This window comes from Plectropomus leopardus, chromosome 10, assembly GCF_026936395.1.
Source record: "Plectropomus leopardus strain MGB_pleo_1.0 chromosome 10, ASM2693639v1, whole genome shotgun sequence".
Classification (NCBI taxonomy): Eukaryota; Metazoa; Chordata; class Actinopteri; order Perciformes; family Serranidae; genus Plectropomus; species Plectropomus leopardus.
Genome location: NC_142185.1, coordinates 11,107,290 through 11,174,233, shown reverse-complemented (window position 1 = coordinate 11,174,233; position 66,944 = coordinate 11,107,290). Strand labels below are relative to the sequence as shown.

At 38.9% G+C, this 66,944-nt stretch overlaps 1 protein-coding gene across 1 annotated transcript; it reads left to right on the top strand.

The window, feature by feature from the left end:
- The first annotated feature begins 6,522 nt into the window (after window positions 1–6,522).
- On the top strand, window positions 6,523–37,832 carry wnt10a (wingless-type MMTV integration site family, member 10a). The gene is made up of 4 exons (XM_042495037.2): window positions 6,523–7,109; window positions 8,684–8,949; window positions 15,672–16,045; window positions 34,901–37,832. The coding sequence occupies exons 1-4, from the start codon at window positions 7,048–7,050 to the stop codon at window positions 35,462–35,464; spliced, it is 1,266 nt and encodes a 421-aa protein (XP_042350971.1). The 5' UTR covers window positions 6,523–7,047; the 3' UTR covers window positions 35,465–37,832.
- The last annotated feature ends 29,112 nt before the right edge of the window (window positions 37,833–66,944 follow it).

Below are 66,944 nucleotides of genomic sequence, written 5' to 3'. Positions count from 1 at the left end.
GCCAGCCACAAGTGGCATTTTAATGAACTGCAGTTTTTAGCACTTCAGTTTTGGCTTAATTTTTACAAGCTTCTTGCCAGAATAAATGTTGCCATTGTGAGACTCTGCAAACCATGCATACAATACATTTACGCAATATTATGCAGTGGATCAGAGGGTCATGCAAATGCACCATTGCCTTTGCTGGCAAAGGTTTCAACTAAAGTCCAATTTCATCAGTTTTTGCTTGTTGCTATTGCAACAGCGTGTCTTGTTGCTGAGTCAAGACATGTTATGGATTCATGAGCACTTGGATGTTCGATAGTCCGATCCAGTCTGGCTGTTCTCATGTATTGTTTGTGTGCTTACTTACAAAAAGTTTTGCACCCAAATTTGTACATATTCCACATAATCATGAGCCAGTATTCATGCATAAAACAAATATTTTGGAAGGCTGTTACCTATGTGCTGACAGGAGTAAAGAAGGAAGTGGTCCTTAGAGGTCCAGTTAGGAGGCAGGTTCTGGTGGTAGATGCGTCACAAAACAAGAAGACTGACGTTTGGAGCCATCTTGACTTTGGGTGAACTCTCGCCTAAACCTAACTTCTGTAACTTTATGTTTATTACATAAACAAGGTAATGTCATCTGTGGGCCATTATTTCACAGGATAACATGCATATCATGAGCATACGTTGATTTAGTACATACTGCACACTGAAAAAGAGTCATTTGTTCTTTTGTTTTCTCCCATCACTATTTTAAATGTCACTCTTTTATAAAATGAAAAAAAAGGGATGATGGATGTCTCATTTTCTAGAACTGTTAGCTTCGCAAAATACATAATCTAACTTTGCATGGTGGCAGTTGCATGGTACAGCATTTATCATTTATTACATTGCTGGAAAAGAAGACATTGCTGGAAAAGAACTGTCCTGGTGTGAGACATTTTCGGTTGAGCCTGAGGAGAAGGTCAGATCAAGTCTCAACACTTACTGTTTTTGGGCCTTAAGCCCAACATGAACTTAGAATTTTACAACTGGATTTGTGTGACGGAGCACAAACATAAAGATCAAATCTTATATTTTCATGTGTTATATTTCAGTAGTAAATCACTGCTGTTCCGTGATACTACCACACTAAAACTTAACAGTGTGATTGCACAAGACCAGAAACTATATTCATAAATACTGCATGACCTCATGTGTTTACATGGCACTCGCCACCAGACTGTGAAAACTTAGCTCGGCGGTGTCTCTCCCTGCAGGACAATAAAGTTTCAATTGAACCAGACACTGCAACTCGACAAAAAGGCCGGCACCGTTGGGAAAACTCAGTGTTTTCCTTTATTATTGAATTAAATGTTCAGCAGTTTCATATTTCATATAGTGGAGAGAGTGAGAGTGAGTGGTGCAAGATAAAAAATAATAAATGTTTTCAAGGGCTACAGGAACTACATGTTAAAACAAAAACGTTCAGGCACAAAAAAGGGAACTATGAAATGAACCTGGCATGAGTATTTGACAAAAATAAAGTCTTTATGTCTCTAGACACAGGAGGTAAGTTGAACTGGGACTAGCACTGAAATGTTTCCCACATCATTTTTAATAAAAGCAACTGGACATACACTCCGCTAAAAAATGGGAGACAATTAAAGGTGTGTGTGTGTGTGTGTGTGTGTGTGTGTGTGTGTGTATGTATATGTGTGCAACGGAGAGAGAGAGAGAAAGAAAGAAAGAAAGAAAGACTGAGAAACACATAGAAAAAGAGGCCAGCCAAGAGTAAGACCCAGCTCCATGGCAGAGGACTCCGATCCAGATGTGGAAGTTGTGTGTATGATATGTCTGCATGTGTGTGCGTCCTTTTCATTATGAATAATGTGTAATAAGTCCACAGCATGAAATATGTAACCTGTGTCTAAAAAAGTGCTATTTCCTGCTGGGACCTATACTTGTCATTGCATTTAAAAAAGTCAGACCCCAAAGTCATCATCCCAAACATATTCCGAGAATAGGAGTGCTTAAATAAAAAACAGGTGGGGCTTATTGTTGTCAATGATATTTGCTCAAGACACATATACTCAATAATCGGTTAATCACATGAGGTTAGTGACATCTAATCTGAGCACTAGCTAGACTTTGACTGTAGATTGCAGTGTCTGAATGGAAGCTAATATCTGCAATAAAAAAAGAAGAAGAAAAGTTAAGTCATGATTAAAAATTTCAGAAGTACTCTGTCTTATATTAAAAGAACTGCCTTACTTTCTTTAAGGTGTCAAAGTAGTTGGTCAACAATAGCTGAAAAGTTGCAAAATAATTGATTTTAAAAATGGTCATAATTAAATATTTTTTTCTTATGCATACTTTTTGACAGTTTTGGTTTTATTTTCTCATAAATGTTAATTATTAAAGCGAGACTGTGTCACTTATTAAAATAGAAATGGCAAATTCCTCTTACAAATTAAGAGAATTAAGAATGAATTTGTCAGTAAACAAAAAAGTTTGGTTGTGGTTCTTTTGTTTTTTGTGTGTTTCTTTTATTCATTTTCAGGTAATAAGTAAATAAATAGGTTGCTCATTGCCTTCTTTCCTTGTTTTTGAAAAAAAAATCAAGCCAGTTTGCTCAGGTTTCAAAGGCACTAAAAGCAGTTATGGTCACTTGAGGAGAGCCTACACTTGATAGCTGCAAATACAAACTATTGTAATTCAACACAGCAGCTCTGCCATAACTTCTACATTAACCTTTTTGGTGATATTGTTTGAAACATGTAAATTAATCTAAATCTAATCTAGAGTATTTTGTCCTCCTGATCTACAAGTGTAAGGGGACAGACAAGTTGGAATACCTCTGAATATCATGAAACCTAATCTGTCATGAGATGCAGAGCTGGTGGACCCAAAAGCAGAAGACAATAGCAACTCAAAAAGATCACTCTTTAATCTTAAGGAACAGCAACTGAGCACTACCAAAGCAAGAATCCAACAAAGACTGCACTGGAAACCAGGACTTAAATACAAACTAGACTGATGAGGAGATGAATTGCAGGTGGGGAAAAAGGGCAGAGAAGCTCAGGTGAGGAGAATAAGGTGATGAGGCAGCTGATTGGCTGGAACGAACTCAGGAGCAGAAAAGGACTAAGAGGCTGAAACAGGACAGATGTGTAGCCAGGTGAATGTGGGTAAAGCAGCATAACAACATAAGAGGAGAAAACACAATAACTGAAAGCCCAAAAAAAAACAAGAAAACACAATCTTCACAAAAATAATCTGACTAAGTGTGAACAAAGACAGACTTAAAAATAATGGCAGTTTACATGAGTCTTATACACTAAAGCAGTCTTAACAAAAGTCTGAAGAAATCAGGACACAGACTGTGACACCAACAATGTATGACACCAACAGAAAATATATTTACACATAGTAAATCAATTAACCATGTTAAAATCTGGATCAATGTCAGTTTCTTCTGCTGCATTTAGATGCCTTTTACAAGCTATATGACTCTTTGAACTGAGTAAATTGGTTTGATTTCTTTTGAAAACACAGAGGGAAAAAGCGATCACCAACTTGGCAAGAAATGTCCCACATATTGCAAAACACTTTCTCTAAAAAACTGGTTTAAAAATTAGGGGGAGATTATTATAAAATAATCCACAAATAGAGATACATGTTCAGAAATGTTTTCTTAAATTTCTGTTTATATTGATTTTTTTTTCATCTTTTTTTTCAGATGGCGGATTAAAAACACATATCATAAAAAATACGGACTTGGTGTTCAAAGGCATTAAGGCTGCACCAGCAATATCCGTGAGCAAAGTTTTTCACTGCTTATGGATTCAACTTTCCAAGTTGTGTCGAGTCTTCTTTCAAAAGTTTTTAAAGCATTCTTTAAGTTGATATATTTTTTTTAATCAGGATTTTGATATTATGAGTGTACATTTTGACCTGTGATAAGCATTTTTATATTCATCATGACTACTTTTCATTGCATTGCATTTCTGTTTTTGGCCGTAATGGGCTTCCATACATTTAAGCTTTAACACCTTTTTATGATATGGTTTATAAAAACTGCCTCACAGGGTCAAGGCAGCATCACAGCAGGGCTCCCCTAAGTGCTGCTGTTTTTGATTCTCCACAAAGAGACGTGGGATTAATGTATGAGTCACTTTTATAAGGAACTGTGATTCAGAAAGTCATTTTATCATCAGTCATGATGAGAGCAAAAGAAGGATCACGATGACAACATCTAACACATCCTGCTGTAGAACCGAACTCAAAGTCTCAGAAACCACTAAGTCCACTAACAAGCCTGCTTTCCTTACATGCCTTGAAATAATTAAGCACCAAGCTGCTGTCCCTGCCAAATCTTCCAGCTCAGGGTGTTGTGATAAATCCCTCTAGGAGAAAATTTGATGTGGGAGTGTTTTCCTGATCTTCTAAATTTGTGTATGGCAACTTAATTGCATCTGAATGCTAAAGCCATGTAGTGTTTTACTGCTCTGGTGACTCCATGCTGGCAGAATGCTTGCTTCCCTCCACTGGTGGGGGAAAACCTTTTTATTTGTGGTCTCTGAATCTTTATTCTAAGCTACTCATAAAGCACTGAGATGAGTGATATCATGTGGTCTTCATCAACATGGGAGCTTTTTGTTTTACTTTATAGTCATTTAAATTGAAAGATTAAAGGCCGTGACACACAGGCAAGGTTAGAGAGCAATGAGAACTTCAGCCGACGTCTTTAACAAGCCCTCATTTTTTCATGATACTCTGTCTACTCACAGAGCACAAGAGGGTCCTCGGAGTGACAACATTCAAACGTTGCAAACTGCTATATACATATTATTGCTTTTAAATATACTGTTATTACTGTAAAGGACAACTCTGCCGATTTTCCACATGTAATTATTGTTAGCACAACTCAGCCTGACAAAACAGTCATCAGCGGCTCTGGACAAGCTTTCTCGGATGTGAGGAAATAACCCACCCTGGTGGTGTACACAAGGGTTATCACCCAGGCAGATACTAAAAAAAAAAGATAAAATAAAATAAATACAAAAATATGTTATGGATCTTGACCTGTGCTAGAGATGAAAAGTTGTGATTTTTCAGCAATTACTGCTCAGTCTTGACCTTTCTTTTTTCTCTTTTTTCAATACGTCTCTTCAGAGTCCCCCACAGCCCAGTCGCCACAATAAAATTGCATTATATGTTACTAGAACCATGAACACATTACATTTGCCCTTTTCATGTGAATCATGTTAGCATTTTTAATATATAAGCTGAATTTGTCGTCAGGAGGTGGAGGGGATGGTGAATGGCAAGTCACCTATGTGAAGCACCTGTCAAGCTGCGGACCACTGTTGGAAATCAACAAACAACATTTTTGACGTCCTTTTACGATGATTCCACCAGTGTTGGTGACACTGAACGTGTGTTATTACAGACACAGTGAGACATTTTCCAGCTGTGTCTGAGCAACCAAATATGGGTGTTTTAAGTCAAAACATGACTTTTTTCTAACCACAACAAAGTATTTCTTACAACTTTATAGTTAAGCAGAAAGCCTGATATCTTTTTTTAAATTTTATTATTATTATTATTAGTAGTAGTACTTTGTGCCTTAACTAAATAAATACAATTAACTGAGAAAATTGGTTAAAAGACTGAACTTTGGTAAAAAATAAATAAATAAATAAATAGTGAAAGCTCTAGAAGGCCCCTTTCACCCCTTAGTGGCAAATATTTTAAGATTTTTGGTAAATATAGCTAAAGCCAAGTGCTGCTTATGCTGCTGAAGCACCGACATACACAGTCATGTCTCTCTCCAAGAAAGGTAAATCAGGCTTATATATATATATAGGCTTACAGAGACTGCGTATGCATAGGGCCCTGAATATGGTGATACACCCCTGGCATTTTGTGTTGTTGACTGGAAAAGGCATCAATTTCTCAATAGCAGTGTTGTTGACAAATTTAAAAGAATTAACTTATTTGCTACGAAATGATATACAAATATAATGTATCTGTGGTTTATAGAAACATTCAAACACGTTTATTATTATTGATTTTATTTTGTTGATTGGGTTGTCCCCAACTTTTTCAAAGTGAAGGACAGAATAAAGTGAGCCTCACTGAAGATATTTGTTTGAATTCAACTATTAAAGTAAAAAGATGAAATAAAGAAATTTAATGGATTTACTTATTTTATTATGTTTTTGTCATTGCGGGATACATTGTGAAAAAATAAATAAATTAAGAAAAAAATCTTCTTTCATCTACATCATATATATATATATATATATATATATATATATATATATATATATATATATATATATATATAACCATAATTCACCATCTTCATCTTCACTTAATTTTAATTAATTTTAACCAACGCTCACTAAAGTCAGTGCAAAAGTATTCTTTGCAACCATCCACACTATGTGTCGTCCACCTCCTCATCCTCAGTGTCGCTCCTCCAGTGAATCTAAATGTTCTCCCTCTCACAGGGCGCAGGCTAAGTGTTTCTGGTTTCCGTATCTGAAAGGATCTCTATCTTGCTTTAACGAGGCACTTGACCTCCCTCGGCGCTTCTCTTCTACCCGGGTGACGCAAAAAAGTGGGCTGGCGAAGCGCTAAGTGCAGGAGTTTAGAGGACTATCGGAGCGCACCGAAACATCACTAGTCAAGCAGACTTCATTTAGAGCGCCTATCTCGCTTCAGCCGTCTCTCTCGGATGTTATACCAATGCAAATACCTCGGCGGGGATACCGGGATGTGTACGGATGTTTATGAGAAAGACTGACTTTTTCCTCAAACTTGTAGCAGCCTCCTCCATTCAGCAAGTTGAGAGGTGGATGAAACTTTTTGTGAATGAGTATCCCGCCGCTGGCTGCCACATCTGGACGTCGTCGGAGCTGTCAAGTCCAGCGCTTTAGCCGGACCTGACCTGACCCCCCCTCTTCTTTTTTGTCCTCTCTATACCTCAAGGCGGAATACTGGACTTTAAACTCTCGTGTCTTTATTTTTAAAACTTTTGCCTTTCTTTTTTTCATAATTACAAGGCACAACATGGAACACTCGGTCCTCAGAATAACATGCGTGCTGGTGGTTATCTGTCTCTTGGATAAAAGGTGAGTAGATTAATAAAGAATGACTTCAAACTAAAAGAAGCAAATTATTTGTGTTGTTTTAATACACTGAAATTCTAGTTCTGTTTTTTTATTTTAAAAACTTATAAAGTGTTTATTGAAATTGAAGTTGAAGTTCATTTATTTAATTTAAATAATTATCTACATTAACAGCATAAAAGTCATCATAGAAGTCAATTAAAATACCCACATTTTGGCTGACATGTGATTAAAGCTACCAAAAACACAGAGAAAAAATAGAATTAAACATTAGTCTTTTTACAAGTTCACGGTCTGTTGCCACTTGTCTGCTTCCCATGCACCCCTCATTCCCAAACAGTGCTGCCAGTCAATAAAAAGTTGCCCTTTGGAAAAATAGGTGTTGAAACAGGTCTTCTCTCAAAGCAGGAAACCCAACAGGTAGCAACAAAAAATGGAATTGCAGGGGCACACAGTTCAACATGCAATGCCACATAAAAAGTAGGGCACCACTATGCAAATCCAGGACATTTAATGTCACAGCAAGTTGTATGTTTTACAGTCCAGAGCAACTGGTTGCTATTTGAGTCAGAATGAGTGAAATTCTAAGTGTTTTTTTTTTTTTGTTAAAGAGTCTCACAGGAGAGAAACTTGCAGGAGAGGTTATACATGTTGGAGAAAAATAGTATGCAAAGTTTCTGCAGCTGTGCAAGCGTCTCTGTATGTTACTGCACACTCCTCCCTGTACACCTGGGTGTTTGTGCACGTTGGGGAGTGCTTGTATGCCCACAGCCATGCATGCTCCCAACTTGTGTGTGTCACAACTCATACAAATGCTGTAACACACAACCAGTGATTTACTTGTAATGGTAATGAAAAAGAAAAAGCATGGGGAACCTTTCAGCTCTCAAGCCATCATCAGCACAGCCTGTGTTTTCCTTGTTACTGCTGTTACAGTTTCTCTGTGAAGTGAGCTTTGACCGCTATCGGCTGAATTACTGTTGTTCACATGATTGATCTGCAACAGAAGGAGCAGACAGTTGAGTACAGAGACACACCTTGCAGGTAAAATGTAATTGAATTTACATGCTGACTGATATCCTGAGGTGATTTTACTGCACAAAGGGGGGTATGCTTTTTTCCCTGCTGTGCATCTGAAACTGTTACTAGAACTGTTGGATTCATGCCAAATAAGTGGATGCTGTTCTCTCATCCCCCTGCTTCAACTCACCTGACCCACAACTCCTATCTTGCACAGTTAAGTCAACACCAAAGAAAGGATAAGGGGATAAAACCTGACTTTGGAAAATCTTAACACTATCTTACAGGTTTTGACAAATGCATTTATGCAGTTTACGACCACATATCATTGTCAGCGTTGCATGATCACAAAGTTAAGTGTATTATTGAGGTTGTACAGGGATCAACTACACTGGGGACCATTAAGTCAGGGTGTCTGGCACTACTGAACTGAGCATTGTTGTGACGCCCAACCAACATTAACAGGAACTTTCCCGGTCCAACTTTTTTTGAGCGACAACAGATTTATGAGTTGGACATTTGTCTTGTCAATAACCTGACTCATATGCTCCCTGCAGGGTAGATTCCAATGAAATCTTGGGTCTGAAGCTCCCCAACATCGACCCGATCCTGAATGCCAACACAGTGTGTCTCACACTGCCAGGGTTGACGCGGCGCCAGCTGGAGGTGTGCATGCGCAACCCAGATGTGACGGCTTCAGCAATCCAGGGAATCCAGATTGCCATCCACGAGTGCCAGCACCAGTTCAGAGGGCACCGCTGGAACTGCTCCAGTCTGGAGACTAGGAACAAAATACCCTACGACAGCATAGTCTTTAAAAGAGGTCAGTTTGTATAGTCACATTGTACTATTTCATTTGAATACAAATTTGCTTTTCTTGTAACCATTTTGCATCTCTTCCTTTAATGTTAAAAAAAATTAAAAAATCCCACTAGAGAAAACATATAAGACACCTTTAGGGCAATGAGATGAAGGCAACAGATGTAAGATGTCACCACGAGGTAACTCCTGAAGAAGAAAAACAATGAAGTACAGGCATGCAGTTCAAAAGTTTGGTCTTCAAACAGGCTGTGGTTTCATCCTCAAACACACTTTGATAGAGTACCTTGAAAGGATCGGCTTAGAAAGATTAGCTGCCACAATGATACACATCCTAAACAAGCAGTGGTGTAATATTATTCTCCAAACACAGCCAAAAGATTAGGGATCATTTTCCTTCATAGATACAAGTCTTGAATGTTATCTCCAAATGGTTCGGTTAACTCTAGTGACTAAAAGACCAGTATCTACTTTCTAACCTTCACTGTGTCTCCTCAATAGCCTGGACAATAGAGCAGGTAACTTCAAAAGCAGTTAGTCACCTCAAGATTACCAAACCTCGTGCAGATCAGTTTTCTTTAACGGTTTTGTAGAGCTTCGAGCTTTGCAAGTGAGCCACAAAGGATGAAAGATGATCTTTAGAATTGGGAGGTCTTGAGATGGACTCATCGCAGGTTGTTGACTGGAAAAGGCATCAATTTCTCAATAGCAAGAGCACCTGGCTGGATGAACAATGCATAGTGTGGTTGGTAGTGTCTGGAGTTGAGTTTGCTTTCAATTTTACTAATTGAGGAAGAAGGTGGGGCTCAAAAGTGAATTAATAGATGTCTTTGCAAATGTTGCGTTGAAATCTTTAGAAATGACACTGAATTTAGACCCTAGCATGTTGCGATGATGTTCACCAGAGTGCTCCAATGACACGTCTTGCATTTCATTATAATGTTTTGCATTGTAGTGCATTAGATTTTGGTACAACATCTATCTTTTAACTTCAATTTCGAGCAAAGTTAAGTTTTGACTTTTTTAAAGTATTGTTTTACACCTTGTCCCTGGATAGCTGATGGAATTCCCCGTAATAAAGAAAACTAACTAATTAAATTCAAATTTGTCAGATCTTTCCTTGAGGGGTGTTGCTATAAACTACAGTATATGCTTATCTTTCTCTAGTGTTCACTTTCACTCCTCACTGACTCATTGAAAGGCTGTTTGTCATTATTAGTAGAGGCAGTTGCTGGTTGTCTGGCATCCCTGGTTTGCCTCGGGTGTAGAAACTCCAAACCACTGACATAAACAACCTCTTTAAATTGGATGATTCATCTGTTACATGTTGATACGTTCACAGAAGCTCCACAGAAGCTAAAAAAATTGACACAAGTTAAGGTGCTGCTGGCATTGTTGCGTGCAACAACTGCAAAAAGGGCAGTGCTTCCTTTGAGACAGATTTACAGACACGGATTAAATGGAATTGTGGAGATTAACACAAGTTTTCAATGTAACTGCCCATAGAAAAATAAACGACCTTGTCTCACACAAGGCTTATGTATACTGGTATTTTTTGCTTCATAATTAACACACTGTAATAACATGATTATGTATGTTTTTAAAAGCCTGTGGAGTAATGTTTACATATGACACGAAACCATTTAGGTACAAATGAAATATTTTTCGGGGTTTGGAATCTTGCCCGTTCAAATATTCCTGCAGAGCTTTCTCAAATCTTCTGATATTCTACAAAGTTTTGGATTTGCATATCAGTGGCTCTGCATGTTTGTTTTGGTGTCTAATTTTACTACATCAGATGCTGCTCGGATCGTCTCTGGCTCTGCCACGTATCTCTCTGCTGATGGATTCTGATAACTTTTATGGGGCCCATGTTCATTCCTGTTTAGCTTGCATCAAAAAACTAGGCTAAAGAGGACGTCAGGCAAGACATGGATAGACAGAAATAGGAGAATCTCCCTCTCTCTGTTTCTCTCTCTCTCTCTCTCTCTCTCTCTCTCTCTCTCTCTCTGTCACTGTGTCTGTGTCCTCCCTCACTGGGCTGCTCCTAATGCTTTTACTTCCCTTGCCAGTGCAAGTGCTTGTGAATTTGCTCTCAGCACTTTCCCAACTCTCGGCGGCAAAAGCATAAACCTGTTTAGTTGGTTTCTGTAACACAAAGTGACAGTTTCCTTTGAATCTTTAATTCATTTTGTCACTTCCTCTGCCATCAGTTCAGCCGGGCGTGTCGCAGCCGGTAAATTATTTGTTAGATTGATTTGTTCCCAGTCTTCCGGGGACCTTCATTGCATAGCCTGGCTCAGAGCAGGGAAAGAACTAAAACAAGCTTTCTATGTAGGATGTGCTTAAGTGCCATCCCTCTCACTTCCCCCACCTTTTGAGTCAAGGTGTTAGGGTTTGGGGAGTTAGTGAGTCAAATTATATAAATATAGTCAGCACAAATTCAGAGATTTTTTTTAGATTTTTTAATTTTTTTTTTTCTGATATAAAACACAATTTATCATTGCCCTTATGCTCTGCATGGACACTGCTATGATTAATACCTTTTCCAATAACAACAGATCAATGGCCAATTTGTATGTTGTCATGTTAAGCAGATTATCTGATTAATGACAAATCTATGTAGAATTATCTCCAGATTTGACAAGTGAAGCCATTATGGAGTGCCTTAAAGTTGCTTTTTTTTTCTTATAGCCAGCAGGGGGTGACTCTTCTGGTTGCAAGAAGAAGTCTATGTCTCTATAAGTCTATGAGAAAATTTCTTCTCACTTGATTTATTACTTCAAACATTTTCCTAATTAGTTTATGGGCTCAATAGCTAATTAGCCCTCGACTCTAAAGAGCATTTTCAGTACGTTCTTATCCCAAGTTGCCATATATTGCTGCTCAGCAATGGACTTTCTCATCTACATATTATGCTCTAGGTATCCTTCTGCATCTGCTGTTGATGTTCCAGGATGACGCTACCCTAATGTCAACAAATGCACTTGGTGGGATGATGCTACACATTACTATGTTTAGGCCAAAAAAAGCACATGGCAACCAACACCAAGAAAAGAAGCACTTGGTTAGGTGTAGAAAAAAAATCACATGCAGATGGAAAGTTTGGGGTTAGTTGGATCCATCCTCCGCCCTTCCCACCCGCTGTATAGGGACCGTCATGCTCTATATATTACGTTGTCACCAGCAGTGCAGTGTACGATACTGGCATGACAAATTATGTCCAGCGTTGTCAAGTAACGATCATTGTTTGGTTTTATGGTGATATAGGTTCACTATTTTACTTCACTATATATAATATAACTTTGTTAACCCCCCATTGTGCTACTTTCCCCGCACAAAACAACAGACACAGTTAGCGGCTAGCTTCTGAATAAAAAATAAATAAAAGTGAAGCTTTAGCAGCAAAAGCCAGATATTTCCCTCAGAATATGGTGGAGACCAAAACAAGAGCAAAAAGAAGAGTGATATTTGGACTTGCATTTATCAGGCGGGCACGAAGGCAACCCAGTGTTAATGCTGATGTTGCTTTATATCTCCTTGATGTGTCAATAAACAACTTTTTGTTAACAAGGTTGTCAGATCAACCTAAAAAGCGATGATATGCCTGTGTTGTGTGTATAGCTTGCTTCAAAATGTAAAAGCTTCAATTTTATTATTATTATTATTATTATTATTCAAAAAAAGCATGCGCATATAAGGAGTTGAAGAACTGTATGCAGCCACAGACACTCGGGTTAATGTTGCCAGCTTGTATAACTTATTTATAGGACTATTAGCTTTCTTGTAAACTGACAATTAACCTACATGTCATGGGCTGTCTGATTTTTTTAAAAAGTCAGATCGATAACGTCCCTGTGTTAAAGCAGTGCATGGTTCTGCTTTGGTGGGGGGCTTGTTAAAGGCCTGTTCAAGGTTAATGCGGCGCCTCGCAGGATTACATTGTGTGAGTGTTGTGGCAAAAGTTGAGCCTTTTGAACTTTTTTTGACAGACTCTGGGCTCTTTTACCACAGCCCCCTGTGTTGACACCCCCTCTGCGCTGACAGACTGACTTTATTCAAATCAGAGGGCTGTATTTCTTTTAACCTTGTGACAATAGTGTTGCTATTCCTTGTTAATGTGCACAAGTTGCAAAGATAGACTTTGACTTGCTCAAGGGATGAATTTCTCATTTACTCCTCATTGTGTTGCCTCCAACATTTTATGTGTCCAGTATCAAGTGAGCAAATAAGTCCAGCATGACAGCAAATGTGTCAAACTTTACATCATACCTCACAAACATGAAACAATATGAAGTTTACTTGAATATACAAATAAGGAAGTAACATCAAACAGAACTAAAAGGGGCAGTTCCACTTAATAGCCTTTTATTTGACTCCAACAACCAGGCTGAATAATTTCCCCTTCAAGCAGTGTGCTATAAACTCCTAAGTGGTTTCTTTTCATGTTTTCTTTACAAGTTTCCATTATAATCTTCACTGTTTTCTACACCAGTAACTGACTGCCAGTAGGGCTGCTTTTATAGAACCTGAGGGCACAATGCTTACAGGCAGTAAGCTGAGATCTAACAACAAACACTGTAGAGGGTATGAGTGCAAACGCTGCTGTCGCACTTCATCCTTCAATATTCATGGATTCCACAATTGGACATGGAATTTTTTTTTTTTTTTCTGTCACAGAAATAAATCAACACAGACAGGATGAATGTGTGTATATATCGCCTGTGCATGTGTGTAAGAGAAGAGCACTGTAACATTAGTCTACTGAATTACAGATCAGTTGTGGTAGAGTCATTACATGTACCGCATGCAACTTAGACGTACTGTTGAGGAGAAAGGGATGTGTTTAGATGTAAAGGCAAAAGCAGTCACACGTCTTACAGAGAGATTACATGCACATAGTCATTTAAAACACTTCATCTAAATGCAGTAGTCCATCTTAGCCAATTGGAAGTGATGACAAGGCAAAAGTTGTGGTGTGGTATAACCAACATATGCACAGTAACACATAGTTGTGTCCTTGTTTTTATAGCAAGATATAAATGACAAAAGCAGAGAAAAGGAGCAGCCATCTGATGCCACTCAGGCAGTCAGAGAAGTGAGTCAGTGACCAAGTGCCAGGCAGTCACTCCAGAATAGCAAAGGTAATGGTTACAGGGTGGATGAAAGATCAAAGGATACCGGTAACACTCCACACTGGAGGAAAGCATGGAAAAAATATTGATCGAGGGAGACATTCAGGATTTAGCACAGTTGTACTTACTGAGATACATATATGTGCATAGTAGTTAGTAACACATAACAGTTATTAGCACAACCACATGTAAGTAGATAGCAGTTTGCAACAACAATATACACAAAGTAGGTGCTTGTTGGTAGATCGAAGTTAGTAACAGCTACATATATAAGCAGTCGCAACATGTAAGTAGGTAGGAGTTAGTAGCCACCACATATATAAGAAGTAGGTACTTGAGAAAAGTTTGTAACAACAATATATATAAACAATAGGTACTTGTTAGTAGGTAGCAGTTAGTAATAACTACATGTGTAAGCACAAGGTACATGTAAGCAGATAGTACCACGTTTATGAAAGCAGTCGCTACATGTAAGAAGATAGCAGTTAGTAACATCAACATAAGCAATAGGTAAATGCAAGTAGATGGAAATTAGTAACACAGCCACATATGTAAGCAGTAGGTACATGTGAGTAGATAGCAGTTAGTGGCACAACCTCATATGTAGGACAGACAGAAGGAGACACAGTCCTGCTTAGTCTTTAAGTCCTCCGTGGGTCCTATGATGGGAGTGGTGGGGGTCTGGTCATGTTCAGTTGGCCCACAGAGACTGAGTACGCAAGTGTTTGGAACACTTAATTGCTATTGTCCCAGATGTTTCCCCAGGTTTTATGAGTCTTGGCATGTGTGTTTAAGTATAAACGTGTGAATAAGCTCTTATGTGTGTCTTTATCAACATAGAGGAATCTCTTTTACTACAGCATTACTGATCACGTGTGAAACAAAGCGTGCAAAGTCAAATTTGACACATGTCACTTTCAGAGAAGTGAAAGGATTTCTTTGCGTGTTTAGCTCTTGTTAAATTGAATTTCAGGGCTTGGAAAATTACTTGACATCTCAAGTTGTATCCAGCAGTTTTACAATGGAGATTTAATGAGGGGAATGAAATAGTTTTGGTTTTATTTCTGATGCTGTTGCAGTTAAAAATAGAAAATGTAACACAACTCAATAAACAGCAGCTTAGTCATTGTGAAATGAATTTGGATTGTTATCGAATTACATCCTCCATCAACTTGGTAATCCTGTCATTTCACCTGACAGGTTCATGACACATGCTGACTGGTATTTTTTGCCTGCAGGTTATTGAAAATTTGTTGATGTTTTACATAAACTCCATCTTCTTAAACTCGTAAAAGTGTCTACGGCGGCCTCTTTAAAGAAACGTCACATCGCTGAATGTCACAACGCTTAACACAGCCCTTGTTTGCTTCCGTGTCATACTTGTGTCATTTTGGACATCACAGTGAGTTAAAATTGACACTGAAAACATTTTTGGCTAAGCTGTGAAACTAAGTGTTATGACACGTTTTTTAGACAAAATATGTCTTTCCTCCCTTCCCAAGTATTGTTTTCTGATGGCAACACTTTATAACCTTCTTCTTCCACATTAGGCTGAATAATAACGCCACTACGCTGTCCTCTCACCCCACAGGTTTCAGGGAGAGTGCCTTTGCATATGCCATTGCTGCAGCAGGCGTAGTGCATGCAGTGGCCAACGCCTGCTCCATGGGAAAGCTGAAGGCGTGCAGCTGTGACGAGAAGCGTCGTGGGGACGAGGAGGCCTTCCGCATCAAACTGCACCGTTTGCAACTAGAGGCCATCCACCGGGGAAAGGGTATGGTACACGGCGTCATGGAGCACTTCCCTGCTGACCTGCCAGGCCCCCAGGACTCCTGGGAGTGGGGCGGCTGCAGCCCTGATGTGGAATTCGGCGAGAAGTTCTCAAGGGACTTCTTGGATGCCCGTGAAACCTACAAGGACATCCATGCTCGTATGAGGCTGCATAATAACAGAGTTGGGAGACAGGTGAGTGGGGATGGGATGGAAAAAGAGAGGGCGTGCGTATTTGAGTGTGCTTCTATTAGATTCATAATGTTTGTATTATGCTTTGTATTTGTAATATTTTCTTCCTGCATTCTTGCAGCATTTTTTCACAAGATTTTGATTCAGTTTACCCGGTCATATATGCATAGGCATAGATTTCAAGGAGGATGCCGGGAACATGTCCCCCTGAATTTTTAAAACAAGTGCATTTTTCTTCAAATTAAAGGATTATCCAACAATTTTGCACATACAGTTTACCCTGGTGATGTCATCAGGGTTATCTCAGCTTGTTTTTTTTTTGTTTTTTTTTGCAGAGAGCCTATATCATAAGCTGCATGGTTTAAAATATGTGTGCATTTACCGAGCGGAGGGGTCTAATGAAAGATCCTATCAAGCTGCATTATGGGAAATCTAAGCCCAAGTGCTTTTGGAGCTTGATCTTGGTCTAAAGGTCAGGTCTTTGCTGCATCTTTTACTATGAGCATTTACAGAAAATCTGTCGTCCACAACTTTATAAAACTTAAGTGAAGGGCTCCTTTTAAACTGAAAACAACTCAGTGGGGTTGGTAGTTTGCGCAAACAAATCATACTTTGTTGTTACCATCATATTACCACATATCACCTAGTGTAGGTGTTGTTTCCATCTAAAATTGGCCATGTTAAATAAAGTTGAATCTAACCCTGCTGTGCTCTATGTATCTACAAACCTGTGAAGGATGCATCATCTCTGCTATCAGTGTAAATATTATTCTTTCTTTAAAATTGTTTCTACAAGAAAATACATTACACAATAAAACAGGTGGAGAATGGGTGGGTCAAGTGCTACTGGGCCAATGATAACGCTGCAGTGCACAACACAATCTGATTTTGTTGGCTGGGTTCACATTGGCCTGTCATTATTACATCACTGTTTATTTCTGCTGGCAGAGGCGCGCTCTCTCTCTCTTTTTCTCTCTCTCTCTCTCTCTCTCTCTCTTTCTCCCTCTGTGTGTGTATGTGAGAGAGAGTGTGTGTGTGTGTATGTCATGGTTTTGCTGAAGCTGCAACGGCAGTGATGGCTAATACACAGTTCAAGTCTTGCAAAACTGTGAATCTGTTCTTTAAAAGCAACTTGAATCAAAATCTTGTCTTGTTGCACTGTATATTTATCTCTAGAATTCTAGTAAAATGTGCTTGGGAATTAGATCTAATCTTAACTATGGTTGTGCTCTGTCCAAACATATAGGAACTACTACAAGAGGTTACATGCAAAGTAGAAATATATCTATACACATGGTGAATGAGGCCTGTTATAAGCTTGATGTCTAATTGGCTGTCCTGTATTCTCAACTTCATTTATTGTACCTAACATTTCAAAGTGCAACTCAGTGCAAACCAGAGAGAGAGTATGTGTATTTGGTAAAGGGGCCACAGTTGGAATTCCCATTGTGACCCTTCTTTATATATTAGGGTTGCCTCAATATGGGCATTGGGAATTACATAAATGCATACATGTCTAGTTTAACTTTCTGCTTTATTCAAACTCTAATTTGCAGCATAGTATTATAATGTTCATGAAAATTGGGTGGTACTTAGGAAGTATTGGTTTGAACACTTATTGATGAAGATGTTAAAGTTGAAAGAAGCCTTTGCTCAAATGGTTTATTTTGGTGGATATATTTTGTTATTTTTGTGGTATTGTCACATTAAATACAAATCTACGGGTTTTGGTTGATATATGATATGTACACATTTTGTGTCAGCCTGTTGCTTGAGTTACAATTCTTTAAAATTGTCTGTATTGTGCTACTGTTTTGTTGTTTGTCTGGGAGACACTTCAGTAATTTCTCCAGCTCTCAGGACTTAAAACATTTACAGATCAGTCAGTGTCAGTTTGACAGACTGGGGGAAGTTGCCAATTTGGACTAGCTTTGTTCTGTAATCATGATGGTCGTGTACTCTCAGTGATCTGCCAGTTCCTGTATTTTCAGATCAGTCAGAAAGTTTCATCTTTATTTGTATATATCTTTCAAGCTGAGAATAGACTTGTCCTGCTTTTTTACACAGGTACACTGACATTTTCTACCATTTCTCTCTTGTTGTAGTCATAACGTTGTGACAAAGAGACACCCTATGACATAATCGACTGGATACAAAAGTCAAATACATTATTTTAGGGTCATCTATTAGTTTATATCTGAATTGTATGCTACTAATTGAGCATCTAAACTATTTAAGGTTAAAATGTCAATATAATAAAAGTCCTTCGGAGGTTTCTGTCTTGGGAAGTGGAAGTGAAGAGATGTAAATGATAGTGATAAGCCTTGACGATATGCAGCAGCACTGTGGTGGAACAGAGACAAGAAGCGGCCGTAAATTGCTCATTGTTTCCAGTTTCCTCCTGAGTAAATTGGGCTTGTATCTCTTCATCAGTTTACTTCTGGTTTCCTTGATTATGCAGACAAAACACAAATGTGGAGCGCGTCAGCTGAACTCAACAACAGCTGGCCTCCATGCAGTAGCTGAAATTGTAGAAGTCATACATTTAGAACTGGTAACATAAATTCAAGGATTTGGAAGTATCAGCTTAGGGTGCAGGCCAACATGACCTGAGGAGCAATGTGTTCACGAGCAAAGGAAAGAGAGCATTTTGTCTTTTAGCTCCTGCAGTTTTTGCATGGATGTAGTATGTAAGGTTGTATGTCATGTATGTCGTTACTCTGTCCACTCTACCTAGCCACATGTTTCCTAATAATGAACCATTGTAGGATGGCAGACTTGTACACTGTCCCACATCCAAAACAGGTTTGATCCTGCTTTGTGCTTTCCTTGGTAGCAGATGAGTGTCCTGTCAAAAAGCCCTTGAGCAAGACACTGGAACCTCTTTTCTCGGGACTAGGTGTGGAATCGAGTCTCTAATATGTAAAAGTGCAAAACAGCTGGTTCAAAAATGTAGTAAGTAGTGTAAATTACTGTTGAAATAATTACCAACCTTCACTTTGCTGCTAAATTGGCCCTGAAAACATTTAGAATTTTTCAACGTCATGTCAAGATGGTCATACATCAATGACACTGACTGCTGACTTAAAATAGTACCCTTTTACTCAGGTATGATGACACAGATGCCAATTAGCCCATTAGCCTCATATTAAAAAGCCGCTTTCATTATAGAGTTGGAAAAACCTAAATACATGTGATGCATGACATGTGATGAGAGATCTGTTGACAGTGGCTAAAACAAACATATCTGCTCTCATTTTGATAAACTGACAAACGTATTAAGTTGCAGGGAAAACGAGAATTAACCTGATGTTGTCTGGCTACAATGGCTTTGTGTGTGAGAAAAAAAAATAAATTAAAAAGTAAATAAAAAATGAATAGTCAGCCATTTAATTGGCAAGAAACTTCAATTATACCCATAGATGCGACCAAAAGTCAATAAAGGACAACTCAATAAAGCAATGCAATAATTAAAATGAATGATGATTTTATAGATTGCATTGCAAACAAGTTTATCAAAGTAATCCAGTTCCACCGTTTGACAGGTGAAGTGCCCTGCGGAAAATCTTTCAAAATCACAATATGTAATCACACCCTTTAAACTTTGAAATGAGCAACAGTAGCTCAAAGAAAACAAAGTAAAACTGGCACTTTGCCTTATTTTAATTCACAGTTTGATCTTTCCAGAAGATTATTTAGAAAGGCTAAATACTGGCTCTCAGATTCCTCACAATAAATTTAGTCTTCTGTGTGCCAGGCAGACCAAACGAGCTGAAGCATCAATCAAACAAGAGAAACTCTGACTCAAAGTCATCAGACCAGCGAGGGCTAAATGACACCCGCTGCTCCTGACCTTAACCTCTTGTATTCTGACATGAGCTTCACGACCTTTGATGACCTTGGTAGGGATCAAAGCTAAAAGTCTTTGGCCTGCCTCTCTGATAGATCTGGTCATACATCATTGTTGCACAGAGAAAAGAGAAAGCACTACCAAACTATTAAAATAAGAGGAGATGGAGGAAAATCTGTATGCCCCTATGCTGCTGATATTATATAATGAGCTTATAGGGATATTTTGAATTTTGAGATTTTTGAAGTGGATCTTTATGAGATGTTTATGTATTGTCAGTGTATTACATACAGTAGCTGATGGATGGAGTGCTCCCGGTTTGAAACAGACAGGGTGCACACGCTACAGGGGTTGGAATCAAAACGTATTTTAGCCACTTTAGAAAAGGCCTACCGAAAAAAATAATCAATATCAATATAAGTGGACGCTATATTGTGGGTATTTTCACCACGTTACCATGGTCACACAACTTTTCCTTTGGCACTACATTTTTCATCTGCCGCCAGTCAGCAAAAAGTGCTGTTACTAGCAGCTGTCACGCAATCCAACTGAAATGAAACTTCATATTGAAATCACACTCAATACAGTACCCACTTTGACTGATATTTTATTTTTTGAGTTTTTTTAAAGTAGTTAAAATATGTTTTGATATCAAACCTTACATATAGCATTGTAATGCTGAGATGTACACAAACTGGGAGCGTGCTGCCTGCCAGCTGCTGTATGCAATACACTGACATACATACTACATAAGTATCTCATATAGCCCCCTTTCCAAAATCCTGAGCTAATGGATGTCTTCCATGATAATTCTATATCAAATTAGGGTGGATGTGTGCTGATGAGTGTGCTGTGTGTGCATTATCGAACCGTTGTTGACATGGAGCTGCTTAGAGGGGTCCTGCTGACTTGTCACAGCTTACTACAGGCCTGAGATCAGTGTTTGAGTGAGTTTAACGTACACAGGAAAAGTAAAGCAGATAGAGAGAGAGCACCAAAGGAGAGAAGCCAAGTATGATTCACTGCAGAGCTGGTAAACTACAAAATACCACGCACCTTGATGACTTCAAATGATATAGAAAGCCGCAACAAAACCCCTCTAAGACCTTGAAAACACACACACACACACACACACACACACACACACACACACACACACACACACACACATAGCCCCTAGAATCAAACAGAAAACACTGACAGGTGGTGCCTCAAAATAATGCCTGCTCTTCCCGTATCTCTTTCCTCCCACCGACCCACCACTACCACCACCTCACCTCCCTCCAGCCCGCTCCTCCCCTCCACCCCTGCCCTGCCCCACCCCCCACCCCCCTCTCAGAGAGAGGTAGTCTTTAAGCAGAGGAATGCGGTGGTTTTTTAGCGGGGTGTGCATGTCGCCTCATGCCCACCCCAGGGTTCTCACGACGTTCCGTCTTGTTTTTAGCCCTAATTAGTGGCTGCTGGCAGTTTGGAAACAGATGTTTAAAACCCTGCAAAAGATTTTAGACTTCAAACACCGGGGCGGAAAGTAGAAAGAGATTCGCCCTTCCTCCGCCCCCCCTCTTCCTTCTCTCCTGTTCTGCCTCCTCCTACTTCTCTCCAGCAGGGCTGATTACAGAAATAATACTGTACACTGAGGAGGCACGAAAAATTAATGAGAAAGGGAGGTTTATTTACATTTGGTGTCAGCATATTACTAATGTTGTACATATGAAAGTTTACCAGCTGCTTGTTTACATTTGAAACAAACTAAATATTAATCACAGTCAGCAGGAAAAATAAACCAGGGTCTCCCCAAACATTCACTTATTTGTTGTGGGCCACCACTATAAAACACCTGCTGCCACATTTTCTATTTCTGGAGCTGGAATGTTTATTAGGACGACTATTGGAATTTATATACCGTTCAGTTATACATTGCACCACACTGTTGGAGCAGAGTGTACGCTGGGCACAGATGGAGTAGCAGTAAGGCATGCACATTGAAAGTGAGAATTACTGTTCATTCTGCTGCGTTTAAAAGTTTGCATTCGTTCTCATCCAAAAATATGATCTGATCAGCTCTGAGTGATAGAAATATCAATTATTCACCTGGTGAGTCACAAACTCCTGCTGAGGAAAAAGAGAACTCACATAGAGCTCCACCTGCACTGTGTTCAGGGACCCGCAAAAAACATCAGAATTTAGAGAGGGGTCACAGAATGATATAAAGGGACACATAGGTATTTAAGAGAAAAAAATAAAATAAAATGAACTTTGCTGTCGTTGTGGTTGCCCCCACCTCCCCTCTTATCAGCTACCACCAGACATACAATTTATTTCTGTAGGAAACACATTTACACATCAAACATTTACATTGTTCGATAAATTCCCTGCAAACTAATAATAAAGCATGTAAATGTATTTCTTTTCTAACCTAATATCAATTGAAGTCTTTTTATTTAATTGATTCTTTATCCTTTTATTTTTCTTCATATTATTGTGAATCCATAACTTTCAAGTAGTCAGAATTCTGCCTTTCCTTTACTTGATGCACAATTTAACCTTCAATACGTGAAGGTTGTGAACCAAAACAGACTACTGTTCAGCAGTCCATAAGAGCAGTTTTAAAAAGTCTCACAACATGTTTAAAGTGGCTGCTTGTGACACTTCACGAGGGCAGTAAATTTCTTGGCCAAGTCTCAATGTTTTTCTCAATCGTTTTGGGAGCACACCTCATAACAAATGCTTGGCACACCTTCCCCTGTTCATGTTGCACAGCTTAGAGCCATGCAAAGGTTCTGTTGAGTCCTGTCTGTTCATTAGGCAGGTGGTGACAGTGCTGGCTACGCAACAGTCTGCCGTGTTACTGGCAAACGCTGTCTGGTAATTACAATTTACCATCAGGGCCTGACTTCAGGGGAGTAAGGAGAGATGGTAGACCTGATTTCAGGAAGGAAACTATACATTTCAATTTCTTTTGACAACCTTTTCAAAATTTGTAATAAAGCCAGTCTGCTTTTAAATACTTGGAACTAATTTTGAACATTCGAGCCATTTGCCCCAACTCTCTCCAAATCATTTGCAGGGGTTATGATCATGAAGGCACTTGTGTCTTTGGTATTTTGTTGACTCTTAGTGATCTTAATAGAACCAGTGTGGGAGTGGATGTGGACAGGGGATTTAAATCAAATCCTTTAGATCTGATTGGATCACTGATTACATTGATATATTACACAACAGCCATGCTCTTTGGGAAATGTAAACATTTTTATGGTGCTGCTAAACCCAAAAGCTAATGGTAAATTGTGGTTCTATATAATGGGTGGGGTAAACTAGCCATGAAGTGCATTTGATTGGATTAAGATGAGTCATCACAATATTACGGGAAGAGAAAAGATGGGGGTTTTAATGTTATTGGTATATTTTGCATACACTTGTTAACACAGAGACACAGGCCTAGGATTTGGAAAATGTATTTCAAAAATTACTGGGATTTGAATTTGCTCAGCATGTTAAGACACTGATGCAAAGGCTCATTTTATACACAGCCATAGAATTGTGAGCATATATTGTGACACAAATCCAAATTGTGGAGGAGGCAAACCCTCTATAGACAGTCCCTCTATATGATTATAAATGCCCATTGCCAAATGCCAGGCGAAAATGCAAGCTTTGTTTTATGGTTCCCCCAGGACAAAAAACATACAGCAGCTGAATATGTTAACCCATCATAGGCTTATTGAATTCATATTTTATTCACATTTGTATACTTTTCTTGTATCCATTGTACAAGATACATCAGTTTTCTCTTGGCACCAGCTGCCACAGGTTAGAATTTATTGAAAAGTACTGAATGCAATGTTCAGTTGCAAAAGAAAATACTTGTGGTTGGACTGATTCAAAAATGTAATAACCTCAGCCACCTGCCACTCACATGTGAGATAAATGTGGTAAGAAATTATAAGCCACCAACTGTCAATGTTTTGCTTTGTTATGAAAAAAAAGGATGTTTAGGTAATTGGAGACCCATTTTGCATGAACCAAGACCAGGAGCAGACTGGTTACAAAAAACAGCCCTGGAATTTACTGTCAACCGGATCCAATTTAATACACCAAGATCAAACTGACACAAAAACTTTGTCTATGAAGAAATGATGAATTTAAAAAAAACCAAACAAACCACAAATCCATTATTTCCCAACCGGCACCAGATATCAATATGATGCCAGAAAGATGTAGGACTCTTATGTCAGATACAAATCAAATTCTGGTTGAAATGAAAATCCAGGTGATGATATTTTCAATTTCTAAAGGCATTATAATTTCATTTTGTGTGGACTTTAGCACTATGACTTTTTGCAGATGTTGCATTTTGGTGTTGATACCTTATGAATAAATGTTGCTATTCTGCGTCAGGATGAACATGTTGGATTTTGCTTACTTAACAACTTTAAACCAACAAAATATCATCAGTTTTCTATTTCACATTGACATTTGCGTTAGTTTATATTTAATTTTGTTCACCGGACATAAAACCTAAATTCAACAAACACAATACAATACTAACAATATTGGTGGTCAGTTGGGTTTATATTGGTTGTTCTAGGCCAGTGTTTCTCATACCTGTCATTCACGACCACTTCTGCAACACAGCTGATTCCAATGATCAGCCTGTCATCAAGCTACTTCAGGAGTTCATAACAAGTTGAGAATTTGAATCAGCTGTGTTCTAGCAGTAAGAGATATAAAACATGGAACAAAGAAGAAAGGCTACATAATTCTAACAAGTGCTAAATACTTTGTGTCAGTTCTGATGAAACTTCTACTGTCTATAAGTTCTATTTCCTATTGCACCAACCATATTGTTGCTACAGTGAGATGACCTATTGAAAATCTATTTAATGCCATGGATGGGAAAAAAGGAAAGGCCCTCACAAGACCAACCCCCTGGGAATATTCTCAAACTTCTTGATGGCCAGTTCGCGTGCTCAAGATACAGCATTACTTCACTAGGGCACTGTACACAGCATTGTATACAGCCTCCTGTAAAAGTGATTTAAACCATAATGAATCAAGAGCAGCTTGATCCAAACCAGCAATAATGGGTATCCTTGGATCCTTTTATGCCTAATTTAACCTTGCGATGATAAACTGCTCTGGAGAGCCCATTCACATTAATTCATTGACTCAGAACCCACACAAAAAGCAAAGTGTGTTTGATCAAAAATAGCAACATTAGTGTGGGGTTAGTCCTGTTCTCCTTAGAGGCCCTTTCATATCATCAGTGGTGTGCAGGGCATTCCACAGTCCTGACAGTACAGCAGCAGAGCATTTGATCTGACCCACCACATACTATTCACACACCAACACGCAAACATACACACACATATGTGCATATGTACACACCTCTCCTTTACTCACACACATGTAAATATACACAGAGGCAAATGTTTCATAGTAAAAGCTCAGCAGGTGGAAGTGCTTATGCTGGTAATAACATTTTATTAGAGTCTCTAAATAAGGGCTGTGGACATTGTGTGCAATTAACAGTGAGTGAGAACACACACACACACACACACACACACACGCACACACACACACACACACACTTGTTTTGATCTAGTTCTCCCTGTATACTGTATACAGTACTATACGATATGCTTTTGCTCGGTAATTGTATGTCATTGTGTTTGCATGTGTGGGTATGTATTTGTCTGCGTTTGCTTAACTGTTCTTTTGAAGCGAGGCGTTTGATTTGTTTAAAGTGATGTCTGGGCTTAATGTGCTGCTGTGGGATTTGTTTGTGTGCTTTGATATCGCCTTGGCTTTCTGCTTGGCTTTAAAGGTCCTTTAGTAGATTGTCTTTGAACTGAGAAACACAAGGCGGCATGCAGACCAAGCCTGCTGTTTATCAGCAAGAGGGTCGATTGTAGGACACGCAGACATTAGATTAGGATTTTCCCAAACGCGGTTAGTGGTGATGACACAGGGATTGGCCAGCGATTAAATTCAATGCGCCTGACAAAACAGGAATAAGGCATAAATTATGTGTACTGTACTGATACCAAGCAGCAGGTTATGACTGGAAATTAAGTTGCCTAGCGCCTTTGCGACAGCATGGGGAATATTTAATGTATCATATAAGTCTTATATTGCAAAAAGTGTTGGTTATGAATGCAGATTAACAATGAGCACAATTTAATGCATTTTACACTTAATAACAAATTTTAAAGCATTTTGTCATCTTACTTGCTTACACATATTTATTTGCAAGATTACAAAGGGATGGGATCACATATTTAAAGCAAAAAAAAATTTCTGGTGTGGGATTCCTCATTAATGTTGTTACAACACAGACAAGCAGCACATTGCTCAATTTCTCATTGGCCTCCCGCCTCCAGAGATTGGTGGTGTTATGTGTGTCATGCCAGAGGACTTTCCCACTACAAAAAAAGCTTTGCTGTGCTGTAAGTCATCACCAACCTCTTCATTACCATTGAGTCAGTGCTGACTCAACCAAGTCTTGATATTCGGTCAGAATGACAAAATCAGCTTTTAACATCAGGCTTTAAACAGTGTGGTAACACTTCACCTTTGGCATACTCAAGTTATGTGTCACAGTTTTCAGCATGGCGGGGCTGCAACAGGCACTTGCACACTTTGAAAAACTGCCTCATTTAGTTTGTGTGTTCTAGAAAATAATCACTTTAATTACTGATTATTCCTATAGGGAATATGTTAAATCACCTGTTTTGAATGCTATCACTTAATTGAATGGGCATTATCAGTGGTTATCAGCCAAATAGAAATGGGTTAGAAGAGGCTGCACCTACTAGTATGTTCAATAATGCTGTTATCAGATAACTGTTTATTGTTTGGTGGCAGCCTCTAGTGGTTGTAATAATTATGAGAGAAGCAAAGGAGGAAGTCTGGTGATGTAATGTCTAAAGTATAGTACAGAGATTGATAAACAAACAGGACATTTACCCAGGGGAGACGGTTTGTCCCTCTTGTGAAACTAAAAGTCAACGTTGACTTATTTTACAGGACGTGTAAATTCCTCCCATTACATAATGTTACATTACATAACAAGCGTAACTTTTTTAGATCAAATTATGATCTCTATGCAAAACCTGATCACTTGAACCTAAAGCTAACACAACTGAAAATGAAACCTCTCAAACTTGCTCCCGATGACAACTGAAACTGACAACGACAATTTAATGGGCTGATAAAAGCCTTTTGAACCTAGTAGCTGTAGCAGGCCCTTCTAACCCATATCTATGAGGCAGATAACCACTGATAATGCCCATTCAGTCAAGTGGTAAAATATGAAAAAGGTGATTATACATGTGCACAAAAGTTGATTGGAAAAATACTGTACGTTTAAAAATAATTTTAACATAAAACAAATGATCAAGAAAGAAAGAAAAATACAGTTGATAGACTTAAATAGTAACTGACAGACAGACTTAATCAGTTCAAAAGAAAAAAAAGGGGGAGAACATGTGAGAGTACAGTTGTCTTGTTTGTCAAGTGCTGAAACTAGTTGAAATGTTTGCTGTTCAATTCCTGCATGTGTCACCTGTCATCAACCTTTTTACTAGCAAGCTGGTATTGTTTTCACTGGCTGTGTGTGTGTGTGTGTGTGTGTCATCATGGTAAAATGTGGTCCTGGTGATAGCAATTACAGCAGGAACTACCAAAGAAGCAGTTTTCAGTGGTTTGCCAGATGTTTGTCTTTCTATCTGCCTGTGGAAAGATACAGTAAAATTACAACCATGCAAAACTTTACAGGTATGCAAAATTAAGGCCAGGTTCTAAATTGGGCATGATCCGAGCAAGGGTGCTGGAAGTATGGCCCCCTTACTTTAAATTGCAGATCACAGGATGGGCTCTAGCTTTCTCTGCTCTTGTTTTCTGGACTTCTGAATCTGCCTGCTGTTTGTTTTCCAGTAAAACCAAAGCATCAGATTGTGGTATCAAGGGCAGACATCAACTCTGATCTTTAGTTAACTTCATCCACTCTTCCTCATTGCATGGTAGTCTGCTGTGCTCTACTCCAGCATGCTGCACTATTTGCCCGTCTACTGTATTATGTAGCCTGCAGTCCTAATCTGCCACCAACATGTTGTATTTGATCTCTGTCTGGGGTTGTTTTATGACGCCTCTGTCTTACTCTCTAAGCCAATTAAAACTTGCCAGATGTTTGTTTTTAACTGTGGTCCGCCATTGACTCTGAAGCAATTACATCTCTCAGTGTAATGTAAGCCAGCATGTAAGCAGTGGAATAGCATTAGCAGTTTCCCTTGTTTTTATCTAGTAACAAGTATTTTCAAAGAAGTTTTTTAACTTAACATTCAGATCATTACTCCGCCTAACTTACTTTGAAATGACTGTAATGGGACATGGACTGTATCATTGTCGCTAGTTTCATCCATAAAACATCAGCTCTTTTCCTCGTTTAACATTTTATTCTTCTCAAAGCCAGACTTCAGGACACCACTGAGTCTCCGCTCACATTAACATGCACCATCGTAGCTGACAGTAAGTGTGTTATGCAAAGCGTTCTTTTCAAACAAGCTTTTTATAGCTCATATAAAGTGAGTCAAGCTGTGCGAGATGTACAATATTTGTATATTTCCCAGTTTACACTGCCAAGACAATCACAGCTGATGACAGGTTAGATAGGATTTCTGATGACAATCTAATCTATGTGGCTAATAGCAGCAGGACATGATGACTGAGTCTCGAGTGTCAGCGAGATGATTTTTAATAACACCTACACACTCTCTCACACACAGCCTTTGTGTATCAAGCGGTGTAGGGACAGCAAAGAGATAATCTAAAGATCATCTCCCCCCGTCATCTTCTTTTCCTCTCTTGTTTCCTCTCCCCTCCCCTCTGCATTTATAACCCCTTCAGCTCCGCCACCCAGCCCCGAGTGTCCCTGGGGCTAATTTTCAAGATCTACAACAGGGCAACAATAAATCACTGCATTACGTTTTGCTCCCTTTTTCCACAGTAGACAGTTATCATAAACACAGACAAAGAAACAGACACGCAACATTTTTTGGTGCTGTCTCTTTCCCTTTGTCAGTCATAGCCCCAGGTACTGATGAGAAGGAACAGGAAGAAACCAGAAAATTCCAAAGCTCTTATCTGATCATCAATAACCAGTCAGAAGCTTGAAAAATACAGTCAAACTAATTACTGAAGATCAGTAAAGCCTAAAATCATTATTTTTTCTGACTAACATCTTCTAACTTCTAATTTGCACACTGCACTTCATTTGACCAGGTTTCTTTATTTTGTCACTCTTTGAAAAGAAATCAGCACTCCACTTCTCTCCGTTTGAACAAAAAGGAAAGGAGACACATTGGTAAAAAATCAACCAATAAAATTATTTGTTAACTAAAAGTAACCCAAACAAATCCAAACAAATTGCACAAGTAGGTAAGAGAAATCTGTACGTGGAAGTCCACTACCAACAAGAACGTGTTGGTAGGGAGCGGCTGGGTGAAAATGTGCTGTAAGGGTGTTGTGCTGCAAAAAACAAAGGGAGCAAAGGTGGGGTAAGGAGGTCTGCCAGCGACAGACTGACTGCTGCTCTTCTTATGTGCATGGGGCACACCGGGCCAAGGTGTATCCCATGCCACTCAATTGGGCTCATTAACTCAGCTGCCCTGGAGTGACAAAACAATCAGCACTAGCAGAGGAAACAAGCAGAAGGGCTGTCACACCTGTTTGGGGTCTGGCCTGTACCTGAGGAATACATTTTTTCCCCATGCACAACATAATAGTCACCCACAGTTATGTTCTTTTGTTGAGGTTTTAGGAGACTGCAGACTTTTATTAAGCTTCGCCCAGTCAGAGCTCAGGGTGTGCAGCATTTATGTGTTTAATGGATTATCCATGAAACAGATCTCACAGTTGTTATTCCTTTGATGTTGAATATGTTAATTTTTAAATAGTGTGGTATTCCTCTTTGAATGTTGTTGCAGGCCTCGTCACTGGTTAAAACGTCAGACTTTAGCTGAGTAGCAACAAGTTGTAAATCTGACTGACTGTGTTTGACAGAATACTTCCAACTTATGGATGCAACATTATCCTTATATAGTGATGAATTAGAAACCACAAGCTATTGGGCTACGTTTAGCTAATTCCTGCAACACTTCTGTTGCTATGCCTGTCAAGCTTTCTTGGCCCCCACAGCACATACAGAAGCAGATTTAGTAGCCTACAACTTACAATATTCTTGTTCTTAGAATGAGGACTAATTTAAGTCTAGCAAACTTGATGCATTACATACTAGGGTTTTCAGAGTGCAAACTTCTCAAAATCCAATCAAGAACAAAACAAAGCTGCCAAAGATGACCTAAACTATTACTTTAGCTAGTAGCCCACGTGCTAATGATCTCAATTTTATGTTAAGACAGCAAGCTGTTGAATTTCTTAGGCGTATGCTCGTGTGTTTAAGGTTTTGAAAAAGAAAACAATGACACTACCTTCTAGACTCTTTAAATGCATTTTTTTTTACTACAGCGTGGTACACACTGCTTTAGCATGTGTACAAATATCCACTGGCCTGCCATGCGTAGTTGAGCTAAGCTGTGATTGGACAATTGCTGCTGGGTGGAGGAGTTTAGAAAACAGTCAGTTGCATTTATCTGCATTCTGAACAGGCATGGAAGCCAGATATGTTGTACTGCTGGAGGCATCACAATTTAAGTGAGATTTCCATATGCTGTTTTTGCCCCAGGGAAATATTTTCTCTCTGATATACATATACTTGAGTCATGGTTCTGTGGTTCATAATGTCCCAGAACAATTTAGTTTTTTTTTCCTCCTGACAAAATATGAAGAAAACTGTCAGTAGATATAACACTTTTACTCCGTTTTTGTTGTTTTAGTGCCCTTTGAAACCCCTATCCTGCTGTGAATGTACCTTCAAACAGAAGCAATGTGGATGCAATTATGACTCCTGGGTCAGTTTGTCCCTTTAAGGTTTAAGTGGGTTGGAGAGTTTTATGATTACAGACTCTGCTGTGTGTTTAAGGCCAGCACGTTTGTGATTCTGGGGTTGCCTCTGCCCCTATGTAAAAACTGAACCCAAGGCTGCAATCTGAACTCAGCGCAAGTGCTGTTTGAGCTATTATAATGTTGTTTACTATAAAGTCTTACAGCCACTCCTCACCACAGATCACAGCTTCTTCAAACTGGGTTTTCAACACTCCCAATAACAGTAGAGCCATGTTTACCCAAAATGCATACTTTATAGTCACTTTTTGTTTTCCAATTACCCGTTATGAGCAAAACGTAGAATGAAAAAACATATTTTGTATTATTTAGGGTAATTCTTTTTTTTTTTTAACCATCAAAATTACTCAAAACATTTTGTTTTTTTAAAGGTCCATTGTGTAGGATTTAAGTGGGATATTTTGGCAGAAACTGAAGATAATAGCCCTCAATAAGTATGATTTATTCTGTGTATAATCACCTGGAAATAAGAATTGTTGTTTTTTGTTGTCTTAGGATGAGCCGTTTGAATCTACATAGACCAGTCCATGGAGATTACCATGTTCACCGACAAATTCCTACAGTAGCCTAGAATGGGCAAACCAAACATTAGCTCTAGATAGGGCCATTTGGTTTTTTGTATTTATGTGTTGGCCACTGTAGTTAGCAGCTCCACCCTTATTTATTTATTTATTTTTTATGTGAAACTGCTTTATTCAGTTCTTTTACTGGTTTAAATTACTCGGTCTGTCAATTTGGTGAGGAAGAGACCTGTACTGATAGGCTCCAGTAAAAGCCTCCTGAACATCTGGGTCTGAAGTTTTCAGAGAAAAAAGGTGAGCACACATTAGCAGGTGCTTGGCTTACAGCCCTTCTCCGACATGCAAACAGCATTGGATAAACACTGATTTGTAACATGAAATGGCTTTATTCAGTGTTTTTACCAGTTTAAATGACCAGGTCCATTATTTTTGGAGAGGAAGAGATCCTCTGGGAATAATTTGACTCCTGGTAGAAAACCTCCTGAACACTGAACAATGAAGGAATTATGAATTTCAGATGGTTGTAATCTGCAGTCCTCTTATCCCCCTACATTACACATGCTGTTCCTTTAAATGCTCTATTACTGGTGGATTAGTAAAGTGATAGTGACACTAACATTTCTTAGTGTATGCATATATTTACAGATTGTATACATCTGTCTAAGTAAGAAACACACATTTACATTATCAAACTCAAACTCTATGAACACATTTGCAGTGCCCTCCATTCTGAGCAGTATTTCTTTATTTGTTGCAGCTCCAACCTTCCCTGCTTCACAGTCAAATTTTTAAAATTTTATTTTGTTTCTTTTTTTAAAATACTGTGACTGATCATTATTACCTTTGGCAGAAACAAGAGGGAATTCTTTTGCTGCTCTTTCGAACATGTTCGTTCCAGCCAGATGAGTCAAGTGAGTCCATTTAGCGCTATTACATTGTCTCATCCACCTCGCTGCTTATTCATGCTCCAGAACAAGGGAACATGTTTTTTTTTTTTTGCTTCTTTACTCTGCTCAACTGGAAAACCCATAAGACAGCATGCAATAGAGCCTTCCAGCACGCAAACCAAGCCCTCAACAACTTGTTCAAGCGGCCTCTAAAGTAAATGGAAGCAAAAAAGGAAACAGGACAAGTGAAGTGTCTGATTTTGGCTTTGGCCCAAGGTGACTTAGACTTTAAAATGTGCAAAACTGGATGGTCGCACTCAGTGGATATCTCACCTATCTCTGTTGTTTTTTTGGGCTTTTTCCCTGCATAACTTTAACAAGTCAAATCATTTGTTTGATGCTCCTCTTAGTATAGTTCCAAGTTCTGAAGCAAAGAAAGTACCAAAAACACACATATGTTCAATCATAAGCACATAGGCTGTACAACACATACACAATAAACTCCTGTACTCATCTCTTAGTATCGGTCTTACCCGTGGCTCACCATTTCTGTCCCAGTCTATGTGGATGACACAGAACGTGTGGGTGACAGTCTGGGGATTAGCATTATTGTTAACACATGTGTGGAATGTGTTGAATTGTGCAAGTGTCCGGCGTGTGTGTGTGTGTGTGTGTGTGTGTGTGTGTGTGTGTGTGTGTGTGTTGATAGGGGCGGCAACAGCAGCAGCATCTGTCAGTACTCTGGGTGGCCTGGTGTTCCTGTTGGTAATTGGATCTTAAAGTTTAGAGCAGTCGATGACTGATAAGCACACACGCATGCACACACACTCACACACACACACACACAAATACATAGCCTTGAGGAAATATGACTGAGAAAGACAGGATTCATGCCATATGGGATGTACGTGTGTATGAGTGTGTATGCTGCTGCTGAAAGGGATGGGTAGTTCTTGTGTTGGTCATGCTCTAATGGATTGTTTTGTGTTTATGCTTGTTTATGCATGCAGATGTACTGTAGACATCAGTGATGTTCTTTCAGACTTTAAAGGTCCAGTGTGTAGGATTTAAGTAGATCTATTGGCAATATATATATATATATATATATATATATATACGATTCACAAGTTTTCATTAGTTAATGATCACCTTTCATTTCGCAATGAGTCCTTCATATCTACATCAGAAGCAGGTCCTCTCTCTTGTTGCACCACTGTGTTTTTACTGTAGCCTAGAATGGACAAATCAAAACACTGGCTCCTTTTACTTCCTTTTTTTTTTCTTTTAACTTTAGGTGAGGGGTGAGCAGAGGGGTATTCAGTTGGTTGCAATCTGTAACCTCACTGCTGGATGCCACTAAATATTACACACTGCTCCTTTAAAAAGCCTAAGATTTAAATTGACAGTACACCCCCAAATCAGTAACACATATTTTTCCTCTAAGCTGTAGTGGCTTTTATTCATCTAGATTGTTGGGTTGAGTTGTGAAGATATTGGCCGTAGAGTTGTCTGCCTTCTCTCCAATATAATGGGACTAGATGGCAAAAAAATAAATTAATTTAAAAAATATAACGGCAATGTCTCAGTCAAGATAATCAAGTTCCTCAAGATAATCCACAGACCTTACTCTGAGCAGTTTTGTGAAGGAACTTTTTGCATCTAGCACCACTGAGCTAACTAACGTTACAGCTGAGCCGAGGAGGACATTATCAATATTTATCTTGCGCACCATCACAAGCATGAGCATCTTGTCCATGAGTAAATACATGCTTCCTTCTGTGCAATGGTTCGGTTGGTGGATTTAGTTCAGTAGAAAGAAAGTAGTTCCAGTGAAACTGCTCATGACAAGGTCTGTGGATTATCCCAAGTAACCAGGTCATGATTTCTGGAAAGCGACATTGCTGTTGAGTTTTTCCAAATGTATTTTTTTGCCGCTTTGAGCACCACAAGCTGAGTGACATCTAGTTCCATTATACTGGAGAGAAGGCAGATATGGCCAATGTCACCAACACTCAGCAACTCACACCAAAACAATCTAGACTGATAAACAGCACTAAAGATAACAATAAAAACATGTATTTTTGATTTCAGGGTAAACTGTTCCTTTAAATGGTAGTATTTTGCTAAAAATACTAGTACGACTACTCTAATGTGAAGCTACATGTATGTTATGTGTGGAGTCATTTAGCTGATGCCAAAAGATGAATAATGACACTACTGTCTGTTTGGGAAATGCCTGCATCCATCTGGGTTATTTGATATCAGTATGTTTGACAACAGGCTCAGAGTCAGACCACCTGGATTGTTAAATGCGGGACTAATATACCTTTCAGGGTATTATGTGTCATTCACTATTCGCTGGAATTAGAAGAACAAACAATTTTTTTTTAAAAAAGCCAGTTTGAAATATGACATGCAGTCTGCACCAGACTGTACCTGTATATATTAAACTTTATATGTAGCCAGTAATCAGGGAAGTCATTAATCCGTCTCATTTTCTCCCCTCCCTCCTCCTCTCACTTCCTTGCCCCATCCCACTCTCTCTTTTTGTCTGCCTCCATATGTGTTTTTTTCTCAGGTGGTGCTCGACCACATGAGAAGGAAATGCAAGTGCCACGGGACATCAGGGAGCTGCCAGCTGAAGACCTGCTGGCAGGTCACCCCAGAGTTCCGGGTGGTGGGCTCAATCCTCAAAGAGCGCTTCCACATTGCCACGCTCATCAAGGCTCACAACCGAAACACAGGACAGCTTGACCATTCTAACCACAACAACAACCACCACAACCACCATAACCATCACAACCACCACAACCACCACCACCATCACCACCATCAGAACAACCACCACAATCACCACCACCACACGCACCGGCGGCGGCCGAACATCAATGAGCTGGTCTACTTTGAAAAGTCGCCGGACTTCTGCGAGCGGGACCTGGGGTCAGATTCGGCAGGGACGCAGGGTCGGATCTGCAACAAGACCAGCCCCGGCATGGACAACTGTGAGAGTCTGTGCTGTGGGAGAGGCCACAACATCCTGCAGCAGACGCGGAGTGAACGCTGCAACTGCAAGTTTCACTGGTGCTGCTACGTGGTGTGCGAAGAGTGCAGGATAACAGAGTGGGTCAGTGTCTGTAAATGAAGAAACACACACTAAAAGACTGTAAAGAAAACAAAGAAATAGACTTTTTTTTTTAAATCAAGGCTGTTAATTTGAAAGGGGAATATGACTTTTAATATATGTGCCCCTGACCTTTTTGCAGTGGACTGCTGTTTTCCAGAGGAGCAGGGACAGGGTGCAAAGCAGTTGAGCCAGCAGAAAGATAGACGTGCATGTTGGTAAAGAGCGTGCACATGAGGCATTTGTCTAAAGCTGCCAGAAAGCTTGGACGTTTACTGCCTTCCTCTTGAGACAAAGGAACTTAGTTAAATCAGATAAATCTGAAAAGCTCCAAATATGAAATCTGAGAGGCTCAGAAAACAACTAAACATTGTTGTTTCATGTAGACTGACATACGGCTGCATGAGATGAGCAGAGAGTTACGAGTAAGCGGTAGATTGCATGCAGAATGAAAATAATATTGCTTCATAGCACCAGCAGTATATAAGGTGGAAAGGCTGAGACAAATAAAGACCTTTTCACACATCAGGATTTCACGATGCACAAGATTTGGCACAGCACAATACACCTGGAGCACTTAAGGATTTAGTGCCTTGTTCAAGGGCAGTTCAGAAGTTTCGATGTTTATAGCAACCATCATGTTACACCTATAGGAATACAGCAGGGATCAAATGACACTCTGTAGATGTATCAGTCAATGTTACTTTGTTGTGTGCATAATGTGTAGTCCTGCTAACAGTGATGACACCCCTCAGTTAAAAACATTCACACAGGTCCCAAGACAGACTGGACTATTTGAATTACAAAGTTCCCTTAAAGGGGCAAACTTTTTTAAGAGGATGTAACTGATAGTGTGAATGTTGGTACGATTCGTTATATCTAACACATTCTTATTCCGACTCATCAAATATCGTTGCTTGGCCTGTGCCCTTCACATCTACATATGATGCACTAGGTAGAGTGGCTTTTTGTTGTTAATGCTTCAGGACAGTGTGTCAATTTATGCCTGGTAACTGCATATTGTCCAAAATACACTTCCATTTTCACAGGAACTGTACAGTAACTACAAGTATGTGGTTAGATATAGAAAAAACAAAACAATGGTTTGGTTCACCTCCCCTCCTAAACCCGTTATAGGGACTTTACAGCTCCTTATATTATGTTGTTACTGACTGCGTTTCAAATTAACACTGTTTAGCTACAAATCATAATTCGGTGACAGGTTCTGTCCGGCTGAATTATTAACTGATGCCACCCAGCAGTGTAGCATATTGCCACGAGAAGTGCTCTCCTGCTACCCTAACCCAGTGAAAAAGGTGGCTTTTGGTGTCGTGTGATGCTGAAATCACTGACCAAGCGACGATATTTGACGAGTTTGGAATCAGCACGGTCATATCAGACCCTTAGAACTGAGTTTCCTTCCCTCTAACGGAGGTTCTTAAAATAAAATCCACACAAATCAGCTTCCAATAGAGAAAGGACCAGCACTATCCCTTAAAGGATAATTTTGTGAATCCATTTGAAACCATTGCTCGTATTATAATATGAAAAGTATATTACCCTAAAACAGAGCACAGATACATTATCCTGAGGTATCCAAAATGTTACATGTGTTGTTTGTGTTGTGTGTATAATGTAAGAGGACTGTCATGGTAATGTGCACAGTAGACCTTCATTGAACAAGTTTTCATCTTCAGCACCATATGAACAGCATTGTTAATATAACTGAATAATGCTGCACAAATACATAAATAAATTTAAAGTGCCTCAGAAAACTGAGTGCACGTGAACAAGCTTCGGTTCCTCACACCATAAAGCTGCCATCAGTCAAAGTGTTTCCTGTTTTGTGATGTAACATACTGTGTGTGACACTGTAAGCTTCTTGTGGTATATCAACACTCACCTTCTTCACACGTCTTCGATGTGTGCAGATAGGGATATTCTGATGTCAACTTCAAGGTATGTAAGTAGCAAAGTTGATATGTGTTCCTGCCTATGCAGATTTTGAAGATCATATTTGGTCTTGAGAAACATGTATGAGTGAGGCTCCTTATCAGACAGTGTAATTTATTTCAGACAAATATGTTTCTGTGTTGAAAGCAGAGTAGAAAAAAATCTGGAATTGTGCTTCCAGTGTAATAGATTATTTTGATCCTGATAAGTGGTTTGCACATACAGAACTGTGTCCAGGAAAACTCTGGGAGATATCAGCAATATGCATTTTTTTCATGTCATAAATGTATGTATGTATGTATTTTTATGTTTTAATATGGTTATTATCTAAGTTATTTTATTTTTGTGGATAACTTAATATTTGTAAGACAATAAAGACAGACCATGATACTGAAAGGGACTTTAATGTGATGAATAATAAAATACATGAAAGCAGTGTGTTTGGTAAGAGAACCGTTTTATGTTCATTTTGTCAGCTGTTGTCAGCACACAACACAAGGTTACTACAGAGGTCATAGTTTTCTTCCAGTCTATTGGAATACATAGCATATATTCCGGTTATAATCATTACTTTATTTTGTACTAACGTTATTTTGTACGGGTAAAAAAATAATACCTTCTTCATTGCTGATTACGCCAATATTAGCGAAACATTTAGTCACAAAGGAATCAGGCAAAGTTATAATAAAAACTAATATGCTACATTAGGTAGAGCTACAGCTACAGTATGTACCTGAAATGCTCTCACATTTGATAATTTAACATTTGATAATATTGCCTGTCTTGCATTTTTGAATGCTTTTAGAAAGGTTGCCTCAGGGATGTAGTTCCAGACTTCCTTAAAGTTGGAAGACTCATGATGCCGACCGTCCGTGTATCATGGTGCCACAGCAGGTGCTTTATGGCTGTCTGCAAGCATATAGTAACACCGCAAATGGTCCTGTCTGGTCATGTGTCATGCAGGCACAAAATTTAGCATTCGGTGTTGGGATCTCACACTGAAAGCACTGCAAAATCAGCGGTATTTGGCAACTTCGGAATGAGAACCAGATGTTATTAACAGTCGTGTTTATTTTCAACAAACACGTGATGTTTTTTTCTTAACTTTAACATTGACACATGAATTAAGACTGTTGAAAGATGCCCTTTTCCAAGACTGGATCTGTAGTTATCTGTGGCTCAAGCCCTATCACCACTGTATACCACATTTCCAATAACATAACTCAATGGTGTTATTAGATCTTTTCTGTTTCATAAATGCTCATATATCTCAAGCTCCACAGCTCCATTTTTTTCTGTTATAAAGTTGTGGTCTCTGAGCCTAAACTGAGATAACCCTGATGCTTTTTTAAGACTTCAGAGAGCTCCCCTGAGCCACAGAAGACATTATACACCTGTTTTCACAGGCTGAATAACACTCTCCATGACAAGTTAAGTTAACTTGATGTGAAAAATCAGTGGAGTGTGACACACTGGCCGTACTGCATACAGTATTTCTGTTTTTCAGTGGGTATGCTTTTTTTTATGTTATGTTTTTTTATATATATTTTTTTTCAATTCAGTATCAGAATGTGGATCTTTATTTTTCTTAATTATATTTCCTATATTTATACAATTAAGATCTAAAAAATACATAAAGGTAAGAAAAACGATTATTTATTTGACATAGGTTAACATCTAGTTGTTGCCCTTTTTACTGGGAAGATATACTGAGATAAACAGTAAGTCCGGGGACAACTGCTTTTTAGGCTTTAAAGAAGGTCTTTGACAGATTCTGTAGCTCAAGGACCTATACACAGTATTCCAACACATTCTCATCCAAAGTTGTCACATACTGCTGCTTTGCAGTGCACTTTAGTGTCCAGAATTATGCTCAAGCTATCCTTCTACATCTGCTCTTTTAGTTCCAGAATGCCACCACTGTGATGTCAACACAGGTAGGGCAGGGATGGTTACATTTAGGTAAATGAGGCACATGGTAGAGCAAAGAAAAAAATCACTTTCAGACAGGAAACAAACACCGGACACCCACATTAAAGTCTGGTGTTTGTTGGACCAATCCACTGCTCCATCCACCTGCCCTATAGGTACCCTTTTATTACATCATTACCAGCAGCATTTCAACTTGACACTGTCCTGCTGCTTATCATGCGCATGTGATAGGCTTCAACTGGCCGCACTCTCAAGTAATGCCGTCCGTCCATCCATGTATCGTTAGATATAGCAGCTGCAGTGCGGCTGTCCTGCTGTCCAGCCAGCCACAGGCGTATGTCCGGTAGCATTCTCAGCTGATGCCTTCCAGGTGTGTATCATGTGGACACAAAAGGTGGTTTTTATCATCCAGATTTTGCGCCAAAATCACTGACAAAGCAGCAGAATTTGATGACTTTGGAATGAGAATGGGCTGAATATTCAAGGCTAGCAGTTAACAGCAATTTAGCTGACAAAGCTAATGGTGTTAACCAGGGGAGATCCAAAGGGTAACTGCTATGCTTCAGTGACGACAATGTCCCCATATCAGCGGTAAGCGCTGTATGACAGCACTGCCGAGTGGCAATAATTAGCTAGGTGCTGGAATACACACACAGGACTCACGTACACTAGCATACATGTGCAGCCGGACTGTCTACCACTATAAAAAATAGAGAAACTGGTATTTCAACATACAGGGATTGCATGATTCTCTGCTCAGGGTGCCATCACTCCACTATATATTTACATGGCAAGTAGTTGTCTGCTGTTATATTAATGCTATAACAATTGTATAGAGCTCTTTCAAATATCAAATCTGTAAAGAAAGTCTGCTTAGACTTTATTCTTTCCACAGTGACTGCAAACCCGACAAAACAGACCCATCATTGTAAAAGTCAATTCTAACAACAATCAGTCCCCATATTGTAATTACAGCTATTACTGTGATTGGCTTTGAATGCACATAGCTTGGATGTTTTGTCAGAAACCTTAAGATTTACCACAGCCAGATAAGACCACAAGTCTGTGGTCAAGTGTAGACCCTCCCTTACCAGTTGCTGCTTGCGTGCAGAGAGAAATCCTGTTGAGCATCCTGACGCACTTATATATTCTGCGCCCTGAGGGAAGTGATGAAGTCACTAAGTCAAGTGTAAGAATGCAAGAGATACATTTTCAAAGTAAACAGATGTGCCGTAAAAGGTGCTATTTCAGAGTCATGCGATTCTATTATTATCCAAACATACCACTCGCTTTCAGTGAAAAAAAAAAGCTTCCTTTGCTGTCCCGCCTCTCTGCTTTCTTCCCCTAGCGCACCATCTGTATGTTGAGTTTAGCATGCATAGTGCATCTTTGAGTGTGCTGATTTGAGTGAACTCGCTCTTGATCTCCCTCTATGAGCATTTAAATAGTTAATGTAAGGAGCTGTTCATGTGATGACAACATCATTGCGTGTGTGTTTGTTTATGCAAGCAAGTGTGTTTCTTTTCACGGGGCACATGCATATAACAGACAAACAGAGTCTGTGCATGCATGCTGGTATTATGTGTTGACAACGACCCGATGCCAAGGTTGAGAAAACTGTTGAGATCCCTGCTGGATTCTTCCACCAGTTCAGGGGTTACCAGATTAAAGGTCAGCTCATCTTCTCAATTATTTTATAAGTAACTGCTCAGAAATCAATCAAAATGCTAACTTCTCTTTTCTTATGATTTCACCTCACTTGGAAAGAAACAAATGTCAAATTATTATTTGATGATTCCAAACCCAAACAGATATTATAATCCTTGATAAATACTTGTTTAATATTAGATTACTCAAAAGAAGACGAAAAAAACATTTATCTTCATGAGAATAGCTCCTGCCTGTAAAGAAACACCAGGCCTGGACTTGTGTGTTGAGTTTATTTGAACAGTGGCTGTTATTTTGATAGAGAGCAGGTCCCAAAGTGACTGCAGATTTGAGCTGAAACAACATTATGCTGGTGAATGAGATTTATTATGTTATGATCCCATGGCATGAACTAGCAGGTCTGCATCACTTGTTAGACATTCTCTAATGTTTTCAGGGACAAGGTCAGGTTGTTGTGCAATGACGCCTAAATGGACACTCACTATGCATATAAATAACATGCAGTGGCATGTGCGTCTTCACCGTGCAGAGCGAAATGTAAAACTGCTGCATTACCTTGTAAATCAACATCTGTTAGGTTGGAAATGTGTCTTTTTTTTCATTTTTGCCCTTGTAGTGAAAGTACACTCTCAGTTGTTCTGAAAAATAAAAGGTTCTCCCAGGACACTGACAGATTTTTTCCTTTGGCACTGCATACCAAACTGTCACCAGCTATTTTCATTAATGTTAACCTTAATTGCTTAATTGATATTGTTGTTTTCCGAGATGACTTGTAAAGAACGTTTTAATAACCCAGTAACCTCCAAGTAAACAAACTAATTAAAAGCATAAATTTAGCATATTCCTACACGTAACAAGACCACAGTGTGCAAGTTGTAATCAGTGTTTTTGTAACTGCTGGGCATGTGTAAAGAATTTGTGCAAGAGATAGCAGGAGAGAGCATTCCTATGTCTTTCTTGCATACTGTATGTTTGTGTATAAGCATTTGTACATGCAAGTGTTTTTGAGGGCATGTGCGCATTTGTTTGAGTGTGTGTGTGATACATGTGATACTCATCAGGTCTGGTGCCTTTTGTCCACCTTAAACTTAAAGACCCCCGACTGTATTGCTGATTACCTAAACACAGGTTAGGTTAAAGTTTTACCAAAAAATATGCAAAAAAACCAAAATGTGGATGAATTTCTGAAGCAAATTTAAAAAGCTCTAAAAAGCAACAAGGTGCAGAGACAAATAAATGGTATTGCTGAATTAAAATGCAAACAATAAGGATGAACAGAAAAGTGTGAAGATCAGACAAAAAGACATGTAGGAAGCTGAAGATAAAGAGACAGGCAGCTAGCTGTTACAAGCTTGATTGAAAATAAATGTTCTCTTTGCCTTTTCCCTTAAGGGATTGAAAAGAACAAATGTGAGGGACCAGTCCCTACAAGTAAACTCAGTAGAAAGAACACTGAATATTGCATTTTAACAGTAATTCACATATGCTGTGGGTGCATGTACAACAGCAAGTCATGCAAAACAACAGCAATACTTCTGATTAGTTTGTATCATTATAGATGACATCCATGTTTGATTAATCATCCTGAAAATCATGTATTAGACGATGCAGTGTTTTGTATTGTGAAATACTACATTGGTGATCTTAAAAGCTTTGTGTATGGTGAACAAAAAGCTACAAATATGTGCAAGTTGTTGCCTGGAAAGGAAGAGCCCATGCAAATGGTTCCACAATTTGTTTCTATGCGGGCCTTGTCCATAAAAATGTCAGTTTGTGAATAACTAACTGTAGACTGTTTAAATAATAATAATAATTGACTTTTCTACCAACACGTCAACCATTGGTTTGTAGACTTCCGTTCTGAAGCCTCAAGTTTAGCATTCAGCCATTGTCATCTTGGGGTTTTTTTCCGAGCCAGAAGTGACCATTTGGACAAGAGGTTGGAGGTGATTTAACTGTTTTATGTGCCAGGCTATAAATATAGAAAAATTGGGCCAGTGTGAAAATTTCAAACTGTTTTCATATTAACCCAAACACTGGAGTGGACAAATTTGCCAAAGTTTACCGGGTGCCCCAAATGATTCAGCAGTCAATCCTGAGGGGAACAATGACACTGTGTCCTAACAGAGGGCGAGTGTCTAACTGTCATGTAGCATTCTCAGTCATCTCCCTCCAGCCAGCTGATGTTCTGTTTAATTTTTTATAGTGAAAAAAACGAATAAATACTTCCTCTTTTCAGTGTAATGAATCAGCCGGTCCTCATCTACTGTGGCGCTTTCAAAGTGAGCATCATATATATATGGAAACAACAATGTCCAACAAAAGTGCAGCTCAAAATAGCGCTTGCATCCAGTAGAGACAGCATTTTGTCTCTTATGTTATATAAATTTTTTTCTGCTGTTAAGTTGGGTGTTTAAACATGGAGATCTATTTGGATGTATTCTGTTTTGGAGCTAGCCTCGATTGGCTATTCACTGCAAATTTTGGCACTTCTGTCTTGGATTTTTTCAGCCCCGGGGTTGAGACATATATAGCTGCAGCCCCATTCTGTTTATAGCGCACGTGACACGCCCCCTAAAAATCCAGGCCCCCTCCAGTAGCTACAAGACAAACCCACGAACTTAACAGTTAGTTGAACTTCGCTGCAATGCGTTTTGTAGTGACCCAATATGATTCATAGGTAGCAATAATGAATTTTATCCATTTACTTTATTCATTATACATGAATATGTGACTTATTTTAGTAGTAACGAGATGTAAGCCTTATCTGTACCCTACTGCAAACCTTAACCACCTCTCTTTTGACCCAACACTGATAGATCGCTAAACACTCACTTAGCATTTTCTTCAAGGCTTCTGCTCCTTAACCAAGGAGCAAAGGCAGATGATCGTGGAAGGATAGTGAGCAAGTCATGTAGCTGGTGGGGGAATCACATAGCTGCTCCAGCAGCAGCTATACCTACTCACTGGAGGTTACCACTTACAGTCATCACATCCTTTTAAGAAAACTAGTTAGAGCTGCCCGAAGTACTATCCAGTTATGAAAGGATTCGTAGTTATATCAGCAAGTGCTTTTTCCATGCATGGCTTCCTCTTAATAGATTTCTCATCACCAGTCACTCCAAATTCAGTACAGACTGCTTAGAATGCATGTTTCAGTAAAGTTTGGAAGCATTGCAGTCCCTGACTGTCATTTTAGACATACTACATTGGCATAGATGACGTTTATGAGGCTAGATCAAAGAAGACCACACAAGTGGACAGTTTAATCCAATTATCTGAAGTAGACCAACACTCTGATGTTAAATCAGTTTGAAGTTATCTGCTTTTGAGTGTTTTGCTCATGCACTTTAAATGATATTAATGTGCATTTTCCAGAAAACTGATAACTGTATTACCTTTCCTTACCTTTTTCTGGTTGCAAATTTTTCAGTTTAAACTTTATGACAACAGCTTTTAAAAACCTCTTTTCCAAGACATCTCTGGCTAAAGATAGGTCCTGTGTTTTGATAACTAATTCATCATTCTTATACCTTGTAGAATTGCTTTATTCTAAATTAAAATTCAATGTGACAAGAACAGGGAACATGCAAGGCATAACCACATTATCTCATAGGACCTCTCTTGTATATAGTCCTTTCAGCTTCTTTACAAATACTTGATCTGCGCTAACACTGCAGTTTGATCTGTGTTACTAATTCATGCTGTCTTCCACCAGGGAAGGATCGAAGAGGAAACAGGGATCATTTTTAGTAGGCCTTCTCGCATTAATTATTGAGAGCGGAGGCCAACGAGTACATGCTTTTAACACCATTTGCAACATGTTCCGCTCGACCTAAGCTGACACTTGCTCCACTGGATTTGAGTTCCACTTTCTCAAAGCCTGACAGGGAATGAGATGGTGGGGAGAAATGCTATGGGCCTGCTGACGCATTCACTTTAACTCAAGCCTCATACACACACACACACATACTGCAATCACGTCCTTGTCAGCTGGGGAGATGGGGAGTGACACAAGGAGCAATTTCCTAAAATATTGATCAGCGAGGGTCAAACATTTCCTCACAAGAAGGACTATATATGGAAGAAGGCCCTCTGGTCCAGCGAGTCTCCCAGAAAGAACCCTTAGGTCTACTGATTCACCTGGAACTGGCAAAATGTTTTCAGGTATCTGGGTCATACTTGGCGAAATGCAGACTTTAATCAGAACAGTACTTAAGCAATGACTGCTGATGTTTCATATAAGTATATGTGAAAACAAAAGTGCAGATAGGAGTGCAGATTGTTTGCAATTGCACCTATTTCCAGTCCATATTGACAACTGCATAGCTCATAAAGAAACACCTCTTTAGCGACTCATTTGTAATTGGTGATCTAGAAAGCAAGGCCATTTCCAGTCAAAGCATCCCATCATCAGTCTCTTTTATAAGAGCATGAACAAACTTAAGCAAGTATACATGATTACAGTACTTCGGATGCATGACATGGCCTGATAGCATTCAGCAGAAAGTGGTGTTGCGGCGGTGAGCAGCAATCATTGGCTTAAATTTTAGGCCATTCCTTACCTGAAGGCATCTACAGCAGGTTTTTTTTTTTTTCAAAACACTTATTGCTGAAATGGTTATTGTTAGATATAATGATTTAAGATTTGCTGGTAGGCAGTTTTGTTATACTTTGAAGAGACCCAGGCTAGCTTTTTCTCCCCATTCCCATTCTTCATGCAAAGGTAGACTTATCAGCTGCTGGCTGTGCTGTAGCTTTAAATTAGACAAACATACATGAGACACATATTTTATGACTCTTGGCAAGAATTTTATAGAGCATCTTTTCCAAAATTAAGCTATTATGTATTATACTCAATATTATATTCCTTCAACCTCAAAGGACTGGCCTGAGCTGAGTTAAAAACACATCTGAGGATGGTTGATATCTTGACTATTGCCCCTAAATGAAGGAATGTACTTAATGTACCATTAACGTTTGGTCTTTTGTGTCAGCATTCTTCTCTCATCTGTCATGCATTCTCTTGAATTGCTGGAAACCCTATCTCACCCACCATCTCAACCACATAGTGAAAGGTATATAGCTGTCACAGAAGTCCTCCTAAACATCCTTCTACTGGTTCTTTGTTTTTCTTCATACGAAAGAGCTGAATTGATATTTTTGTACTAATCTGATACTATTCATGCTTTGTCCATGAAGGATCTTGAATGCTTTGGAATGAATGTGACTCAGCAGGCACAGGTGCCCTCTAACCACCCACACTGTTGACAGTTATACAATAGGTATTGCCAATCTGTTCCTGTTGATCATTAGAACTGCATACAGCCCAAATTATTTGAGGGGATCACTTTGGCAGTTAGAGAAAAGTAAAATATTTTTCAACTTCTTTCAACAAGGTCTTAATCACACAAGTATTACCATTCAGACAATGAGTCACGTTAAATATGCACTTGCCACTTTCTGCAAAACAAGCACAATCAAGGCAAGCGGCATAAACTTTCCCAAAGCTTTCTGGTTCACCTGGTTGGTTTGAGGTTCATTTCAAATGTTTGCATTTCTCTTGAGTGAGTAACATGTGCAAAACATGTGGAAACATGGCAATCCCCCAGCCTTCAGTTTCCACTGTTTCCTTGACCGTTGTGTACTGCACACCACTCAGGACTTGTGGTAGCTAATATTAATTAGGCACTGCCCATTTGGCAAGCAGCTGGTAATGCCTTAATGGTGGCAGAATGAAATGTCATGGAAACTCTGTGCTGACTGTCCTTTCTCCCAAAGTTGACCTGGTGAGTAATGTAAATGGTTTCATTTTGACAACAATAATCTTTTAGTATTGTTTACTATGTTATCACCACGAACTGTGCTTACAACGGTAGTGTCAGAGCTAACAGTGAAAACATAGTCAATAAAGCTAAAGGGATTTTACTCACAAAGGCGACCTAGGTGGAGACCAGAGGGTGCTCACAATGTTTCCACAGCAAGACTGCTGAGTTGAGATGAGTTTACACGCTGTAATCGCCAAATGAGTGGGGCTTCTAGCTAATTAGCTCTTACCAGAACTGAGTGGAGTGCAGTGCAGTAATCTGAGCAAAATTAAGCTAAAAACCCTCATGTGTAACCGTACAAAATTATTCTCTGTGGGTAACCAATTAACAGTTAACCACTGACATCACTATTAGCTATAAAAACTAATCCAATCTAATTTCTATAATGAAAGTGAAATTATTTGGAAAGCTTCAGAAGCATCATGCTGATTGCTGTTATATACAGTATGTTGTTTGCTTGATAAAAGTTTCTCCATGAATCTCTACAATGCAGGTGGCAAGTGCAAAGTTTGCATGATGCATTAGTCTGAAGGTATTCCCAGGTTCGAATATGTGGTCACCTTACACTAAGCACCTGCCACTGTACAACAGAATTTTGACCCTCATGCCTTGTTGTAGGTCCACACTCTAATATCTTAAATTCAGGTAGCTTAAAAAACTTTTCTCATCAAACTTTTATATTTAATAAATGTAATCATTAATTGTACTTTGCTTTAACTGTCCCATACATGAACTGTACCTTTAATATCCTCCTTCTCTCTTTCTTTCTCTGCCTCTGGTTGTACGGACCTCAGCCTTCCCCTTTATGACCCAGGCTGGTGTGCTGCTTTGATCAGTTATCTGCCCCAAACAAGTTAAATTGCTGCATCATCAACCAAGCCTTAAAAACATCTAAGACAGTATAATTACTAATTTTGGCATTAATAACACAACGAGGGACAAGCAGTGGTGCCCTTTAATCTTAAGCTTTTCAGAGGCTTGTTTTATGGCCCTTCCCCGTTCCACCTCCTACCTTCCTCTTTACTTCTACTGACCCATGATAGACTGCAGCCCACGGTCGTCTACCAGACCAGACTTTAAGCCTCTGAGAAAGGGTGTGTATGGTTCTATAGACAGATCTTAAAAACATGTGGTTAGTAAAACTACTTCATTTGTGGGTAATTTCTTATTTGTAGTCTTTTAATGCCTTAGATATTCTCCTGTGACCTGTGGAGCATCAAAGCATTATAATGAACTCTAAGGATCAACGGAGGAGGTAAAGTAACTGTTGGTGGTCCAGTCTGACAGCCTGAGCCGCCTGTGAGCATGGAACAAGAGTTACATTGTACACCACTTTATTATGCCATCCACACTGTACTCACAAAGTGTTTGTATGTTTTCCTACAAAAAGTAATTGATCTAAAGTTGTACATACTAGGTATCTTAAAAGACCACGATCATGTGACCAATGTGCTGACGGGAGTAAACAGGGAAGTAGTCCTAAATGGTCTTGTAAGAAAGGTTTAGATAGTGGATGGGTCACAAAAATCTAGACTTTCATTCATTCACTTTGAGTAAACTTGGAGTCCTCGCTATGTTTCTTTTTAAAATCAAACCACAGTTACTTTACTTGCCTTAATCTAAAGTCACAAAATCAGATTTATTTTCCTAAACCTAACCATAGTGACTTTTCATTGCCTAAACACAACCTCTGTAACTGTACATTAAACTGCACATTAAGGATATAACCTCATTTGTGTGACGCTAATTAATTTGATAGCATACCAACTGTTGGGCGTGCATTTTGATAGGATATCATATGACCTGTTCTATGAGAATATGTTCCACCAGTATAAACAATGCAAACAGACTATATGTATGAAACCTTTCTTATATTTTGGTCATTTAAACATTTTGCAACCCTTGCATTTTACTAATTCACATTCCCATTAGGATGCAGATATTGTTCAGGAAGGACAACTGATCATTCTTAGGATTGTGCCATTTAGAGATTATGTAGCAGTTCTGCTGGACATTAAGCACAGCGGAGGAGTAGAAAAGGAATTCCAGTTATCCATTGCAATAAAGGTCAAAGTCTTTATCGTCATGCCCTTTTCCTCAATCATGGTCATTACCAAAACTGTTCTCAGCTGCACTCAAAGCCTTGATGAGAACTTAAGAGTTTTCTTCCTTGTCTTCATACTTGGTAAAAATTCTTAGGATTTCATGGGCACGTCAGTCTTAACTTTAAAACATTAATGTCTTTGGTCTCCTTAAAGTCTTAATGCTTTGAGCACTTACACTAGCTCTTCAATCCGTGAGTAGTTAGAGGAACTCAGAAGGATTCCTTTGCCAGCAAGACCTAATCATAAGCTGTTGGCTGCTGCCACTCAGGTCAGTCTTTCAGAAAAACACAATAATTATAACCTGTATAAGATTCACTATGAGGGTGTTTTAGGGATAAATTAGAAGAAGAAAGGAGATAAAAGGTAGAGGTAGAGGTAGAGGTGGAGGTAGAATGTAAACAAAGTTTAAAAAATTAAATTACATTTGTCCTTGATCCTGCTACATCTTTAGAGTCAAAGGATGAGTTGATTAAAATCACCAGCTACTATGAAGATTCCATCCAGTTGCTCAGGCATGTTAGTGCTGATGGCATCATTCAATTCTTGCAGTGTATTTTTTGAATTTGCATCACAACCTTGAGTCCTTTTGGCTGCCAACAAGGTCCACTCATCCAGTGCAACAGTTTGATCCAGGATGTTTCTGTGAAGACGTATGCAGAATAGTCCCTGATCTCCTGTGGCCAAGTGAGCCTTAATCACATCTCATCCACTTTATTCTCCTGTGACCGGGCATTAGCCAGAAGAAGGCTTGGTAGAGGAACAGCTCTCGGTCCAAGTCAGGTCAGCCTCGCCCTGATGCCGGCTCTCCTCCCTTTCTTCGTCCAGTGCTTTCAGTTTTGTTTCTCCCCTCTGGTCTGACTGGCACAGTCTGCTCCATTCAGTTCAAACTCCACACAACTTTTTCCCGATGTTGATAGCTGCTTCTCCAATGTAGAAAAGTTGTGCTTCAGCAGAAGGGGTCATGGAGTCGAAAAAATAGAAAAATATGGCAAAAAAGTAGCAAAGTAGCAAAGATTTGCATCTACATGTGCTGCTGTCATCATGGCAAAAGTCTAATATTGGTGAACGCTGACATGACAAAATTGGGGAATGACCAAAAGCAAGTCACCTTGACGGTGGTGACCTTAGAGGGAATGGAGTCAAAATGGATGAAGCTATTAAAACGTAATAGGTTTGTGGAACCATGCACTTTAATTGAACCCAAAATGCCCCATTAAAAAGCCTTTTTTTTCCTGATGGTTATGAGGCAGGTGTTGAATGTACAAATACATCCTTTCATAAAATGTCATAGTTCATGACAAGGCTATCAAGCCTGTTATCTGATAACAAGCTTTGTAGCCTGTTATCAGAGGAAATAAGTGATTGAGAGTAAAGACTGTGATTCTTCTTCTTTACAAATGGAGACAGCATCAACGAATGGGTGTGAGACTTAATTAGATGTATGTTAATCAGTAGCAAGGTCTTTGTGCAGAGGTAGAGTCAAAGATGTGTCCTTAGGCCATTTCTAGTACCTTACATAGAGTTCACCGTGCATGCTGTCTCTGCACAGACCTGCCGGTCTGAGCTCACCCCTCATTCCACACATTCTTCCCTCCTCCATTCCCTCCTGTCCATCCCTCCTTATTCTCTCCCATGATCCCGCAAGGCAACCATGTCTGCCGCTTGTGGTACAACGTGGGTAGATATGCTGTGAACAACCTGGATCACCTGGCCATATTTTATTTGCAGTGTGCTTATTCTCTTTTGGTCTGCCATGGTGTCTTTTACACAGACACTGGGGTGATATACACAGGTCTGTATGAACATACTGCCTAGGTCGTGCTCCTACTTACAACATATGAGACTGAGAAATGCAGTCAGCCATTGATGTCTGAATACACAAGCACATCTCTGTGTCTTACAATAGTTGGAAAGTAGTTTCCCAATTAATTTAAACTCCCCTTTGCTATCCTTTTGCTTTGCAACAGAAACAAACATGATCTTGTGTCTGCAATGTACACACACACACACGCACATTTTCTTACCCTTATGCATGCATGCAGCACATACAGTGCTGTGCATTCCATGTGTTTAACTAAAGGGAAGAGTGTGAGGAATGTAGCCTAAAACTTTCACCTTCTGTTTCATACAGGTGTGACTGAAGCTCACAACTCATGTTTCATGTCTCCACCATACCAACACCCCTGACAACCACCACCACTACCACTTAAACTTGCAGATGCTGTTCCCTTTTCTTCTAGTTAGTCTAAAAGGCACTGTATTCACATCTAGTAATAACGTATAGAAGCAGATTGTAGAAGGACACACAGAATGCATCATTTCTTTCTGCCACTCCTCCCTTCTCTTTTTGATGTGACAGACAGAGGCGATCAGGTGTAGATTAAGTGAAGAATCAGTGATGAGGACAGATTTGAACATGTCAGACGGGGAGTGCCAAGGCTTCACTGCTACCACAGTGTTCAAACCTGCCCTATGCTGAAGGCGGGTGTGTGAGTGCACATGTATAAATTCATGTACACACATATACAATCTTTTCAATGTATTTCTACACATCAGGGACCTCCCAGGGGATAAGAGCCATGACACAAGTAGGCAAAATCTTTGTCTCAGTTAAGGAAGACATTAATTATGGTCATTATCATAAAAAGAGGGCAAAGTATTCTATTTATTTTATTTATTTTTTTGCAAATGCATTTCTGAAATCTGAAAATCAACATTTGTGTTGGACTGTAGTCTTGACAGGAAAAACAAAGCATTTTAAAAATAAAGACATGATGCCTTAATGGGGTGGGTGCTGTGTAGCAGATATATTAAAATAACTCAACATCTTCTCATCCTAACTCATCACATGTTGCATCTTTGTCAGTAGACTTTCACATCTACAATTTACAAGTACAAGTATACCTCTGTGTCTGTTGTTTGCACTCCAGGATGGCGCTTGTCAACAAATGCACATAGTGGGATGATGTGGCATGTGGTTGTGTTAAGGCAACACCATCACATGCAAAAACAACACAGGTGGTTAGGTTTAGGCAACAAAGTCACACATTGGTAGGATCAGGGCAAGGAGGCACATGATAAGGTGTAGAAAAAAAACCCATCACATTAAATTAGGAAGATAACACTGAACTCCCACATCACAGTGTGGGTTTATGGGACCCATCCAACCTCCTATAAGCACCCGGCAGTGTTATAACCTGATGCTGTCCTAAAGCATTTAATGCACACCCGGCAGGTTCCATCTGGCCACATTCTCAGGTGATGCGCATATTGGGTGGACAAAACAGGTGCTGTGCAGCCTGCCACCGGTGTATAATAACATTGTGCCCAGTTCTGTCTAGCCACATTCTTACCTGACGCCGTCCAAAAGCACTGACAGTGTGGTGCTATTCGATACGTTTAGAATGAGAACGGGCTGAATAACTCAACTTTGACTTAAAGTGTCTCACGTCATCTTTTAGATTAAAGTCTTGCTTTTGTTTGACCAGTCATCCTCCCAACCACCTACACAGATTTGTTGCTCTTTGTACTTTGTGATCTGACTTCCTCCTTTGCTCTGGTCATATGAGGAAAAACATCCTGCAACTCATAGATCACATGATCACAGTCTCCTGGATCATGATTTAGGTGTTGTTTATGGAGTGCATTACCCTTTGTAAGTGAATTAATGTGTGTAACAAATGACGTGACAATCAATTCAACAGTTGCAGAGTGATTTCTGTTTGGATCACTGGACCACAAGCTCTTGGATAACAATAGATAGGAGTCGTCAGTTGTTTCAGTTGTGCATTTGGAATATTATTGTAATCCCTAAGTAATCTGTGTGTCAGTCTGTTCTGTTACATTTCCACCATAACCAATTTGTGTCATTGTGTATTGAGTGTGAAACATGAGCTGTACTTAATAGTAGCCTTCATCACCAGCACCTGATGATGACATAATTCCTGACCATGTACCTGCAGCAGATGTCTTCTGAACTGCATTCCTTTTTGTATGAGGCAACCACTGCTGGTATCTCACCACCTCTCTACCACTGACATGATCGCACTTTCTAGATGATGTGTGTGTGTGAGTTTAGAATTCTTTCTGATGTAGTGAGTGGGCATTCATCTGACATGACCTGCCCAACACAATGAGACACACATCAGACATCTGGAGGGCTGTGCGTTTATTGGGGTTATGACATAAAGAGTATACTCTTACAAAGATCAACTAACAGCATGAATGTGTGTGTTTGTGTGTGTGCTTGCGTGCATTCAGTGGTGTTTGTGTGTTTCCACTCATGCACGCGCATGCCAATGTGCAGGGAACAAAGAGATCAGACACAGAGAGGGAGTGTTTAAGAGTTTGCCTACCTCCCAGTGTCACAGCAATAGCCTTCATCTCACCCAGAGAAACCACAACAGAGGATCGGGGGGAGGGAGAGGGGGCACCTCACTGACACATGACTGATGGCTCGCGCCTAAAGGGGAATTCCACCCTAAAACAGATTTCATGCACAGGTGGGCTATACATCAGACACATACTCTTTTATAGTCGTCCTTGTGCAGCTGGCAACCCAGTTGATTTCAGTTTGAAAACATGACAATGCCACTGCAGAGAAGAAGCTTATGTGTGATGACTTAACTTCAGATCATGGAGAGTCCATGGAGAGTTCATCTCAGCTAGTCTAAATAATTGTTATACAATTAAAGTTTAACTATTGGTGGACAGAATAAGCTTTTTCACATCAACAAGCGAGAAGTTTGGCCTGTAAAACTTCACTCAAGTCTATGCTGTACTCTGTCATCAATGAAAAATGAGTAAGCAAAGGTCTTTGTGGATAATTGTTTCCTATTTATAGTGATTATTTTACTTGCATCAAGCCATATTATCGTAATACTTAGCACTTAAGTGAAGTAAGATAGAAAAGCTCAAACACCAAATGAGCCACTAAGCCTGTTTCCTATTCATTGACTTTATAATAATTAGTTTGCAGTTACAACATTTTATCAGCAACAAAGGTAAGACTCTTAACTGATTACACTTTTCTTAAGATGTACAAATACTTCACCATTTATCAGATTAGTGATAAAGAAATACAATTCTAGGTGGATTTTCATTTACACCTCACCAGATTTGTGATTTAGGGGATCTGAGGAGTTCCTCTGTGGGATAATTTAGTCACCTTGTTTAGGTGTTTTTGTGGAAGTGAATAAAATGGCTCTTTGTGCCAAGCTTTTTTTTCTTCTTTTTTTTCCTTTTGTCAGATGGAAAGAGCAGTTATGGTTTTCTTTCCATCCATTATTATACTGTACTTTTAGCCTTTCCTGATAGCGGACACAGTTGCCAACTCATGACACTCCATTTCCATCTTAGATCTGACATCATATCTAACTTTTGCGTAGGAGAGGGGGATTGGATTTCCCTAACCAATCACAAGAGATCGGCCTCCATGCTGATCCATTGCCATGGCAACAGACCTGTTTTGCCGATCTTTTGAGAGTGGAGCTAAGAGTGGTAAAAGCAAACTACTATGTTGGGTGATACTGAGTAAACATGTGGTGGTTTCAATTTAAGGGGAAAATTTTTATTTTAAATTGTATGGTTTTAAGACCAGCAGAAAAAAAAATTGTTTATCAATCTGTGGAGTTAAACTATGGAACAGTTTATGTGCTGAGCTAAAGCAACTATTTCCAGACATAAACCAGTTTAAAATTCTGTATAAAAACAACATTTTCATGAGGTAGAGGGATGAGAAGGGGCTTTGACAATCACTGGGTGTTTACAGGGGATACAGTTTTGCTTATTCTTTCCGTGCTTTATCATTCCCTTTTTTTTATAAATAATGTTGAAAAATTGTAGAAATTTAATTTTAGTATGTAGGTGTATGTATACAATTTATCATGTATTGTATATGTTTAAATGGATAAGGAAACTTGTTAATTAAAATTCATTGACTTATGGGGAAGGGCTGGGATTGAATACGTTTTTAGTTCTCCTCACTCTTTTTCAAGTATATGAAGAAAGTCATTTTGTATTTAGACATTTCTTTTGCTTTATGTTTTTAATTTTTTGTAATTATTACTTTGCTTTTTGTCTTTCTGTTTTTGTGCAGTATTTCTTTATGTCCTTTTTTACATGTTCGAAGTAAATAAAAATCAAATCAAATCAAATTTAGAACAACCTTGACAACGTCTATCCCGTCAATAGCCCTCGCCATTGTTATTATTACTTTTCTTTGGTGCACTGCCTGACAATACTTTATAACAGCATGAAATTGCATTAGTTCCACCTGCAGTGCTGATTGGCTAATTGAGATTCACTGCAACACTCATTGGTTGTTTTTATTCTAACTGAGAAACCACTGTTCCTTTTCATGATGCCAGACGAATCAGTCAACTGAAACCCTGTGAATTGGGTAGAATCAAAGGTTGGACCTAGGCTTTCAATTAAAACTTTTATAAAAATGGACTTTGAACTGAAAATTTCTGGAGGACTATGAATAGAATATGTAGAGAAGAACTGCCTTGTTTTTTGGTTATTTCAAGGAACAGGCATTTTGCACAAAAAGTTGCAAGCAACCTCAAAGAGGGAGTCAATTGAGTTGTAAAATCCCTTTCTTCGACCAAGTACTGTACATTAATAACTAAACATAATTTTCGCTATTATAAACAACAAGTCCTATACTGAAATGGATCATTTTCCACCAACTGAACATAAAAAAAAGCTCTGAGCCTTTTGATCTGCCTACCCTATAGTCAAGTTAAGGTTACTCAAGCTACTTTAGTTATGTTAGAAAAGTTTGTGGTTGGACTGCACTAGTCACCACATCACATTTACAGTGTATACTACATAACCACAATTCCCCTGCTTTCCGTTGTCTGTCTCTTCACCATTGATTATCCAAGAAAGGGAAAAATGCCAAAAAGTAATATGTTAGTGGTCAAACTGGAAGAACATTTTATGGGAAACCTGACTGTCATTACAGCTGTGCATCTCCAGTATATTTCCATGTTTTTGACATAATTTACTGCCTCTTTTTTTTTTTTAGCAAGCATTATATTATGCATGTATCCATCAAATGTATATTTCAGACACTCTTGCATGTTTCAATTTTCAAATGAGTTGGCTGGAAACATTAAAATGTCAGCAAAAAATGAAGACTTCAACCAGCTCATGAAATCAGTATTTAAATATCTTTCTAGCTGAAAATGATTGTTGTTTCAGCCTGCAAAACTGACAAATTAATAAATCTGCTTTTGTCTACTTCTGTCTGAGATCATAGACTTGAATTCTGAGTTGTAAATTTCCCACAATTTTCATGCATGCTGTGCTACTACCCAAAGCTTGGCAGGTGTAGCAACTGGAGCTGAGAGGGTCTTAGTGAACGGTCAGTTCCCAACCTCTCACCACCATCCATTCATCCATCCATCCGTTCATTCATCCATCCATCTAACCACTCACTGAGGGCATCCAGTGCAGTGCAAGCCTCTAATCTGTGGGCCTGAGCAGCTGCTGCCTTGTGGCTGACAGGCAGCAGGGCTCTTATTATTGTACACACATGCATGTACTAACACACATGCAAGCGCACACACAAGCACATACACACATGCATACACCAAAGTCTTCTAATGTGGTAGGCCAGCTGCCAGTGGCGTGCCTTCCCCTCACCAGTGTGACCCAAACACTGCTGCTGCAGCTCCTGGTGCCACTGCTTAACTCAGGGGACTTTCCAGTGGAGAAGTGGGAGAGCGGTGGGATGATGAGATGGGGGGAGATGAGGGGAGGTAAAGGCAGCAGGGAGAGTGTGCAAGGTGGCTTAAAGAGAAATAAGGCGAGAAAGAACAAGGAGGGAGAAAGGAGTTGTGATAGCATAAGCAGACAAGGTGGGAACAGATGAAATGGGCAAGTCAGTAATGTGTGTAGTGACCAGTGACAAAGCAGCAGTGCGTGCCACAGAGGGTAAGAGAGAGTCTTTTGGAGGTTGGTGCGCTTTTATGTCATGAACCACACTGGGCCCAGGTGTGACTCATGAGCTTAATGATGACCCTCTCTGCCTTGACCCGCATCCTGTGAGACAAAGTGCAGCCAGGAAAACATGCACACCTAGTGGAGCGGAGGGGTTGTCACAGTATCAATACACCTACATGGGACCAAGTCTTCATAACACTCATCGATTACAAGGCGATCACAATCTTGTACTGTTCACTTATTTTGCCATATTTAAGTTATTGTGTGGGAGTGTGGGGCAACACATACATCAGTAACATGAAGCCATTGTTCATATTACAGAATTTAGCAATAAGAAGTATGATATATATATATATATATATATATATATATATATATATATATATATATATATATATATATATATATATATATATATATATATATATATATATATATATATATATATATATATATATATATATATATATATATATATATATATATATATATACAGTATATAGTATAACAGACTTTATCTTTACTTTAGACTTTATTTTATATCAGGATGATTTAATCTTAAAGATTTAGTTGGGTTCTATACACTGTTAGTTATGCATAGGGCAAAAAGCATAGTATTGCCAGTAAGTTTTTTGTTTTTATTTCAGAGGACAAGGAACATAGAAAGAAATTTCACTTCAACCACTTATTTGCATAAAGTACATTAAAGCAGATGTGTACTTTAGTGGTTGGTATCAAACTCTGGAATTCTCTACAAAATGATTTTAAGTGTAGTAAAAAATATTTTTTTGTTTAAGAAAATGTATAAAGAAAGAAAAAATACACTGTATGAAACTGTCAGGTAAAATATGTCTTGAAGGTGACTTTTTGACTTTTGTCTATGTATTTTTTTTTCTTTTTTAGTTTACTGTAAGTGTTGAATGTAAAGTAACTAACTGACATTCCATCCATCTCTTTGGTTTATATATGTTTTTAGAAAGGTCAGTAAAATAAAACTTTTTTTTTGTCTTGTCCCTGCTCCTTTTTGGTCATGTAATGTGTAGTGGTATTATTTTTAATCCATTTCTGATTGTTGTGCATTATAATGTGCACATAAAAAAATGAAATGAAAAAAAAGAGACACTGGGTTGTTAGGGGCCTAAGTATTATTTCCTCAATTGTAGAACTTTTAGGAATCACACAGATCTCTAGAGAAGTAAATCCTGTGCTGTTGTCATTACATGCTCAACTCCTGAGTTGAGCATGTAATGACAACAGCACAGGCTTTAGTGATGGTAAACCCAGAAATGTAAATCAAACTTACATCCTCCAGCACAGAGCAAATACATATAATAATCTCTTTCTGTCTGTGTGCATGTTGTCCTGTTGTGTTGAGCTTTGCCTCTTGTGCGATTCGATCTGTCCTCTTTCCAGCTTTCCATGGTAAAGAGAGGGTCGTGTAGCTCAAGGTCTATCTCTTTTGTAGTACCTGCAAGTTATTTGACACTGTATCCAAATTCTTCATATATGTTCACATTCTTTCTATAATTTTGTCATCCTGTTTGTCCATTCTGTAATTTCACAATGTTGGTCTATTCCTAATACATATGTCCATATGATATCCAGCAAAAACGCATCTACATTTCAAATTAGCACCCATGAATAATGTTAAATATGAAATGTAAAGTTGTGTATTTAACATAAGGTGATATAGAATGAGCAAATGGCACAATGCCACTCTTGATTGTCTTGGTGGGCATATCAGTGCTTGCAAGCTAGCAAGTAGTTTGCTTGTTAGTAAATATTTTGTTATTAAAATTAAAATGCCAACCCTTATACATTTTTTTTTGCATTTGTGTATCCTGAGCTTATCAGTCTGATGATAATAAACCTCTGATGAGCCAGTTTTTTTCAGTTTTTTTGTTTTTGTTCTTCCATGTGACATTTATTTTGGCTCATGTACAAACAGATTCCTGCATATTAATGCAGATAGAACTTTAAAAGAGCTAATATAAAGTTATATTGTCATCAGATGATAGCTGATGGGTTCTGCATTTTGACCAATGTGTTCCACGTCTCCAGCCAGACTGTTTACTTCATGCTCAGACGTGATTGAACAGTGCTACTTATTACAAAAGGACTACAAACAGAAACCTTCTGTTAACAAATCTTTTCCTGTTGCCTACATATCTGTTAATAGGAACTACACCCCGTTTAATTTGTGTCCTAAGTCCCACATGTGCTTAGCTGTAGACTACTAAAACACTTAGTTAATGTTAGAATAAAGCTACGGTTAAATATTGAAGAACTGAAGTTGATTTAAACATGTGTGTGTGTCTCAGCTAATTGTGCTTCATCCAGTGCACTGTCTTTCCTTAACATCCCCATGAAAGAAGATATGAGTTTCCCTCAGCATCAATGTACTAGCTGACTGTAAGCTTATAGGCCTACATACAGTATATAAACAGGCTAAATGACCATTAAATCATGAAAGTACTACCAAGATGACATTTCAATTATAAGCATGCCTGCTAAATAGCCATTAAAGAACTTGGATGGGAATGTCCATATAAATTCATCAGTCCAACTCGTCCCTTCCCAACCCAGCCCTGCGAGCAGGCTGCACATCTGCTGGTGAGGTCAGCAATCTCTTCCCATCGCAGTAACATGAGGATGATGGATGCTTTGGCCACGGAGGTTTTCTCTGTGGTTTCCTCCTCTAAAGAGCTCAGATCCAGACTCACTCCGGCCGTCTCTCTCCCCTTCTCTGATCTCTCCTTCAGTTATCTTCCCGCTTGCTCTCTTTAGCGAATATGTCATTCTCAGAAACATGTATTAGTTACTCCATCTCCTAATGCATTTATGTGAGTGTGTGTGTACCTCTTTTTGCTTGTCAGGTTTGAATCAATAAGGAAAGCTTTGGGCAGGGCTAGGCAGGGTTAGGTCTATATAAAGACAGCAGGGTAATATCTGTCATATGTTCTACATCGCCACGGGCAGTGGCAGCAACAGTTTTTCAACAGAGGCCTAAAATTCTCATTATGGCTGAACTGTGAGAACTACTAAACTTCCACAAAGTGAAATACAGTGATATTGGTAATAAACACCTCTTCCCTTCTCTTAGATATGGCTGTTTACTGAGGGAGCAACATTAGTGGGAGTATGTGAAGAAAACCTGAAACCTGAACAAGTTGGCCTAATTTCTTTTTAAAACATGAGAAGAAGGACAACATGTGCAAGAAATTAGTAAAAAGTAAAATAAAATTACCTGAAAATTTGAATCTACCATTACATTTTACCTTGCCTGGTCGAGGTATAAACTCAAGTCCAGTTTAATCAAACCTAGTTCTCCTATTCAGTGTTGTTTCTGTACTACATTTAGACATGTAAAAGATCTGAGCACTTGGACGTTGGACAAATTGACATTCTGAAAAATAAAAAATGCCCGTGTTTGTTTATATTTGCCCATAACTAGTTGCTGATTGAAAATCAAGATGGGTGAAATCAGATTTGTGAGCAAAGACATAAACAACATTCATTAATTTGATATGCATTGAATAAATGTTTTGTCTTGTATACATTCTTGATGACAGTTTTAAAGCATGAAGGTGTTATAGCCGCATGTAGAGTATGAAATCACATGAGCAGTTGTGTGTCTGTGCTGTCCTGTCCTGTACTCCACATTCCAATGTGGAGCATAATATTGCATTGAGAACAGTGTTTACAATGCAGCAAAGACTTTTGTATCTGCTTACAGTCAGATCAGTGGCAGAACAATGTGTGGATTTGTAAAAGCTGAATCACTTTTGCAAAATGCAAGCTGACCATACAGAACTATGAAAACATTTGATAAGACGAACAAAACAGCTCAGCAGTCACAGGCAAATGAGGCAAAGAAAAGTTTGTACTTTTATTTTGTGATATATTTAGTCCTCATTGATGCCAAGGGGTACAAATTAATATTGAGTTGCCTGAAATATGTTTTGTCTGAGGATTTTGTGGTTTATAAAATGAATGCTGAGAGGGATCAATGCCCCTTACTGTATTGAAAAGGTTGTGTTGAATCACACAATTGTTGCCTAACCTCAGTTTCACCGTTCCAGCATTTGAAAATCATCCCATTGTAAAAAGTCAATGGGATGAGCATCCATTATTGTAGGGAAAAACTCAGTCGTTGTCAAACCTTGTGTTAGACTTCCATTCATATTTTATTCAACTGGAGCATGTACAATACAACACACATGCAGCAGCACCGTGGCCAGCTGTGTCTGTTCACAGGAGGTGATGGCGTGATCAAAGCAGTCATCTTGTCATCCCACACCAGAACTGATCACAGACACGCGTACGCACAAACAGGCATCAGGATGTTGTTAATCAGTAGCAGTGGGAGCTATTGGGGAGGGGAAGGAAGCTGAACCAAAGAAGAAAACTTTTTTTTTTTCATGTGATGTTCACATGGCTGTTTTATGGAGCCTGCTGGCCTACAGGTGTCAGTTGTAATTTCTTTATACCATATGTACGCAAATTAGCACACTATGCTCTTGAATTCATAATGCATGACACAAATGCAACAACAAAGTGTAGCTACAATCGTGGCCCAGCCAGCTTTCCTACTACAAAGGTCTAATACCTTAAGCAGTGCCGGACCTAGCATATTCGACAGCCCAACTCTGTCCCAGTGTTCTCAGCTGATGCTGTCCAGCAGCATATCAAGAGGCAACTTCTGGCATCAAATCTTATGCCAAAAGCCCTGCAAATGTGGCGGTATTTGATGACTTTGGAATGAAAATAGGCTAGCCACCTACAGGTAGATCCATCACTGCTTGCAAGTTATAACATTTAAGTTATGATTTGTTCATTAATTTAATAGCTTACTTACAAAATCAGTTCAAGCCATTCAGCTATTTTTTTTTTTTAAATCCAAAACACTACAGTCATCAAAAACCATATTTGAAACTGTCTGTTGCTACAGACACTTTCAAAAAGCTACATATATTTTAATCACACAACAGAAACAGTGGTTAAAGGAAAATGTTCAAATTTCAAGGACTATAAACACTTTAAATACTGTTGATAAAAAGACAAAGACAAAGAACGACAAGTTACCCCACTAGATGTTAAGTCATTACCCAAGATCCCAAATGAGTCACAGGCTCGTGTCTGGTTGGTCACCACATGAACACTATGATTCAATAGGCCTGTGTCCCAGGATGAGACTGTATTTCCCAAATATAGGTGCCAGATTGAAAACTTAAAGAGACCTTGTGAAAAACAAATCCTCTGCACACTGCTCATCTGCTTTATTTACAGGCAGACTGACCGATCATTGCTGTTTTTCTCAATAAAATTAACTATATTTATACCGTGTCGCCAGTATAAATCTCTCTGACCGTTAAGATGTCTAAGATGCCCATAAATTGCCCTACATGTGGGATGAAGTCTTTGATTTTAGGGGCAGACTAAGTAATGACTTGGGAGTCATTAGATGAAGAAGTTAGTACTGACCTGCTTTGAGGGGGAAGGCTACATGCTGCAGCTAAATAATAGGGTGAGGTCGACTCCCAGATCAGGTGAATGAGTGGTTGTCACTTTTGAGGATCAAGGGAAAATTATTTGTTAAATGATCCACACGCACACACACACACACATACATATGTGTTCGCCCACATGGTCACACACATTTGCATGAAAGCAACACTTTCAGCACACAGTCATAACATGCTGAAGGAAATTGAGAAAATCTCTATAGTTATGTTAATTGAGTCATTTTCCATGCTAAGATTACCAATCTGGGGAAGAATGGATAACACCCTCTCTCTTTTCACTTAAGAGAAAATTACAGTTATTTTGGTACAAAGATGCTGCTGTAACTATTTTTCAAAAAGCTTTCGAGGACTTATAATGCTGCACTCTAGAGAAGATCATGTTTATGTGAGCTTGATAGATATTTGAAACCAGGTGATTTTACACAATCGAAACTAGCTTTTTCATTAGTCTTTCCAGTAAAACTCCTGCAGCTGCTGCATTACATCCAGCACCTCTATCAGCTACACACAGTTGCAAGCTGTTTCACTTATTTGGAAATGTTACGGGAACAAGAGCCTTGAGTTACGGTAAGTGTTTGTGTGTTTCTTTGTTGAGTCACCGTTCTTGAACCAGTCACTAAGTGAGGTCAAAGGTCAAATGAGCGTCCCTATTTCCTCTTTTCCCGAGCTTCTTGTGTGGCGCCTGAGATTGGATACATCGGAGGAGAACAGAATGGATTGAGAAAATAGAAGATAATTTTGAAGCCTTATCATCGGGGTATTTAACAGCCCGTCACACGCAGACAGGACTTGGCTGTAATGACACAATTGGGTCCAGATGATGGTGATGGAGGGGAGGATCTCTTTAAAGTCTTTTCTCACAGGAGCTTTTACTTGCTTTTGCAAATGCACGCACAGACCTGACAAATTGGCTTTGAGCTTCTGATTGAGATAAGCATCATTATTATGCTTTCATCATCTGTCAACACACACAGAATGAACCCATGTCATTACATCAGGGTGTCCCGATTCTCATGAGCAACATTTGCAAAGTCTGTCTCATAACTTAAGCCAGAGGCCCCGAAATTTGAGTATTGCAATAACATACTGTATTTTGATAAATATGGGATAGAGATATAGATATGATGAATATAAATAGCGATACTTGCATTTGCATATCAAGTTGATATTGCTACACACAAATATTGCGATACTATACTATAGAAATTTTTACCTCCTATACCCCTTGAGAGATTGTGCTGCTGGGCCACTATGAAGTCCCTTTTTCACGCCGTTCCAGTGTGGGTTTTTACATAGCATGCCAAACACATGCAACACAACAGCAATTATGTGTTGGCAGCGCTTTATGAACAATAACAATGGTATTAACGTGGCAATGACCATTATTTACATCCCTGTTATATGGTGGTTGATCTTATCTTCTACCCTGAGGGTAAGGTGCTCCTGGGAGTCATTGTTTTCCTAAAGTGTGGACATTTTCTGCACTCAGCAGCTGAGTTAGCCGCTAATGGCTATCACCCTGGTCCCATCCTGCCGGCTGTCCCTTTCACACTGACATCGTTCAAGTGCTGTTACTACCTCCAATGCTGGCTTTAAATGCAAGACAACTCTGTCCCCCTATACCATGATCATACCTTATATACTGAACAGGCGGCATAACAGTGTGAAATTCCTGACTTGAACAGGCAGTGTAAAAGGGGCTTTACATTTGTACTATTGCTGAATTTCTGTGACAGTTCATTTTCTGCCAATTCAAAAAAAAATCTGTAGCTATTTGCATTTTTTTAATTAAGTGAGCAAGAAAGAAAGAATTTGTCCAATGCACAAAAACGAGGAAAGTAAGTTTTTCAGTCAAGTGAGAAAAATGTGGACACTTTCCTGAAAAAAAGCACTCTGTCAGTCACTTTCTTGTGAGTAAAGTTGCTGTTTTCGTTAGAGATTTCACTTGACCCTAACCTCAACCAAATTGTGTAAGTGGTCTAAGGTCCCCAACCCTAATAACATCTTTAACTCAATGCCTAACTCAACGCCGAACCTTGACATATAATGACGAGTTGAAAGTGGCTTGTCCAATTAATCATGTTGACAAAATCCACTCACATAAGAAGGGCATGATCATGATGTTCTCTGTTTCAGATTTGATCCTCATTTCACAACTCATGTTGACGCTTTGACTGAGAGAATCATGACATCTCATTTGGGCTTTCAATTGAAAACCAAATTTTGCTTAAACTTGGAGTAAAATACACCCACCACGAGCCAGCCATCTAGCGTTATTTCCATCGTTTCTCATTTTCTCGTGTTATTTTGAACTTTAAATCACTGCGCTGGAAAGAGGAACAAAGCTGTCTGTCTCTGAAATATACAGTCACTGGTTATCATGATGTTTTTTTGGTCTTGGATGTCTGTGAGGGTTGGTTACGGTTGAAATCAGGGCCATTCATAGCCATAGCAACCATACAAGACAGAGACGCTGATGAAAATGCGATCATGGCTGTGTGTGTGTATGCACATGTGGTATCATGGGAAGGTTTTATCGAGCGGACTAGAAGTCCAGACTGAGGGGTGAGACGTTGACAACTTGGTCAATATTTCCATTAAGTCAAACGGTTACTTCACTCCACACTGGCCCGACATTTAGCTACCATCAGTGTAGTGTGGCTTTGTTCCTGGTGAGCTGCCAGCTAACACAGACAGATACCCAGATACATTCAGGGGCATGTCACAATTATTACTTAATAATTACTAACAAACAAACTAACTAACACAACACAAGCATGCATACTAATTAGAGAATGTATATAACACTGGCATACATAAATATATGGAAAATAATAACGCTCTGAATCGAGAATGTCTGCTTTATGTGTTTCTGTTGTTGTGTGTTTGTTTGTTTTTTTAACACAGCTTTGTTCAGTGCTTAATTCTGATTAATTTTCAGTTTAATTCTGGTTAATTGCGGTATTATTATTATTATATTTCTGACTGTGGATACAGTTCTGATCATGGATGCTCAACCAAAGCAATTGAAATCATTTTTTAAATCAATAAAATGAATTTTAAATCAATGAAACACTTTTTTTATATCAATATTTTATGTCACATTATTGATTTCATTAGTGTTATTGTTGGATGTGGCACTTAAATTAACAGATGCACACACACTACAATGATAAACTATATCTAGAATCATTACGTGTATGACCACCATTGTCCACAAGACATTTACCTCTGCCCAAAGGCAGCACCTGCATGTTATTGGCTCCATAAAGCTACCATTAACACCCTGCCACCATCAGCAGGTAATTTACTGCTTTAATTACAGACAAAAAGAATACCAGAAGAAGTTTATAACCACTCTAATAGGTCTGACCCCTGCAGGTCCTCTACAGGGTCACAGAGGGTCACCATCATTCTTCACTAAATGGTTTCAGGGCCTGAGAGTCTAAGGTGCTCACAACGTCCACGGAAGTTAAATGTGTTATTGACCAATTATGCTTTTCTATATCTAAATGATAACTGATTCCAAGGTAGCTCTTACCAGACCTTGCCTTGAGTGCCACTTGTCCTGCATGCTTTAGATCTCTCCCTGCTGCAACACAGCTGAATTAAAGGATCTGTCTGTCAGCCAGCAGCTTCAGGAGTTTATAATGAGTTGATCATTTGAATCCGCTGTGTTGGAGCAGGGAGAGAACTAAAACATGCAGGACAAGAGGTACTCAAGAAGAGTTTTGGAAAATGTTGCTCTATAAGGTATTAGGCTTTGGCTTAAGAAAGGTGAAGAGTGGAAATAAAACGTGAGCTTGTTTAATGGAAGATATCCCTGGATAAAATATTTCTTTAATTAAGATACCACCATGACACTTTCCCCATTGATTATTTTTTATTTTTGGATTTGCAAATGAATTATTATTTATTTAAATGTGTGCTGATCTGCATACATTTCCATAACAGAAATCTGACCATTAAAGCTTGATTCAAAAGTCGTGTTTCACTTTGGTGTCATATTAAAGTCAACAGTTCTTTTTTCTCTCATAAAATAGAATATACTTTTAGAAGCCATTTAACAAAATCAATTTTCAATATTTTTTATGTATAAAATGTTCTATGAATCAGACTTTAAACATTATATGACAAACTCCCCGTGAAAACTTTGAGAATTAAGAAAGAGATGAAATTGGAAAATTTGATACATTGCTGCTGTTTGGTGCAAGTTTTACCGAAATTAATTTTTTTTGGCTTTGAGTATGAAAAGAAAAACTAATGTTGAAAAAATGGCCTTCAAAGATATGTATTGTACAATTCTGTTGATTTTTAGACAAAAGATACGACACTAGGGTATTTCTTTTTTGTAATTTTATGTTTAAATATGCAATTCTCCTCATGAGTCTAAAAGAAGCCACTTTAAGAAGGCAAAATCTCAAAATTATATGTAAATAAATTATATATGTAAATGAATTAAAAAGTTAGATGCAACATTCCAAGCATATAATTGAATATAAAATAGCTAGAAAAATCCTAGAATCCATCATAGAGT

Excerpts from the sequence above, each read along its gene's own strand:
- wnt10a (XM_042495037.2), top strand. The coding sequence starts at position 7,048 with ATGGAACACTCGGTCCTCAGAATAACATGCGTGCTGGTGGTTATCTGT. Across the intron at positions 7,110-8,683 it reads ATCTGTCTCTTGGATAAAAG|GGTAGATTCCAATGAAATCT; the intron begins GTGAGTAGATTA and ends TGCTCCCTGCAG. Across the intron at positions 16,046-34,900 it reads ATAACAGAGTTGGGAGACAG|GTGGTGCTCGACCACATGAG; the intron begins GTGAGTGGGGAT and ends TTTTTTTCTCAG.